Raw genomic sequence first — 63,940 nt, forward strand, 5'->3', positions numbered from 1 at the left:
TGCCAGTTCATCTGCTCTATCATTTCCATCAATGCCTACATGCGATGGAATCCATACTATATCTGCTCTGATACTTGTTGCTGTTTTTATAATATTGTAACAAATTTCCTCTATTTTGTTTTCTGTTATTGCTTTTTGTAGAATGTTACATGATGTTAAACTGTCTGTGAAAATTATTGGGTTGTCTATATTATTTTCTTGTGCTAAAAGTAATGCCTTTTCGATTGCTATCAGTTCTGCGGTGGTTATGGAGGTGAAATTTTTTAATCTATAGCTATAGTAGTATTGTTGTGGTTTGTTTTTTATATATATCCCTATGCCTACTCTATTTCCAGCAATGCTTCCATCAGTGTAGATAGTGGGTCTGTTATTATCATAATTGTTCATGTTTTCAATGGTGATTTGTTTCAAATTTGAGTGTTTGTTTTGTTTTTGTTTCTATCGTGTCTTTAATTTTTGTATTTATTTTTATGTGTGTGGTTATATCGTTGCTCTTTGCAATGTATAAATGTTTTAGAATTTTATTGTCTTTTTCGTACGTTGTTTCATGTATTGTTTTTTTCTTTTTTTTGTATTTTGTTCTTTGGTGTATTTGTAGTTGTTGTCTTATAATTGGTGAGTAGACTAAATCTTTGGCTATTTCCTTACGTACTATAAATCTACTTCTGATGTTGAAAGGTATTTCTGCTGCAATGGCATGCAGAGTATTTATGGGGGTCGTTTTGGTGCAACCTGTAGCTTTCCTTAGTGCCTGGTTGATAGTTGTGTTCATTGTTTTGTATTTGTTTTTGTTGCTATTGAGAGTGTATGAAGCTCCCGTTTCCATAGTGTTTCTAATTGTTGCTCGGTATATTTTTAGGCTGTTTTTGGGGTTTAGGTTATTTTTTTGCGTGCTTATAATTTTCAAGAAATTTAGTCTGTTTGTAGCCTTGTTACGTAGTTGTTCGATGTGTTTGTGGAAATTGAGTTTTGGGTCTATTACTGTTCCTAGATATTTATATGTGTTTGTGTGTTCTATGCTATTATTGTGTATGTTGAGTTGTATAGTGTGATGTGATTTTCCGAAAATCATAAATTTGGTCTTGTTTGAGTTTATGTTAAATTTTAATTGTTCTGTTTCTATGGCAAAAGCATTTAGAGCGTTTTGTAGGTTATTTTGAAGCTCTCTTTCGTTTGCTCCACTGCTGAGAATGACGAAATCGTCCGCGTACTGTATTATAGTGTTTTTGTTATTTGTTTGGTTTATAGCTTTATGTATATCTTTGGTATATAAATTAAAGAGTGTTGGTGACATAACATCTCCTTGTGGTAGTCCATCTGTTACTAGCATTTTGTGTGTTTTTTTGTTGCTCTCTATTATTAAGGTTCTATTTCTAAGAAAGGAGTAGGTCCATTTTATGATTTGAGGTGGGATATCTGATTTTATCATTTGTTCTATAAGGATTTTTGTTGAGACATTATTGTATGCTTTTTCCAAGTCTATGAATATTGCTCCACTTATTCTATTTAGTCTTTGGTTATGATTTATTTGGTTGTTGAAATAGTTAATGCATTGGTTTATGGTTCTTTTGTTTCTGAATCCAAAGGATTTTTCTGGGAGTATATTTTTGGTTTCAATATATTTATTTAATTTTAATAATACTGCTGAATTTAGGACTTTGGTAATTGTTGGTATAAGTGCTATAGGTCTGTAGTTGTTGGGATCATTTATATTTTTCTTTGGTTTAGGAATTGCTATTATTCTTATTTGTTTTAATTCTTTGTTTAATTTGCCATTCTCCCACATTTTGTTTCCGTCTGTTATGATTTGTGTTAGTGTTTCGTCGTTTATGTTTCTCAGCATTTGGTATGTAATTTTGTCTAAGCCGGGTGTTGTATTTTTTTTTTTGTTTGAGTATGTTTGCCCATATATCTGAATTTAGAAGTTCTGTATCTATCGGTAGATTTGTGCTGAAAAATGTTCTAAATTTGGATTTTTTATTGTTAGTGAAATTTAAATTCATAAATTCCTTAGCATAGTTCTCTTCATTGTGAATTAGATTTGATTCTTTATTAGTGGTGTTGATGTTGCTAATATTTCCTAATAGATTCCATAGTTCTTTACTGCTTGTATCTTTGTTTATTTTTTCCATGTTCTTCTCAGTTTGTTTTTCTTTTGCTTGTTTTATTTTAAGTTTGAAGATTGCTGCTCTTTTGCGGAATTCTATGGCATGTTCGATAAGTTTTGTACTGTTGAAGGTTTGTCTTGCTATGTTTTTGTCTTGCAGGGCCTTTTTTATTTCGTCATTCCACCATGATTTTAGTGTAAAATTGATTTTTTGTTTACTATTTTGAATGATTTTGTATACTTTCTTTGTGAAATGTTTTATGTTTATTATATCTTTCCCTTTCATATGTTTAATGTTTGTAATTACCTTATTCATGTTTATTATAGTATGTTGTATCGGTTCTGTTGAGTGTTTTTTAATTGTTATTTTTATTATTTTGTGGTTACTTGCCCCTATGTGTTTTTCTAGTATAGTTTTGTTGATTATGTTATAGATTTTTTTGGATATGATTGTTAAATCAATGGATGTCTGTCTCTTGTTGTGATCTGTTGGGACGTGAGTGTAGGTGTTATTTTTGAGGATGATGAGGTTTGAATTGTCTATTTCTTCTATTATTGTGTTTCCTTTCTGATCGATTCTATCATCTCCCCAGTATGTATGATGTGCATTAAAATCGCCAGCTATTATTATGTTTGTGTAAGTTTGTGTGTTATGTGTTATTTTGCTAAAGTGTCTTTTATTGTCTGTTTGGTGGTATTTGGAGCTATATATATTGATATTATAATGAAATTTCCAGAGTGTATCAGTATTGTTGTTATTTGAATTTCATCGCTTTCGTCTATTAATTTAATTGGTTTGTATTTAATTCCTTTTTTGACTAGAATGCAGCTTCCTCCATATCCATCTTCCCTGTCTGTTCTTATTATGTTAAAACCTTTAATTGTTATTTTATTTTCATTTTTCAGCCATGTTTCCTGTAAGCAAGCTATGTGGTATTTTTGTTCATGTAGTATGTGTGTTAGTTCGTCCCTATTTTTCCGAATGCTTTGTATGTTAGTTTGTAGTATATTTAATTGTTCCATGTTTTATTTGTTTATAGGGAAAAGGTTAGGTATTATTAAGACTGTTTGTGTAATTAGCTATAAAAATAGTTTGTAAAAATAGTAAATTTTTTGTAATTTTTACTGTGATGTTTCATTGTAGTCTATTTCGATTGTTCCTTGAATGTCTATTTCATTGAGATACATTTCAGCATCACTTAAATAAGTGATATTGGTGGCATTTTCATTTGTTGCGTTTGGATTCGTTTGAGTTTCTGTGTTTTCGATTTCTGTGTGGTTTTCTGAATCTTTGGTACTTATTGTTAAATTCGTATTATTTTTGGGTTCTGTGTTATTATCTAGGTACTTATTATTTGTTGTTCTGTTATTTTTTGTTAGTGTGTTTTCGATTGATTTAGGCGTGTTTCTATCGTCTTCACTTGTTTCGTCTATTTTTCGTTTTTCGTTCGTTATAGGCGTTTGATTGCCTCTCACTATTGATGAAAAATTTTCTCTTATGTATATTCTAGGAATGGCTGGTACTGTTTCCCTTCGAATTTTTCTTGCTTCTCTTATTGTTATTCTTTTTTCTGTTTGTATTCTTTTTATCTCCACCTCGTCTTTCCATACTGGACAATCTTTGTCTAAAGCTGAGTGGTTTTCACCGCATTGAGTGCATTTTAGGGGGTTTGTGCAATTCTCATGAAAGTTTTCTCCACATTTGGCGCAAATTTTTTCTCTATTGCAATTATTTTTTGTATGCCCAAAAAGCATGCATTTCATGCACCGCATTGGGTTTGGAATAAATAACTCTACTTTTTCGGTGAAGTAACCTATTTCTATATTCCTGGGAAGCACTGTAGATTTGAAAGTTATGATGGCGGTTCTTGTGTTTCTGAGAACCCCATCTTGGCCTTTTCTCTTCATTATGTATACCTCTGATACATTTTGAGGTTGAAGACCTTCTAGAAGCTCTTCTTCACTCAAGAACCTGCACGCATCACTTCTGATTATTCCCTTGCTTTGATTTAAAGTTTTATGTTCGTAAACATCCACTTCGATAGCACAATCACCGTGTTTTAAATTAATTTTTTTTAGTTTTTTGGCTTCGGTTTCATTTTTAACACGCATCAGTATTTTGCCGTCTCTAAGTATGGACGTTTGTAATGGCCTACATCCAATCGCCATTTCAGTTGCCTTTGCGAACAGGAATGGGTTGTAGCATGCCACACTTTTGCCGGGAGTTTTACTCTCCACCACCATAAAAACCTCTTCATTCTTCACTGTTTCACTGAAATTTAAATTGATACGCTCACCTCTTATTTTTCTCTCTTTTTTTGGTGTTTTTATTTGATGTTTCCCCCAAGATGCTGAAATAAGACCCGAAAGTCTTATTTCCTCCCGGGTCTATGACCCCCATCTTCCTCTCCCCTCTCTGCCACTTTGCTTGATTTTTTTTTCCACTCAGTATGTATCTGTTTTTTTTTTTTGTAGGGATACTTTGAAAATAGGAACAACACGACACTTTATTTTTAAACTGTTTTTTTTTTCGCCACTCCAAAATTGGGTATTTATCGGTTCTGGTTGAAAAAGGATTATTTTTTTTAAACTATTGAAAGGAATGATCTGTTCTGTGCAACGGTTTGTGTAGGAGTGTGCCAAAACGGTTCAAGTTAGCATTAGTTTTGCAACTTCGGTTGCTGGCCCAGGAAAGAATCGCGTTTTGTTCCATGGCTTGGATACTAGCACAGGCACAGTTCTTGAAATATAACATTTGTAAGACCCGTATGAGTTGGGGATCAATTCCAGGACCGGTATGGTTTGAGCAACAGTACCAATAGCATTATGGATTCAGTATCAGGTCTAGGCTCAGTATCGGTTCAAGATATGTACTAGCATCTGTATCGGTTCAGAATCATTCGCAAGACATATGTTGGTACTGGATTCAGGACCAGTATAGGTTCAGGCTGAATTCTAAGCCCTATATGGGGTTGGAATCCATTTATTTTTATGTGCTTTTGATGATTTCTATAACCGTAGCTATGTAACTAGTTACTTAAAAACCAAAGTTTCAATGCTGCAGTAAGCGTTTTCGATTGGAGAGATGTTCTGACCGAGATATGTTAAAATGAGACTGAATTATCCCTTTTCGTGATCTCTCCTCGTAACTTTACCACAACAAAATCGAAACATTAATTTTTCGATGTCAACAAACCGATTTGCAGTGAATGTAAGCAGCATTACCAGCAAACGACCGTTTTCTTTCGACCGTTATTTAAAACATTGCCTTTCGAATCCCTTCACACCACAGATCCACGAGATGATCGTGATCGGTCGCAAACCTATTCACCCTTTCTCCCTTACACGACCAGTGTTTAGTGGTGTGTTGGGGTACTGTAAAGTTGTACATAGGCAATGGCAGTACCAGCTTGAAACACTGAGGGATGTGAACGAAGGCAGTCAAACCATCCGAACAGCAGACAACAGTTGGAATATTGGAGACGTAGGACATAAAAGAAAGAAAAAAGGGAAAGCAATGGCCAGGGACCTTAATTGGGTCAGCGTAAACATTGCCGTCAGTACACGAGGCGCTGTACAACGGCGGGAGCCAATTTACTTCCCCATGGATGCATATGCTGTTTGCCGTACTGAGTTGATTGAGCTGATTTAGTTTGCATCCAGCAAATTACTCTCACCCTTCACCGCTTCATCCCTTTTCTCCGTTTAACGTCTCCGTGTTATTCCCGTTTAACTTAATTTTCCACAAAAACCGTTTACCCCTTTAGCTGACCACCGGTGCGGATTTGTTTGACTTTGGTAAACAAAGTGTCCCATCGGTAAACGAGTTGGACAGCATACAACATTCATCAAAAATTGTATCCTGCGTGACAAATCAGAGTTCAACCGAACCGTGAGCAAAACCGGATTTCTCTTTCCCAATCTATACGATCGGGTTTATAGCTAGCAACACCAATTTAGTTATTGGAAAGGCAAGCTTTAGAGCAAAAAAAAAAGCTCGAAGCGCAGCATCACATCCCTTCTACCTTTTGAGATGAATTTGGTGCCACAAACACCGATGCACGACGGAGGGCGGAGGGGTGCCTTTTGCGCATTGGAAAGTCCACGTCCATATGTAACCACGTGAAACCGGTTTCATGAATTCAAACCGTACCCACTCCGGTGGCAACAACTCAACATCGGTGTCGAGAGTGGGGTGCTTTCAACATCGGCACCACGTTGAATGGTTACGAGATGTGCCTGCTGCCCGTGCTGATGATATTTCTCAGCCTGCGATACTCTAGTGAAGTAGAGCCGTCGTCATATGGGCCTGGGATTATTTTAAACTCCTAAAATTAAACTCCTCGCGATCAACAGTCATCCGAAGAAAATGATAAATTGAATCTTATGATAATAACGATGTGTACACTTCGTGCAATACGTTTACTGTTCTGCTACTATCATGTTCTTATAAAGATGTACTATCTGAATACAAGATTGCCAACGGCTTTCAAACCTGTTGGAGATTGGAGCCTAAACCTGTCGGAGAACGGGACCCTACAGGGAAGGAAAGCTACTGCCAGGGACCGACACATCCTGGAGCACTATTCTTTACCGGACCATATCACAATTGAGAGCTACCAAATTGCGCTACACTCTACTTTTTCGCAGTTTTTCATTTATTTTATTTTTTTATTTTTTTGAAACAGATCGTGACCAATTCTCAAGCTATACTTTCCAACATTTTGATGCCAATCTGTCTTCTTTTGCGATTTACAGGGTCTTCCATGGGTTCTCATAGTTGTTGGACACTTCATTGTCTCTTTCTTATGTGAAGTGAACTTCACATTGTGGCAATTGGACTGTATGGCATCCTTGTTTGACAGGCTCCTTGGAAATTCCTATTAGATTTTTTCCTATGCTATGGAGAAGATGCTATGGAGTCCAATTCCCATTACATTAAGTTCATTTCACGTAAGAAGGAATCAATAAAGTGTTCCACAGCTATGAGAACTTCTGGAAAACCCGGTATACAATTTTTATAAACCAAAACAACCTTTTTTTTTTCAATATTTAATGGTAGCCAAAGAAGTCCGGTGGTTCTCGTTGCTCATGAAAACTAATTTATGCGCTTGGGCTTCTTTCGTTAGCATAATCATAGGCGTACATCCTATTATTTGAATTCGTACCATAGTGCGACCAAAATATTGCAGATAAAAAAAACATGGTTTTATGGTTTTAATCGGAATCAATGCTCGGAACAGTAAATATTTAATGACATGAAACTTCTAAAATCTAATTAGAGTTTGACAATATTGTGAAAAAAAAACTGCAAGAAAGTTGAGTGTAGCATCAATTTGGTGAGCCACTGTATAAGGTAAAGCGCTCAAAGCAATAATCTATACTACCATTGCTTCCAAACAAAACATGATGAAAAACACACATACAGTTAAATTGTATGCACTCACAAACGTACCGACCGTTCGTCTGTAAGAGCCAATTTAAGATGGTGTGCAAACACACTAACCCATCGGATCGCTTCCTCTTCCCGGTTCGGTTGTCTCGTGGCAAAATGGATACACGTTGCGGATCACCCACCACCCCTATAACAAGTGGTGAGTCATATTTCGCGAAAACCGGTCGCTATGGTGACTGCCCAGAGATGGAGCCGAGCGGCGAGCGTGTTGCTGTGTTCCGGTATTTATTTTTTGCACCTATTCTTTGTCTACGCTTCCGCGTGTGTGACGCGCATAAGGTGCGCAGATAAGGCATACTACAAACACTACGGTGAGTTGCGATTGACTGACCCATGGGACAGTGGGCTTTGTAAAGCAGCTCAGTGTAACTATTACGGCGTGCCAAACACTCTCTTTTTGCGGCGCGTTTGTGTCTTCCCACCGCAGCATTGTTGGAGCAGCCGACGGGTGCGCAGGCGAAAGTACACCATCTCGCCCAGAAACACAACCGTCGCCAACAGCATCAACGCACTGCACAGATAGAAGCCGCCAGAAATTTGGTTCCACCGCAGGCTGGCCGGTTCCGGGTCTTCCTTCGCATTGGTCCAGTAGCGATTGTCGCGGTACTCTTCCGACCAGTGGTACACCAGGCCGGCGGCATGCATGCGCAGTATCCACCCATCGAACGGTCGCTGCAGGGCGGTCGATTTGGGATAGTGAAATCCCAGGTTGTACATGAAGCCGGTGTCCTTGCCCACGTACACCACACCGTCCTTGCCGCGGCGCTTCACGTAGTAGGCGATGCAGTCGATCGGGCTAACCATGACACCGCCCAGCCGATCTTGGGACAGCTCGTAAAACAGATCATCCCAATCCCGCTGATCGTTCGGTACCAGCTTGATGCGGCTGTGCAAGGAGAGAAACGCGTTGGATTAATGGCGGGTCGGGTCTGACTGAGTGGCCTACCTACCTGGCGGGTACCGAGGGATTGTCTCTGTAGAATTGCAGCGACGCACGAAACATGTTGTAGTACAGGCCGGCCCGGTTGATCGCCTCGAGCGTGTTCAAATCGGACGCGAGCGACGCGGACGACTGGAGCCGCTGGAACAGGCCCGCCTGGAAGAGCGTCCGTATGACGAGCGCGTTCAGGATGAACCCGATAAGGAACAGGCGCGTGCTGTCCAGCCGCAACCATCCGACGGCACCGCCCATCAGCAGCACCCACAGCTGGTACAGCGGATGCTGGAGCGACGGTTCGCGCGCGAGACGACGGTTAACCGTGACCAGCGCTAGCGTGACCAGCGCGAACGCTGCGTACCCGAGCGCAATGCAAAGCCACGCGTCGACCGCGAACGGTTGGAACAGCTTCTCGAACGAGGTGTACGGACGCTTCGGCGGTATCCCCATGATCATCTGCGTCATGTGGTTCGGTACGCCCATCCGCAGGTATGTGTGGCGGTTGAGCGAAAAGCCGAGACTGCCGAAGCCAAAGTCCGCCCCCTGGCGCTGCAGCAACCCGACCAGCCCGGTACTGTTCGCTGCGTACAGTATGCCCCACTTTACGCCATCCGTTGGCCGCACGTACCGAAAGGTGAAGTTGAGCCGGGCGGCAAGCGTGTCGACGATGTGCACCTCCAGCCCGTAGTGCACGGTGCGATTGCCCACGGTACGGGTCATCGAGAACGGGCGCAGGTCCACCTTCCCAACGGTCAGGGAGCATCCGTGCAGGTTCGCCAATCGGTTCGGGAACCAGCCCGCCAAACGATCCCACGTACAGTTGTTGTTCGCATACCGACCGATCTCGTACGGTTCTGCGTTGCCGCACTGTCCTTCTCCATACGGTTCGTACGAATAGGCTACCAGTTCACCGCGATTGTCTGCTTCCCAACGCGCCAAGACGACCACGACGACGACGTTGATGATCCGGTGGTTCCACAGCTGCCTCATCACGGCATGAAGCTGTCCACGATCGGCGAGCTGTTCGATGACGATCGTGTACAGCCCGTCGAAATGGTACGCTTCGTTGTCTAGCCCATGCTCCAACCAGCTGCACAGTGCATCATAGTCTAGCATTAACAGAACGCTGTAGTGAGCGGATCGACGCTGTACGGCGGGTGCGAGCAGATCAGCAAAGGACACGATCATCCAGTCGGCATTGTGGCACAGCGCGTCGTCGATGAGTTCGCCCTGCCAGGGTGTAAGCTGCCGCTGGGTGTCGTTGCCATTCCAGCTGCGAAAATGAACTTCCAACGCACGGGCACGGTAGTGCGCACGAAGTACCGGGGCAAGGAAGCGTGTGTTCGTGGGTTCGCTTTGAAGGAACTCCGGTGGCATTTCCTCTTCATAGCGCTCCACGGTGCAACTGTCGGCGATGGTGCACCAGAGCATGAGGAAAAACAGCAGCATTGCGATTCTAGCGGATAGATAAACACTTTTGCCTTCTATGCGAAGCGATCGGTGTACTTATACCTTTTTCTGATACGCGTGCATTTCTCTGAAAATGGTCAGTATGGAGAGGTCATTACTGGACCATGTGCTTAAACAAAATCAATTACATGCGCTCTCCTTGTTTCATCCAATTACCTATTTACCTTCCTAATGTTCTACCCATTGCTACGCAATGGAGTTAGTGTGCGGGGACGGTACCGTCGGGGAGTAGGTTACTCGCTTGCCTTTCGCCACTTCCGGGCCCATCCCAGCTCGGCGCCAAACACACACACGGCCAGCAGGTGCATCGTGCCGCACAGATAGAACGCACCGGAAAGGTGGCTCCACGCCAGGCTGGCCGGTTCGGGATCTGCCTTCGCGTTCGACCAGTACCGGCCGTCCTCAAACGCCTGGGCCCACTGGTCGACCAGTCCGGCCGAGTGGTACGCCAGCACGCGGGCACTGAACGGCTGCTGCAGCGAGGTGGTTTGCGGGTAGAAGAAGGCCGTATTGTACGTAATGCCGTTGTGTTTGCCGACGTACACCAGCCCCCGATTGCCGTACTGCTGCACGTAGTACTTGATGCAGTCGAGCGGTAATGCTACCACAAAGTCACTGCCGGGCCGGGACAGCTGGTACAGCAGCTCTTCCCAGTTCTCGTTATCGTGCAGTGTATGACGAATGCGCCTGCCGTACAGAGAAGAAAACATAGTTACCATTGGACACAAAAACACACACATACCGGTTATGGTGCTGCCTGGGTACCTGGGACCGACCAGCGGGTTATCGTTGAAGAACAGGGCAATCGTTTTATGCATAATGTACATCTTGCCCGCCCGGTTGATCTGCTCGAGTGTGTCCAACTCCGACGCCAGGCTGGCGGACGCCTGCAGCCGCTCAAACATGGCCGCATGATAGAGCGTCCGCACGACCAGCATGTTGAGGACGAGGCTGACGACAAACAGGCGCGTGCTGTCCATGCGCAACGCACCGCACGGGCCACCCATCGTCAGGACCCAGATCGTGTAGCACGGATGGCGCAACTGGTCGGCCACCCGCCGCCACCCGGTGCCGAACAGTGCCCAGGCCAGCGTGCTGATGCCGGCCAGCCCGAGCACCACGCACAGCCAGGTCTGCCGGCTGAACGGTTTGATCAGCTTCTCCACCGAGCTGTCCGGGCGCTTGGGCGGGATGGCCATCGCCAACTGGCCGAAGCGGCTTGCAATGCCCGGCCGCAGATGCTGCACCCGGGACAGGCTGATGCCGATGCTGCCGAGCCCGAAATCGACCTCGCCCCGCTGTATCCAACCCATCAGCCCGGTACTGTTGACGGCACGGGCAAAGCCCCACCGGGTGCTGCCGTTCGAGATGCGATACTGTGGCGTAAAGTTGAACCTGCGCGACAAATCGTCCACCTGCGACACCTCGATGCCTTTGTGCGTGGTACTACCACCGGGCCCGTCGCGCTCGATGATCGAGCAAGGTATGATGGGGATCGTACCGATCACGAGCGGGCAGCCGTTAAAGTTGTCCGTTCGCTTCGCAAACCAGCGGACCAGTTCGGTCCACGTGCCGTTCGCGTACTGGCCGACGGCGTACGGTTCCACGCTGCCACACCGGTGCTCGCGGTAAGGATGATAAGTGTAGGCTACGTACCGTTCTTCATGCTCGTTCGCACGCTTCTCGCTCACAATGACGACCACATTGAGCAGCCGGCAACTCCACAGCCTTTCCATGACGTCGTGCAGCTTTGGCCGCCGCTGTTCGATAACGATCGTGTACAGTCCATCGAACTGATAGGCCCCCGGTGTCATTCCATCTAGCAGCGTGCACAGTGAGCGGTAGTCGGCGACCAGAAACACACCGTAGTAGGCGGGACGTCTCTCCGCTGCCGGTAGATCGTCGAACGATACGGCCAACCAATCGTGCCCGGTGCGCATTAGACCGTCGATAAGATCCTGCTGCTGGTGGGACGGGTTCGAGTGGCCACCATTCTGCACGCGAACAGCGACGAAACCTTCCGGCACACGGTAATGTGTTTGCACGATTGGGGTAAGCAACGATGCCTGTTGGGTTACCGTAACGCCGGATGGTTTAGCGTACAGAAGATGTCCGGCTGCTTTAGGTACGGACAGCACCAGCAGTAAAGGCATGAGAGCGATGATGATTGCAGATCTCATTTCGATAACTACCTCCAGTTGACTGATATACTAATCTTAATGGACACCCCATACATGATACTACTTCTATTAACGGCGACACAATTAATTGGACTGTCAATAAACGGTCTACTTTGATTCGTGCTTGCTTTGTCAACCACTTGACGGAACTGGTGTAAAGTTGTGAAGTTGTGATTGTTTGCACAGAAATTTGCTAAACCCCCGTTCAGGGCATATTTGCGGTGCAATTTGCTAGTTGTGCATATGCGCTATTATCGCGTGCCGCAAACGGACCCCCCCCCCCCCGCGCGTGCATTATACATATTTCATTTCCTACGGCTCACTATTCGCTCTCCCACCAGTACCAGCGAGGATAGGGCGAGCAGGCACGCCCACAGATAGAACCCACCGGACAGGTGCGACCAGTGCAGACTGATCGGTTCCGGGTGCTGCTTGGCGTTGTTCCAGTACCGCGTGTCGCGGAACTGTTCCCGCCAGATGGGAATCAGTCCGGCCGCCTGGTACCGGCCGATGATCGCACTGAACGGTTCCGTCAGCGGGGAAGCTTTCGGATACACGAAGCCCGGATTGTAGTTGATGCTGGTGTGGCTGCTCACGTAGACCAGACCGCGCTGGCCGACGTTTTTCACGTAGTACTCGATCGCATCGAGCGGTATCACAAACACGCCCTTCAGCCTGTAGTGCGAAATGTTGTACATCACCTCGTCCCAGTCCTCCGTTTCGTCCCAAAGGATGCGTATTCTGGTTGGTGTGCAAAAGCAAGAGTAAATGTGAGAGAAAAGAGAAGCAAATTAAACTCACCAGACTAGCACACGTACCTGCCATGCACCAGCGGATTGTCCTTGACGTAGAACGATGTCGTAATGTACATGTAGTACAGCATGTGCGCGTCATTTATCTGCTGGAAGGTGTTCAGATCACTGCCCAGCGTGGTCGTCGCCTGCAGCCGCTCAAACATCGCCGAATGGTACATGGTGCGTATGACGAGCGCGTTCAGCATGAAGCCCGCCAGGAACAGCCGGATGCTGGTCTGGCGGACGGGGCGCGACGGTCCACCCATCAGCATCACCCACACATTGTACGCCGGGTTGCGAAAGTGTTCCACCGTGGTGACCAGGCGCGAGTCGAACACCAGCACGGTCAGCAGTAGGTAGCCCGCATAGCACAGCGCAATGCACAGCCAAGCCCCGAGCGTGAACGGTGCGAACAGCTTCTCCAGCCACGTGAACGGTCGCGCCGGCGGTGCAGCCATGCTGAGCTGCGTGATGAAGCTGGGCAGGCCCACGGTCAGATACCGATTGCGGTACTCGTTGTAGCCCATGCAGCCGAAGCCGAACGCCACCTCGTTGCGCTGTATCATGCCCATCATGCCGGTGCTGTTGACCGCCCGGATGATGCCCCACTTCACCGTACCGGCCGGGCTGCGGTAGTCGATCGTGAAGTTGAACCAGCGCGCAACGTTCTCCACAATCGACACCTCCATGCCGTAGCGGATCGTAGCGTTCCCGTCCCGCCGTACCATCGAGTACGGTTTGGCCGCGAACGTACCCACCGACAGGCTGCAGCCGTGAAAGTTCTCCAACTTGTCCCGGTACCAACGGTGCAAGCTTTGCCACCGGCCGGCCACAAATTGATCCAGCAGCAGCGGTTCCAGTAGTTCACACTTGCCCTCGCGGTACGGATCGTAGCTGTAGGCACGGTAGCTGTCCGTGTCCGTTGCAGCTTCCTGCACTATCACAGCCACGTTTACCATTCGAAGCTGCCAGAGGATGGCCATTAGCTGCACCATGTGGTCCGTTTCGTATGCGGCATTTATCACCAACAGGCAACGCCCGGTTGGGTCGTAATCCGTGTAGTTTAAGGATTGCAAAATCTTCCCCATTGCATCGTACCCGTCGGCGAAGAACACGTTGTAGAACGAAGCGTACGGGTTGGTGACGATCGGCAACCGACCACTCACCGTACCGATCAGCCAGCCACTGTTTTCGCGCATCAGTTCGTTAATTTCAAACAGTTCGCGTGTGGTGGTGGTGCCATTCTCACTACTCTCAGCCCGAAAGTTAACAGGAAAGGTGGGATACTGAAAATGCTGCTTCAGTGGCGCTTGCAGATGCTCCGTTGCGCTTACAGCGTCGACCAGCGGAATAAGCATGCCAGCACTGCAGTAGCAATGCTGTACCACCATGGCTAGGGCAAGCAGTGTTGCGAACAGCTTCATTAGCGATTGTACGTTGCACGATGAAACGCGTGGAACGAAAGCCGCATGCACCGGAAAAAAAACTGTTGCAGGCAAACCGTTCGAAGCCGTGTTTTATCGTCCTTTAGAGTCGTAATGTGCAAAGTGGAATGTCAACAAACGGCCAAGACACACATGAGATAGTATCGTATTACCGTAATAACACACTCATCAAACATTCACTCTCCAGCTAAATAGGCAGCGACCGGTATGCTTGCTCGCACGATTAACCTTCGATATGGCAATCTCGCCGAGAAACGCAACGGTCCCCACTAGCAAACCGAGCGCCCACAGGTAGAACCCGCCCGCTACCTGCTGGAGCTGCAGCGGCGTCGGCACCAAACCGTCCTGCTGCTCGTAGTTCTTGGCGCCGTTCGGATTGTTGCGGTACTCGGCCCTCCAGTACAGAATGAAGCCGCCGGACTGCAGCCGGTGCAGCAAACGGTCGAACGGTTGCTGCAGCGCCGTCCGCCGCGGGAAGTGGAACGCAACGTAATAGCTGATGGCGGTGCGCTCGCTCACATACACCATGGCGCCCTTCTGCTGCTGGCCGCGATGCTTCACGTAGTACGCTATGCTTTCCAGCGACAGCGGGATCACACCCTTCAGCCGGTGCTGCGAAATGTTGTACATCACCTCGTCCCAGTCGATGTTTTCGTTCGCGATGGCTCGAATGCTGCAAAACGGACGAAGACGGAACATAATACAATTCACCGCCGTAATTCTGTGCGTCCTTAGCAGTCGGCCCCTACCTGCCATTTACTTCCGGATTGTCGGCGTAGAACCGTGCCGTCGTTGTGAACATGTAGTAGCTCAGGCCCGCCTCATTGATGTCCTGGTAGGTGTGCAGGTTGGCTGCCATCAGATCGTTCGACTTGAGCCGCTGAAACAACGCCGACTGGTAGAGGTTGCGCACGATCAGCGCATTCAGCACCAGGCTGATGACGTAGAGCCGGGTACTGTGCCGGTGCACTTCCCGACCCGGTCCACCCATCAGGATCGTCCAGAAGGTGTAGTACAGGCCGGGTATGCGTTCCCGGTGCGGTCGATGCTTCCCGCGGAACAGTACCACGTACAGGCACAGGATGGTGGTGTACCCGGCCGCCACCAGCAGCCACGCGGACAGCCGCAATGGGAGAAACAGCTTCTCCAGGGCCGTGTACGGTAGCCGGGGCGGTATGGTCATCGAAAGCTGCGACACGATGCTGGGCACACTGGAGCGCAGATAGAGGTCCCGCTCGATGCTGCGACCGACGGAACCGAACCCCACGTCCGCCTCGTTACGCTGCAACATGCCCATCTGGCCGGTGCTGTTGTGCGGCAACAGCATGCCCCAACGCGTGTTGTTTGGCGGCGGCGTGTACACGATGCTGACGTTCAGCTTCGCCGCGATGTGGTTGAATATTTTCACCTCCAGCCCGGAGTAGCGGGTCTCGTTGCCGACGGTTCGCACCATGACGAAGGGTTTGCTTTCGAACGTTACCACCTTGAGGGGACATTGGTGGAAATTTGGAAGTGCGCGGTTAAACCAACCGCCCGCCAACCGGCGCCATCCAGCGTCTGTATACCGGTCGATCAGTTTCACCCGCACTTTGCCACATTTCCCATACGCGTACGGTTCGTAACCGTACGCACGGAACCTCGCTGTATCGCTTGAGCGGCTCACTATAAGCACAACATGTACGATACGATTTTTCCAAACAATTTCAAACACATTCCGCACGTCTGCTGCCTCCCGTGCAAGTTGCTCCGTGACGATGAAAATGTACCGCCCAGTGGGATAGAAACAATCGTACTCCAGGCTGGCGAGCAACGTCTGCAACGAGCGTACCGTTGCCGCTATGAACACGTTCTGCAAACGGGTGCGGCACCGCAGGCATCGCAGCGAGTTGCGAAAGACCGCCACCATCCAATCGCTATGCGCCAGCACGATCGCGTGCAGTGCATCGAGCTGAGTGGACTGATTCGTAACGTACACTGGGCTGTCTAGCCAAAATACGACCGGGATGTTGGTATCCTTGAAATGGTGGGCAATCGGAACCGTTAGGTGATGGTACTGGTTCCGGTGATGGTGTGAAACCGGTACCATGGCACACAAGCTGGTCGCGATGCAGCAGAGGGACACCAATAAAAGTACTTTCATGGTGCACGGTTACGGTTACAGTGAGCCAGCAACAATCCGGTGTGCGGAACCTTTTCCCGGCAAAACCCTTGGTGTGGGACAAAAACTGGTAATTTGAGCTTATATTTACACACCAATCAAAAGCTGACGGCGGTGGAAAAAGTGTACACTCGGGGGCTGGTGTGAGTAATCGTGTTTGCAACTTTGTAGTGGCCCACCGAATCTTGTGACGCTTGTAATAATTTAATAAAATTGCATGGTTGATTTTCAAGCTAATAATCATGTACCGACCATAGTCAACCGCAACCTTTCTTTCGCCAGAATTTCTAACCAATGAACAGAGTAGTATCTTTGAATGGATCGATTATCTCGCTCGTAATTTATTCATTTCATGAGAGCGATGCAGTAAGAAAAAGGCATTTTGTTTCCGGTTCCGGATCTCCCCTCGCTCTCTCTCTCTATCTCTCGCTCCTGCTTCATTGTATTAGTTACGGGTGAACTTAATGTTACGCCAAAATAATGCGCGTGTGCTTCGAAAATCGCGAAACCGAATGTGTGTATGAGGTGTGTGTGTGTGTGCCTTGGGTGTGATGGAAAGGGAGGGGTGTTAGAGCACGACAGTGAGAAGAGACGATTTGGTTATTTGGTTGAGAAAGATGAGAAATGACAGTGTAAAGCGTACGCAAAAACTAAAAAGAAAAACGGTAGTAAGTAAGGCCGATGAACCCGGCTTAGAACGGACGTCCCATACCGCGGCCCATCGGTGGCTGCGGTGCTTCACCGGCGCCCGATTTGGGGCTTTTGATCGTTTCGTCCACGGACAGGATCATGCACGTGGCCTCACAGGCAGCCGTCAGTGCGTTGATCTTGATGACCGACGGTTCCCACACGAACGCCTCGAAGTTGTCGGCAATGTGTTCCTTCATAATGTCCACACCGTACCATTGGCAACCTGGCACAGTGGGGCAATGGGCACAATGAGCAATGGGAAAAGGAAATGCGATTAACATTAAACCAAGAGCATATCGAATACCTAGATTAAAAATCCCACATACCTTGTGCGTGTTTCTGGCGCAGTTTGTTGAGAATGTTGGTTGCATCGAAACCCGCATTGTCGCACAGCTGACGGGGGATGATTTCCAGCGCCTTGGCCATGGCGCCGATCAGCAGCTGCTCCTTGCCGGCAATTGTGCGCGAATAGTTGCGTAGCATTTTCGACAGCTCCATCTCAATTGCACCACCGCCTGGGAAAGAGAGACAAAGAGAAAGAGAAAAAGGGAGATATACAACATTGAAGCATTCTTCCTCATCGCGCACACCCCGCTCGCCAGCAAACTTACCGGCCACAACGGAATCGTTGCGAATCGTGCGCCGCACAATCATGATTGCATCGTGCAGCGAACGTTCCGTCTCTTCCAGAAACTGTTCCGCACCGCCGCGCAGTATGATCGTGCACGTTTTCGCGTTCGGGCAGCCCTGGAACAGGTTGAACCGCTCGCTACCGATCTGGCGCTCCTCGAAGTGTGCGCACGTGCCCAGCACCTTGTCGCTGATGTCCTGTACCGTCGTCATGACGGCGCCACCGCACGCCTTGAGCGTGCGCTTCAGGTCCTCCTCCGGTACGCGCCCGGCACAGAACATGTCCCGGTCGGCGAAGTACTGTGTCGCCACGTCGCCGATCGGCAGCTTGGACAGCACGACCTGCGCACCGGACTGGTGGATTTTGGCCAGCTTGTCGTACAGTATCTGCCACTCGGCGTCCACCACCTTCTGGTACTCGGCCACATTGTCCACGCGCACCTCCGCATTGTCCCGCTCCGCCTTCAGCTCCAGCTCGATGTTGAGCAGCGCGATCTTCACGTTGTCGTAGCTCTTGGGCTGCATCTCGAACCCGGCGTACGCGAACGTCTTCTTGAAGGCGACACCCTCCACCAGCATCGAGTCCTCGAGCGCACCGCCCGTCACCTTCTTGATGCCGATCATGTTCAGCGGCAGCAGCACGTCCAGCGTCGTGACCGAGTCGACCACCATCTTCGAGAAGAACTCCTTCTGCTGGTGGATGAGCTTCGAGTTGAGCGCGGTCGCGGCGCACTTCTCCAGCAGCGCCCGGTGCTTCTCGGTGTCGTGCTTTTCGATCTTGAACGCCAGCTCGTTGATTTGCGCCACGCACAGGTTCAGCGCTTTGCGTACCGCTTTGATGATGATGCGCGGATGCACGCCCTCCTCCACGAACGGCTTCAGCTGCTTCAGGAACTCGCCGGCCAGCAGCACCACACTCGTGGTACCGTCGCCCACCTCCGCGTCCTGCGATTTGGCAATGTCGACGAGCGTCTTGGCCGCCGGGTGCACGATGTCCAGCAGCTTCATGATTGTCGCTCCGTCGTTGGAAATCGTGGCCTTACCCTTGCTGTCCACGATCAGCTTGTCCATACCGCGGGGGCCGAGTGTCGTCCGCACCGCATCGACAATCGACTGGCAGGCATTGATGTTCGACACTAGCTGAGGCTTGCCCTGCGAGGTATCGGTGCCCTCCTTCAGCAGAATGATTTGCGGTTGCTGCAAGCAAATGGCAAGAGGGAAAGAATGTATCATCCAAGAAGCCGGGTGGTGGTGAATCATGGCGAACGTTTCTGTGTGGGTGTGTGGGTTGCATGTACGTGTGTGTGTGTGGGTTGCATGTACGTGTGTGTGTGTGCATGCGTCGTCATGTGCCGTATGCTTGCGGGAGCAATGTTCTCAAGCCATTTGCTACAGCAAGCACACGAATGAATCTTTTAGGACGCTCTACTAACGAAAAACAACACACTTTTTACTGTCTAACAGATTATTTGCCCTTTTTACACTCTAAAGCGGCCGGAAACCCGTATAAGGAAGAGTTTACAAAGAAAAGCGTGCTCGCGAACATGCCGGTAAACAAATGGTAACCATTTCATCCCTACCAACGCTCGCCGGTGCCATAAACGGATCGTAACGTGCAATACTTACCATATTGGAAGGGAATGAGTCGATACTGCACTGAAACGAACGTTAATATCCTATTTTTCCAGAATATTTTATTCCGAAAGTTGGGGCAAAAGTCCTCGCCTAGGTAAACGTGATCGCAGACGGAATGACAGCGGTGAAACGGTAGCTGTCAAAGTGGCCGAGCGAAATGTGGCGAATTTCGCTGCCGAACGGTGCACACGATTAGGGTGCTTCTACACTGTGGCGAAAGAGCGTACATGTTGCGTGAGAAAATGCGCAACCATTTCTCAACCGTTTCTTTGTTTATTTCGTACTCCTTCTCCTTCGCACAAATTTCACTACAATCGAGATTTACAACTCAGTAAAATGGATAGAGAGCATGCTATCTTGCATTAAGTCCTAGAAAGTACATATTTGCTCAATATAATTTGATGTACGGCATTCAAGTAAACATATTAAATAGAAAAGCAGCAGGACTACAAACACATTTTGGCAACTTTTTCACATCCAATTTTATGCAAAATAAGCTAAAATTTCTTATTTAACAAAGTTCAAATGCGATCGTTCCCGATACCTTCTTCTACCGCATGGCACTGTTTCTGAGTGTGTGCTTACGCCCTAATGAAACGTCTTACGTCTGACAGGCATTTTTGTAAACATTGCAACTCTAATCTAATCGCGCATGTTTACATAACACTTTTACTTTCGAAAATTGGCACACGTTTTTTGGCCCAACTCCATCGCCGTACTCGCCTGTTCGCTGTTTCCCCCGGCGCAGACGTACCAAGAAAGCCAGCAGCATGCTATCCAAAGCGCGGAGCCTTCTCTCCCTCACACGCATCCACCATGGATCGGTGGCGAACGTTCTCGGGGTTCGGTCGGTGCACATTTCCGAAGCCAATGTACTGCCCACGGAGGTGAATCGCCAGTCAGCAGAATTTAAGGTAACCGTACACTGACGACACGTTTGCGCAAGCGCTTATAATGGAGTTTTAACGTTTTGTTGTCATTTGGGCAGGAAAACTATGGCCAAATGAACGAGCTGGTCGTTAACCTGAAGCGTGTCACGCAGGAGGTGCTTGCCGGCGGTGGACCGGAAGCGATCAAGCGGCACACGTCCAAAGGGAAGCTGTTGGCGCGCGATCGCATCAACCGACTGGTCGATCCGGGCTCGCCGTTCCTCGAGCTGTCGACGCTGGCCGCCCACGACATGTACGGCAAGGATGTGGTCAACTCGGCCGGCATCGTAACCGGCATCGGCCGGGTGCAGGGCGTGGAGTGTGTGATCGTCGCGAACGATGCGACCGTCAAGGGCGGGTCGTACTACCCGATCACGGTGAAGAAGCATCTGCGTGCGCAGGAGATCGCGCAGGAGAACAATCTGCCGTGCATCTATCTGGTCGATTCCGGCGGTGCCAACTTGCCCCGCCAGGCCGACGTGTTCCCGGACAAGATGCACTTTGGCAGGATTTTCTACAACCAGGCGAACATGTCCGCCCGCGGCATTCCGCAGATTGCCGTCGTCATGGGCAGCTGTACGGCCGGCGGCGCTTACGTGCCGGCGATGGCCGACGAGAGCATCATCGTGAAGCGGCAGGGCACAATCTTCCTGGCCGGACCGCCGCTAGTGAAGGCCGCAACCGGCGAGGTAGTATCGGCGGAAGATCTTGGCGGGGCGGATCTGCACTGCCGCACGTCCGGCGTGACCGATCATTACGCGGTGGACGACGAGCACGCACTGTACCTGGCGCGCCAGGTCGTGAAGAACCTGAACCGCCCTGGCAGTGCGAGCTACAGCGAGCTGGCCGGTAGCAGCACGGCCACGATGATGGCACGGGAAGGGCTAACGTTCGGCACGGACCCGGAACCGCCGCAGTATCCGGCCACCGATCTGTACGGCATCGTCGGCTCGAACCTGACGAAAACGTTCGACGTTCGCGAGGTGATTGCGCGCATCGTGGACGGCAGCCGGTTTACCGAGTTTAAGAAGTTTTACGGCGAAACGATCGTGTGCGGGTACGCCCGGCTGTACGGCCAGCTGGTCGGCATCGTGGGCAACAATGGGGTGCTGTTCTCCGAAAGTGCGCTCAAGGGGGCGCACTTCATTCAGCTGTGCGCCCAGAAGCGCATCCCGCTGCTCTTCCTGCAGAACATTACCGGGTTCATGGTGGGCCGGGACGCGGAAGCGGGCGGTATCGCGAAGAACGGTGCCAAGATGGTGACGGCGGTCGCGTGTGCCAACGTGCCGAAGCTGACGCTCATCATCGGCGGGTCGTACGGGGCGGGCAATTACGGCATGTGCGGTCGGGCGTACTCGCCCCGCTTCCTCTACATGTGGCCGAACAGTCGCATCTCGGTGATGGGCGGCTCGCAGGCGGCCGGTGTGCTGGCCCAAATCACCGAGGAGCAGTACCGCCGGACCGGGCGCGAATGGACGGAGGAGATTGGCAATCGCATCAAGGCGCCGATCGTGCAGCAGTTCGAGGCGGAGGGATCACCGTACTACAGTACGGCCCGGCTGTGGGACGATGGCATCATCGATCCGGTCGATACGCGCCGCGTGCTGGGGCTTAGCTTGCAGGCGGCCCTCAACCAGCCGGTCGGCGAGACTCGCTTCGGTGTGTTCCGCATGTAGAGGAAGGAAAGAGATAGGCAGTGATCACACACAGCGAAAGCTTCAAACATTGGACGCGAAAACCAGGTGTTGCATTTATCTAGCTCGTAAGCGTGAGTAACAGTAACAGACTTGGCCAGCGATTGGCTACACAGACGAATAACGTACGAAATGTGTACCGACACACACAGAAACGATACATTGCATCTAATGCATTCCATGCGTCTTCCAGTAGCGCAACAACAGAGTAGCACCAAGTGCGGGAAATGGTTTGATAAGAATATTATTTTGAAAAAAAAATGTGCCTTTATCTGCCATAAAATATATACATTGCAAATATACGGTGAAACCGAGTTGCTTTATTCCAAACAGATATGGTACAAGAATAATCGTTAAGCTCTGCTTTGAGTTCATCAGAAGCGCCATTAGAGGTGGACTGTTCCCCCCGGGGGGTATATTATACAATTCATTTAATATGCAATGGAGTGGAAAGAAAATAAAGCAAATGCAATTAGAAAGACAAATAATCTACCTTTTAACAATAAAAAAAAAACACCGCGATCGGTCACGCGCACGATACGCGCCTAGATCGGCAGCTGAAAGCTGCTCGGATCGGGCAGCTGCTCCGACGTGAGGTACGCGTTCAGGTACATGATCGACAGTACCGCAATGCCGGCCTCGGCCAGTGCACGATGGTCTTCGCTCGACAGCTTCGCCTTCCGGTCGACGAAGCAGTGAGTGGCCGCCATCGCCCGCTCCGAGTGGATGAACGGTGGATCCACGTCCAGCACGTAACCGCCGCCGGACTGGAGCAACCGCACGAACTGGTCCTTCTTCGGGACGACCAGCAGCACCCGGAACCCGGTGAACGCTCCGTCCCGTTTGCCCACATCGTTCGCGATGCGCGTTCGCCACGTGTACGCAGCGGCGGCCGTTTCCAGATCACCGGCCGACGCAAGGGCGGTCAGCTTGCCCACCGCTTTCGGGTTGCCCCATTCGTAGCATTCTTCCTGCAAGACAAACATGAGCGGACGACACAGTTAACAAACAAATATTCTAAACCACATTGAAAAGGTTGTTCTCTTACATCCAAAAAGTATCCCGCCTCGAAGCTGTCGTCCAGATACTTGGTAGAGAGCAACCACTTGCCCGCCGCGATGCCGGACAGCATCTTTTCGCCCCGGTTCGGCTTGCCGCACAGGATGTGCGTGCAGGCCGGATCGTACCGGTTCGGGTCCGACGCCAGCTCCCCTTTGAGTTGTTCGATCTTTTTCGCCAGCTCGAGCCGCACCTGCTCCGGTACGCCCGAGATGGCAAAGACGGGCGTACCGCGGTGCTTCATCGCGAGCGGATTGCCACCCCGTACCGGGCTTTCCTTCTTGTCGTTGGCGGCCGCTTTCGACGCTTTCGGTTTCGGCGATTCGTTCGCTTGTATATTTTCAATGTCCCGCTCGCGCCAAACGACACCACCCACGTTGACTTCTGTGAAGGAGAACAAAAAATCAAAAAAGCTATAGAACACCCCTCCAACAGTCGCTCTTCTGCACTATTACCCGTATCGTAATCGATCTCGGTGTACGGTTCCGGCGGTAGCTGTTCCGTGTCTGCTTCCAGCTGATATTTCGCCTTCTTCTTGGCCGACTCTTTGGCGGCCGCAATGACGTCGCTCAGCCGCTGGACGAACGCATCGCCCTTGGCCGCATTGAGCAGCGGCTTTTTGGCCACCGGTTGCAGATCCGTTCCGTCGCCCGCCGGACTGCGGCACTTGTCGCTTGTCGCGTTTGAATCGCCGTAATCGTCCTCCTCCTGCTCGAGCTCGCTGCGCGACCGCTTATCAGCACTGACATTGCCCCGATCGAGTGATCCTCTCGAGATGGTGGACGTGTCAGCCGAACGTTCTCCTCCGCCCGTCGCCACCGTTGTTGGTGGGGAGCCACCACCATTCTTCCTCGACTGCGGCGCCGGCGGCGGTGGAGCTGTGCTCGCAATTTCCTCATCCGTTTCCTCCCCGGAACGGTTCAAATCGAGCGTCTTGCGCGGCATCGTCGAGCACTTGGACTCCACGTGGTTCACGTAATCTTCGCCAAACTTTTCCACATAGAATCGACGCTTTATCTCGCTGATCGGCGTGCTCAGGCGGCGTACTCGTTGTGAAGCCGTCTCGTCACCCAACGGATCGGATGGGCCGCCGGCTGCACTCGCCGTACCGGCGGTGTTGCTGGTGGACGGTTTGTGGTAGCGATCCCAATACTGCAACTTGCGCTTGTGGTAGGCGTGATTGTCCGGGCTGGCGTCCGGCCGGAAGCCGTACGGTGTGACCGGCTTCGTCATGCAGTCGGGCAACGTCGGCGTCCGGATGTGGCCGTCCCCGCCCGCCCCGGGGCCACCACCGTGCGGTGTCGCTAGCAGCTCCTTCACGCGCCGCGTTCGGGGCGTTATGTTCCGTTCGGCCTCTTCCGCCTCCTTCAGCACCTTGTACAGCGTGTTGCGGACGGGCGTATCGAACTCCATCACGCGCTGGGTAACGCTCAGCGCTTCGTAATCAAAGCCCGCACCGGCCGGTGTCACGTTGGTGCTGCTTCCCGCCGCTCCAGCACCGGCACCGGCGACCGGTGTGATGGGCGAGCGGGATGAGGACGAGCCACGGCCTTCCTCCGAGATGGCGGTAAACCGGCGCGTACGCAGCACATCACCGGCGGCCGGAGAATCCGCAGCAGCCTGACCGTAGACACTGCCCTCGTTCGGATCGAACGGTTTCCGCTGGACGCGCTGCGCCTTCATCAGCTCCTCGTACTGATCCATCTCCTGCGAGTACTGCATCCGTTCGCCGCTGGACAGCTGCCGCAGCTGTGGCGTGGACAGACGCGTGAACCCGTACTCCGTCTCTTCGCGCGTTTTCTGCACAGTAATGTACCGGAACTGATCGCCCGTCGTCTTGGGCACGGGTTTCATCGTGGACGATGCCTGCGGATGCATCGAAAGCTCCTCTTCCCTCGCGGGTTCGCCGATGCGCGCCTCTTCGCGCACGGAATCAATGTCCACATCGTCGGTCGACGTCATGGGAAGGCACGCACCCGCCCCGACGGCCACGTTCTTCGCCGAGCAGATCGCGTCCCCAACCAGGTAGGGATTTTCCGCCACCCGGCGCTTCTGGCGCGTACACTCCCGCAGCCACTCGGCACGAACCACGGTCAGCTCCCACTGAATGGCTGCATTGTACTTCGCACCGCTCGGCTCCTTGCACACCAGCAGTGGAGCGGCCTTCCTTACCAGCCGCTCCTGGACGCACGCGCCCAGCAGCTTCCCCATCGCGATCAGAAACTCACGCTCCGGCCCGGAGTACGAGCTGATCACGACCGTTTCCCCTTCCAGCGGTGTCGGGTCATCCTCGCCGTAGATGATCGGCTCGTAGTAGTACTCCATCGGGCAGCACTGGCCGCTCTGGATCGAGTTTTCGAGCCAAATGCAGTTGACCGTTTGCTTCCCCCTTATGGCAAAGTCCGGCGTGCCGATGCAGGACGTCGGCAGCACTATGTAGTCCACCTCGTCCGTGTAGCTTTCGTCCACGATCGTACCGCCGCACTCCTTGCAGTCGGACAGGATCTGCACGGCGTCCTCCTCCGAGAAGCCGAACACAAACAGCGTCTTGCCAAGCATAAACTCCGGCAGCTGCGACTCCATCTCCGAGTCGAGCTGGCTCACTGCGCTGCTGCTGGACGAGGACGACGGGGGTAGTCCAGCGGCCGGTTTCGGTTCACCCGCCGGTAACCGTTCGGCCATGTTCTTCTCCATATACTGCAGCATGATCGAGTCCTGTTCGGTCGGCTGTTTGGCTGCGGCCGGTTGCGATGGCGCCGCCTTGTTCGGTTCCGGCGGTGTCGCTTCCTCTAGGCGGAACTTCGGCACATCCGGTCGCTTGAACACGCTGCTATTCATGCGCTGCAGGTTCTTCTTGCTCGACGGGGACGGTGGTTCCGGTGCGCGCTCCATCATAATGCCCTTCCCGGACGGTTGAAACGTGTACTCGTTCGCGTCCTCCGGGGCCAGCTGGCGCAGCTCGATCGATTTCGCCAACCACTCGAGCGTCAGCAGGTGGGCGGCCGAATCGCGCAGCTTGCTCAACTCCGACACGTGCTGCTCGCCGACGATGACGTGGCTGATGGCGGTGCTGGCTATCTCATCGTACCGCACAGCGCCAACTGCGTTCAGTATTTTGTTCAGCTTTTCCTTCTCCTCCGCGGTAAATCCGCTCAAAAATACGCTGCACCCATCCAGCACCGGTCCGGCCTTCTTGGCCTGCTGTACGGTCAGGCGCGCCAGCACCTCCCGGTACCGCTGGCTTCCCACGGGGCGAGCGACGGATGAGCTACTCCCCGCCGGTGCTACATCCGCTCCCCCACTCATCATGCTTTCGTTGATGGTTTCGTTGCGGGAGGAAAAGTTGGCGTGCGAAATCTCCGACAGCTGCGTACAGTCGGGATTAAATTCACCGGCCGAAATGCGAACACCGACCGCCCCGGCGGACCCACCCGCTCGCCCATCGTCCTTCGTCGGGGTGGAAGCTTTCATGCTTTTCACCTCGTACGGCTGGATCGGCCGCACGTACCCGCTGGCCACACTGTCCACCACCCACTCGGGCGTTAGACACTCCTTGTTGCACCGCACCGCACCGCGGAACTTGGCCGAATCGGTGCCCGTCTTCTCCAGGATCAGTATGTCGGTCGTTTCCGACTTGAACGACCCGACGTAGTTGCCGCCGTGCGATTCGATCAGCGCTTTGATTTCGTTCTTTCTCGCCGCGCTCAACCCGGTCGACGTGATCGTGAGCGCGTAAAACACCGGCAGCCGGTACTTCTCGACCATACCCGCCTCGGTTGCGTGCAGATCGCGCCGCTGGCTTTCCTCCCAGACGGCGCTCACCCAGTCCGGGTGCATGATGGGCAGCCTGCACTCGGCCGCCTTCTCGTACTTGACCGACTTTACCGTGGAGGACACGAGATGGGTGCAGCTGGCGTTCAGGACGTCCAGATAGTACCCGCCCATGTGGCACACCAGCTGGCTGACGAGCGTTTTCTCCTTCGCCTTCAGGCCGCTGCTGCATACGGTCAGGTTGCGCATGGCCGTCGTGTACACCGGATGCACGCCGAGCGGTATCGTCTCGTTGTCCATGAAGCAGCTGATCAGACACCGCGGCCCGATCACGGTCGAGGGCGATTTGCGCGCGTGCTCGAACGCCGTCCCGGTGAACTTTTCGAACACAAACACATGCCGCTTGGTAAGCGTCTGCTCGTCCATCTTCAGACACTCCTCCTCGGTGATCCAGCCCTGCAGCTCCTCGTTGTCGTTGTGTTCCCGTGCCGTCTGCCAGGATGTGGGAGAAAAAGAAGCGATAGGGGGAGAGTAAGCGGTGTAGCATTGCTTCCCACCTCGAACAGGTAAAACCCACCCAATACTTACCGTGTAAGCCATTTTCATGTCTTCAGATGCATTTTCATGGGAACCGTGGCCTGCACGCAGCACAAAGTACAGCTTGGCCAGTTGCTGATCCGCCAACAGTTGGCTGTTCATGGTGCGTGCGCGTTTTGGTAACTTCTAGATTCGGTGCTACACTTGCTTGTTTACCTTTGACCAGCTGGTCGCATCGCTTTGTGCGACAAAAGTCAAGAAATGTAACTGTTTGCTTGTACTTCAACAAGAAAGTTACGTTTTTCACTGCACAAATCAAACGTGCAAAGGTGTGTTCGGGGTATTTTTCACTTTTTCCAATCAACCACTTAGAGTGTGGCACGGTATCGTTGTTCTGCAGCAAACTTGAAGCGGCATAAAACAGATCGCTGATTTGAATTGTCAAATGACGGTTTTTGGGGGGAAAATTAAACATCAAAGTTTAGTACAGGCATGACTTTAGCACAACTCTACTGGACACTTTTTGTACAGCGAAACACTGGTAAATTGTTACAAAAGATGTATTTCCAACAAATAAATGTATTGTCGAAGCGCTTATCGTGCTTTAAAGCGATTAAATATGGTTGTAGCGTGATTTTTTAGAATAAAATTAGGAAGAACAAAAGAATTAGGGTGACCAGAGAAATGTCATAGCCGTATGACAGTACGGTCAAAAATAGTTTTGCATTATCAACGTAATTCAACGCCTATTTAAAACAAGAAATGTATGTGAAACTTTTGAAATGTTTGATATTCCTATATAAACTGCATTAACGTCTTTGAACATCGTTTGTGTTGTAAAATGTGCGTAAATCTTCCGCCATTTTTCGCGCAAATAGCAGCTTCTGCTCAGCTGTCATTTTCTGTAAAGCGGTACAACCTTCCGCTCATTACACACTTCGATCACGAACGTCAAACGAGTGCATCTCATTTTGTGGAAGAAATAACGTGATTTCCGTACGGCCGACATCCAACAGCGAAAATGTACGCCCCACAGCAGCCAATTCTCATTCTGAGTAAGTAAAGCGTGCAGTTTATTGGTTGGACAATTGGAAAAACTCACTTCCGTATCGTTGCAGGTAAAAATACGAAGCGTGAGAGCGGCCGAAAGGTGCAGTTGGAGAACATCAATGCCGGCAAAGTGAGTCACTTCACGTGTGTGTGTGTGCGTGCGTGTGTGTGTGTGTGTGTGTGTGTGTGTGTGTGTGTGTGTGTGTGTGTGTGTGTGTGTGTGTGTGTGTGTGGCACAGCACACATGGTGTTAAAATCGTGTTTCTAACCCAATGGCGTGTGTGGGCGGCCTGGGCTTCTCGTTTCGTCTTCTCCCCTTTTCCAGACGATTGCTGACCTGATCCGCACATGTCTGGGCCCGCAAGCAATGATGAAGATGCTGATGGACCCGATGGGCGGCATCGTGATGACCAACGATGGCAATGCGATCTTACGTGAAATCACGGTGCAACATCCGGCAGCAAAGAGCATGATCGAAATCGCCCGCACGCAGGACGAGGAGGTGGGCGACGGTACCACCTCCGTGATCGTGCTGGCCGGTGAGATGCTGGCCGTGGCGGAACAGTTCCTCCAGCAGCAGATCCACCCGACCGTGATCATCCGCGCGTATCGGGAGGCGCTCGAGGACATGGTGCGCATCCTGCAGGACGAGGTCAGCATCGAGCTGGACCGCAGCGACAAGAAGCGGCTGGCGGAGGTGGTAAAGTCCTGCGTCGGCACGAAATTCGTCGGCCGCTGGTCGGATCTGGCGGTGCGCATTGCGCTCGACGCCGTCGAGACGGTGTCGCTGACCGAGAACGGACGCACGGAGATCGACATCAAGAAGTACGCCAAGGTGGAAAAGATCCCGGGCGGCTCGATCGACGATTCGTGCGTGCTGCGGGGCATCATGCTGAACAAGGACGTGACACACCCGAAGATGCGCCGGTACATCGAGAAGCCGCGGATCGTGCTGCTGGACTGCCCGCTCGAGTACAAGAAGGGCGAAAGCCAGACGAACGTGGAGATCGTGGGCGACCAGGACTTTACCAAGCTGCTGCAGATCGAGGAGGAGCATGTGGCGCGCCTGTGCGAGGACATCATCGCAGTCAAGCCGGACGTGGTGTTCACGGAGAAGGGCGTCTCCGACCTCGCGCAGCACTTCCTGATGAAGGCGGGCATCACCGCGATCCGTCGGCTGCGCAAGACGGACAACAATCGGTTGGCCCGTGCCTGCGGTGCCACCATCGTGAACCGCACGGAGGAGCTGACGGAAAAGGACGTCGGTACCGGGGCGGGCCTGTTCGAGATCAAGAAGATGGGCGACGAGTACTTCTGCTTCGTGACGGAGTGCGAAGATCCGAAGGCGTGCACCATACTGCTGCGCGGCGCCTCCAAGGACGTGCTGAACGAAACCGAGCGTAATCTGCAGGACGCACTGCACGTGGCCCGCAACCTGATGCTCGATCCGAAGCTGCTGCCGGGTGGCGGTGCGGTCGAGATGGCCGTCTCGCAGGCCCTCACCAACAAACAGATCCAGGGACCGTACCGTGCCGTCGCCCAGGCGCTGGAGATCATTCCCCGCACGCTGGCGCAGAACTGTGGCGCGAACACGATCCGCACGCTGACGGCACTGCGGGCGAAGCATGCGTCGCACCCGGCTGCCGACGGTCCGTGCACCTGGGGCATCGACGGCGAGACCGGTCAGCTGGTGGACATGAAGGAGAAGAACATCTGGGAGCCGCTGTCGGTGAAGCTGCAGGTGTACAAGACGGCCGTCGAGACGGCGATCCTGCTGCTGCGCATCGACGACATCGTGTCTGGTTCGAAGAAGAGGGGCGATGATGGTTCCGGACCGTCGCCCGCTGCTGCCGCCGCCGGTATGGGAGAGTAAGGCGGGTGGGGAGTCCCCGCCACACGAAGACGATGCCGGACGCGCTTAATTGTCTTTACATGCCTTATTTAAGTATTGCGCGTACGCGGTGCAGGCGGATGTATCGTCCGAAGAGTCGTGCCCTTATATCGTCACGTGCATTGCAATGGTTTGTCGTTTATAAGGGCCCCACCACCCACACCCACATACAGCCTGGATGCATTTTCTGGAACAATGCTTAACATTTAACATCATAACTCCCCAGCACATTAATCGCACATACACACAGCGTGCACTCACATATTCATTTACTTTATCGGTTCGTCTAACGCCACCCCTCCCCTCCCCTGCCTTTTAAACTCTATTCTGAGTCGTCCTCTATATTATCCTTCTCAACACGCGTGTTCTTTGCGTATAAACACGCCGCCCGATCGCAAAATCGTAAAACACGGCGTAATAAAATAATACTTACAACAAAATTAAAATTTAGAAAGGGTATTATTTCGAAGCACATGGCACAGTGAAAGAAAAGAGAAGGCAACGGGGAGTTCATTGCCCTTTTCCGGACATTTTCTTGTTTAAACAACACTGCAACCGTCCTATGGTGGTTTTCCTTCGCTCTTCTTTATTATCAACGCATCAATAATAATGTTCATAATAATAATAATAATATGTAATAATCATATCAGCTTAGTGTGTTACTTATATGTCAAATGATCGGTTTTAAGCGGTATCATTCACACCCCTTTTCAGCCGGCGACTGCCGTTCTCGTTCCGAGCGACCCATTTGCTTTGCAGCATGTACCATGTATGCGCCACAGCACACAGCGGATGTCAGGCCGTTTCAATTCAACGGTTGAGTTAACTGTCTTGAATCCCCACATAACTTATCTGCTTTTGGGAACCCCTCTTCCTCACTGTAAAGTACACGAACAGGAATCATTTTATGGAGCAAAATGATGAAAACGTGTACGCGTGTGTTAAATTTACAAATAAAGCTCATTGACACGTAAAACTAGTTCGAAATAGCAAGGGGGATTTGATTAGTCTTGGGTGTAAAACAATACCAACGCTGATTTGCTTTTGCGTTGAAGCATTTAAGGGAAAGGAATTAATAGGAAAAAAAAACGTATGAAACGGTAATAATTCACTTGTCGAGTACGATTTAACATACATACAGCGCAGCAGTCTTACTTAGTGTACGAAAACTCGTGTTCATCATACTCTACTTTCCGCTTCCGCCTCGGTAATATATGCGCACTAGCGATTCGACATTGGTTTCAAACGTGTTTTTCTTGCCCTGACGGCCTAACCAGAATGTTGATGTTCTATTGCAGTCACGTGCTAAGCTGCACTATATGGCGATTCGGCTGCACTTCCAAAGCCTACTTTTTAGCGTCCCCAGCAACGACGCTGACCAGAACGGGAAGAATTGGAGAAGAGAGAAAGACACCTAACGACCATCATTGGCGCGGGTTTCTATCCAGTGTCACTCTGCAATCTCTGTGTCCCGCAAATAGGAAATGATGTTTCATTCGCAATCTTTTCCATCATTCCAAGACCCGCAACGAGGGTTCATCATGTTCGGTCCGGTGCCCGAACTACTCTACCTGCCATCCCTGCCCTACATTCAGTCCTTCGTGTTGTGCCTTTGCAAAGCGCTCGGTTTTTGTTGTGTGTCTATTAACCCTTACCTTACATTTTATCCATTGTTTGCTTCTGCTGATTACAATTGTATTCTGTACATATATGCGCTGCTATTTGCTCGTGCCCGCGCGAATGCTGCCGGGGAGCGTCGATTTCACTCACTCTCTTCCACCAACTCTCAAAGCCCAATTCAATCGGCAGAAAAGAAGCCAAAATCACAGGGGAATATGACACCAACTGGGCGTTAAAGCGGTTGCGGCGGATGCATGCAGTTACCGGCATCGGGTTTAAACCATCCACCCAACCCTCCCTCCTTTTGCCCTTAATCCTTGATCGAGTAACTTTTCAGCTCACTTTCGGTTGCCGCAAGCGCGCACATAAACGCACTAGGTGCGCATTCTTTCCGAGCCCTGCTGTTTCCTTTCATTGTTTAGTGCCAGCCGTACGGAGAAGAGGAAGGTCTTGTATGTGTACTATTTGTTACACTCCTAGCGAGGGAATTCTATGCATCGTTGGCTGCACTTTAAAAGCGATTTTACAATCACTGATAATCATTAAGCGCGAAACAAGGAAAAAATGCGCAACCAACAAAAAAAAAAACGATTCAATGCAAGCACAAGCATAACTTTCAAATAAGAAACATTAAATATAGCTTATCCTAGACCTGGTTGGTGTGTTCTAATATGCATGAAAATTCTATCCTACCAAAAGAACGCTGGTAAGCCAAAAAAGGGAAAAGGAGGACGAGGACGAGGAGGAAGGTTACTGTAATCATGTGAAATGATTAAATTAGAGCATGATGGGCCGTACAGAAACAATAAATACAAACAAGCGCATAAAGAACAAAAGTTACAAGCTTGAACTGCCGTGCTTCAGAGCTCAGACAAAGAGCTAAGACCCAGTGGCGGATTAAGGGTGTCGGGGGCCCTAGGCGGTAAAACGAGTTGAGGCCCCCTGTAAATGGTAAGTGGTGTTCGGGGCGGGGGATGGGGTGGGGTGTAAACTGGCTGTTGGGAGATTGAACGTCGTCGGGGGGCCCTACGATCATCAGTCACAGACTCTGACACAGAGGTTTGCTGGCGGGGAGGGGGGGGGGGTGCAATTGATTCGCCAGCATCCACCCGTCCATCCTTCCGGGGGCCCTTTGCGCTAGTACTCTGTCCATACAGCATACTATAGAATGGTGGCCTACGGGGCCCCTTAATCGGCGGGGCCCCAGGCGACCGCCTAGTCCGCCTACCGTTAGATCCGCCACTGCTAAGACCCCCCTCTTGCCCTGTGGTGCATCGGACAATATGTCTCGTGTGTGTGTGTGTGTTTTTTTTTTGTTTGCATCAACCGTGTGTGAAAACCAAGCTTATCTATAGCACAGCATATTTCTTCGCATTATTCTCTTCTTCGCGCTACCCCATTGCACTTCCCAACCCCATTCAAGCTTGCACCATTTGCTGCGGGTACGGGAGGATCAAAGATCCTGTGCGCGACTGCATGTCCGTGGCTGTGTGCCCGTCGTGGCCGAATTTGTGTCTTACGAAGGGGGAGCCTTTTTGGTTAGTCCAGCTCTAGCGTGTTATCAATGGTACCGTCTTCGTCTCGCTGACTGTTGCTCGCCTGTGACCCGTTGCCACCACCGCTGACCGCGGAGCCGCCCGCTGACCCACTGGCGCTGGCGTTGCTACCGGCGGCCGGTTGGGAGTTTCCCGTTCCGGCGGCACTGCCACTGCCGGAAGCTGACGACGGGGATGGACTAGAGAATGGTACCGAAGTGGCCGTCAACGGTGGTCCCATGTCGAACAGCAGGTTCGTCATCGTCGGCCCTGAAAGGGTAGGAAGCAAATCATCTATTAATGGTGGAGGTAAGCTGACTGTTCGGTGCGGGCGAGTTTCACTAATGGGGTTCACTAATGGGGACAAAACGTACGTATGGTGAAGGTGAGAAAGTTGGAATTCTGCCGGCCTGAGGGATCGGATTGCGATGCTGTCTGTTGCTGTGCACTTTGCTGCGAATTCTCTGTCGGCGACTGGGAGCTGTCTTGCGGTTGCGCACCGGTGTGCGATTCTTCCGGCGAGAGGCTGTTTCGACAGATCGGGCAGGTGCCGTGCAGTTCCAGCCACGGAATGATGCATGGTTCGTGATAGACGTGCTGCGGAAAGACGGGGTTAATGGGAAGGATAATCATCTCTGCTATTTGCCAGCCACTTCTCTCCATTGCTCCTTACCAAGCAGGGTAACTTCCGGACCGATTCACCAACAACGAAATCCTCAAAACACACCGAACACTGTAGCTTCCGTTCGACCTGTTCCTCGCTAATGGTGACGGTCGGTATCGCCGCGATCCGTTCCTTCTCTAGCGGGGGCGGTCCCGAATTGTCCATTTGGTTGAGCAGCTGCGTAACGATCGTGTCGATGCCCTCGCGCCCCCAAGCGTAGTCGCCCGGGTTGCCCATGAAAAACATTGGCCCGCTGGCGCCGGCACCGTTCCCCCCGCCGGACACGGATATCAGGATTTCGCGCAATATTTGATCGACGTGATTTATGTTCTGGACGCCGCGCCTTCGACTGCCCCGTCTGCCGGTAAAGCGCACCGAGGGACGGGTGTCTCCTCCACCAGCAGCAGCCGCCCCAGCCCCACCTCCCCCACTGCCACTGCTGCTGCTGCTGCCGCCGCCGCCGCCTGCAGACCCTTCACCCATGTCAGTGCCAGTTCCCGACGCACCGGACGACGGGCCGCTGCTACCGTCCATAGGAATGTCATCTACGGTGAACAGCGCGTGGTCGCCATTGCCCGTGCCTGCAGCGCCGGCTGACTCACCGTCATTGCGCCGAAAGAACGGTGACAGAATGGAGTTTGTAAAGATTTCTCCGGCCAATCTGATAGCCTGCGTATGGTACAAGCGTTAAAGAAACAGACAAGAACAGCAAACGACAGACAGTTAGCTAACGAGTTTACCACTACGCACGATGAGTGATATACTTGCCTCATTGCTAATCTGTGGATTGTCGAAAAGGTTCGACGGTTGCTCAAAGTCCTGTTCCGCTGCGGTGGATCCGGCAGCACCACTCCGTTCCGCTGCCGGTAGTTCCTCGATGAATCCTTCCAGACAGTGTGGGCATGTAAATTCCTGGAATGTAACGATCGTCGAGTATTGCATAGCAGCTTCTTTTCACATAGCTAGAGCGAGAGAATATGCGAATCTTACCGATGAGACGCGATCGATTTCGATGGCGCACGAATGACAGTAGAAGCGGGAAGGCGGTGCCGCCGCATTTTCCACTAAAGCTTCCATCCTTCCGGCACCTGCACGGACCAAACTTCCAACACACTGTCGTCCGTCGTGGTCGTCGTTATTTCCGGCTTATATTTCCTCTCACCGCTGTCACCAAGGAAACTACGGAACTCTTCCGTGGCGAAGAAACCAGCAATGGGCACACACACACACACACACACAAGCACCCTCTGCTCGTTGAGTGCGAGCAGCAGGATTTACCGTCCTCCCACACGTCAGGGGCAATCCAGATTCAACCTGGGAGGCTGCCAAAATTGATACGTTTGCAATCCACGCAATACCGGTAAGGGGAAAAGGCTCCTGATCGAGTCGAATTCGGCCCACTCACCAGTCTACGGCAAACAGAATCGGTAACCACTGCTGCAGTCGATTCCGTACGATGTTAAAACTGTGTTTCGGCACTGGCCTACCAGATTCTGCGCTCGGTCGTGCCCCAGTGCGAAGGTGTCGTCCGACGACCAGGCTATATCTTCATATTGCACAACAGCGGCGCTTTCCGGCGCTTTGCTCAATCGTTGGCTGAATTTCACTGGCAGCGTTTAGAATTACGACAGAAATCGACAAATAGTCGTGTGATTTTTGCGAATTTTCTGGGAAGAAAAAAGAGCAAGAGATAACTATGACAAATACGGCAGCTGTCAGAAGAAAGAAAAAAACGACCAACTCCCGGACAACATGACGAGTGTTTTTGACGTTCGAATATCGCTGCATCTCGCTCATTTTCTATACCCGTCTTTTTCATGACTACGATTTTTATTTTTTTTCGTTTCGAAGTGAGCTTTTGTGCTATGAGCACTTAAAACGACCACAATCAGGAAACTAGCTTCCTACCCAAGCGCCACAGATTAAGCTTAAACGACTGACAAATCGAATATCCGTAGAAAAAAACGAAAGCTCCATAGCTTCATTGGTTTGCTCAATAGATGGCGTATAACAACTCATCATTACTTTTAATACACTTCCTCGAAAGGGGTTAATACGGCCAGACCGTAATAAAAAAAAAACAAACAAACAAACAAACAAACTCATCATTACATTGCTGTCCATTTCTTGCAATGTGTTTCGACAACTAACTATCCGAACAAAATACTATATGAATGGTCGTGTGGTTAGATACGTGGGTATCAACACCAATGACCATTGCTCAAATCTCACTTGCTTCAGTGCTGGTGGTTTCCGTTGGAGTTTAGTATTAAACAATCGTATCGCCGTTCTAGTTCTAGCGATGCATAACTTCAATGCGAAACCATACAACAGTACAGAGGAAATGAGAAAGCTCTCCTCCAAGCGATGAAGCTCAACTGGTTGGGGTATCCCACCAACAGATAGCGCCACCAGCTTTTTGCTATTTTTAGAATGCAAGAGTCGTTTGCTGTCTGCTAAACGAAGTCTTTCTATATTCCGTTTAGGTAGAGAACTTGAGTCGTTTAGAAGCCGTTTAGTGGTCGTTTAGTGGATTTGTGGCACTTGGGTAGCTTTGGTCTTCTTGAGCTGCACATACATTCGTCCTAATTTTGAGTACTAATCCTGTTATAATCGAAATGTGTCTGGACACACTGCATACACAACAACTAGGGCTGAAAAAGCTTCAATAGTTTCATCGCAGCATGCACTGAGGTTTTAGTTATTGTGCATGCAGTGGTCTGAATTACCGAAATTTTTACGACGTTTGTTCATAATCTTGTTCTTGAAAATGTTGACGAATATCAAAAAAGATAGAATTATAGTGTAATTATCAATTACTACAAGATCAGTGCTCGAAATTACGACAAAATCATTTGCAGTTGAAGAGGACCAAAGCTAAGAGGCTAGATTCCGGATTGTGGTCGTTTTTAAGTGATGAATTAATGAAAAAAACTACTCCATGCTACGTTCATGAGTAAGAAATGTATAGTTACACTATGTTTTGTGCACAAAATGCACAATCAGCCCTGAAAAGTGCTTGGATGTTTGGAATCGTTTGTGAACGCTTTTTCATCTAACTGTCAAAAATAAGCTTTCAAAATGGTGGATCAAAATCGTGTTATGCATCGACCTCTGTATTATATAGACTTTGGGGCTAATGTAAACAACGGGTCACAACGGCTTTCGAAAACGCTCGCCAGCGAGAAAAATCGCACTGACCAGATTTTGCTCTGCGGGATTGCGCGCCATCTGCCAAAAAAGTAGCCCAGTTTTGCAGAAAACGCGGCAATCATGAACAAATGACAGCTTGGGTTCATTCAAGGTGCATTTCATTTCTGCTCATTTTTGGTGATCACGATCGAGGTTAGTGAGCTTGTGGTAATTTTATTTTTCTGTTAATACTAATAAGATTTTTGGCATTACGTCTTTTTTGAACAGCTCTTCAGTACGGACAGCCCGGAAAAAAGTGTTAAGTTGTTAAGGTTATATCAGTTTTCCGGTGATCGGTGTCTTTTCTGATAATGGGCTCTCACGGAAGGCAACGAGTAAGTATAAAAAGAATGTGTTGTATTGTTTCTCCATACCGAGCCAGACAGATCGGGCTTCATTCACTTCCCTCTCGCTGCTACATTACCAATAATTTACCCAGTCGTTAATATACAGTAGCTATCGTTAACACGTTCAGGACGGTGGCAAGCCCTGGGGCTCAATTTTACTACAAGTATTCCCCAATATACGCTATTGGTGTGGACCGGAAGAATACCGGATGACATACGCTATGTCGAATTTCGAGGTTATAAGTGAAATTATAGCTGATTTTTGAACAATTTTGCTTGAAGTGGCACGTTTAGGCCATGAAATTAGTTTTTTTATCTGATTTTATCTGAATTGCTAAAAGAACCGTCAAATTTAAGACATAGTGTATATCGAAATCGCTTGTATCGAGTATGACGTATATCGGAGAATACCTGTACATGCATGTTTTGTTAAATTATAACAACAGAAAGGACGATAATCGCGTGATAATTCGGTCATGCTAGCCTTCACACCGGAACCGGAATATGTATATATATATATATATATATATATATATATATATATATATATATATATTATATATATATATATATATATATATATATATATATATATATCTAACTTAACACTTAATTTTTTTAACACGTTTTTACACGACTTATGACGAAAAAACTAATTTATGGTCGTACCATACCTATAAAGACACTTCGAAAAACAGGTTTTATGTGCTAACTAACGCATTTAAAAATCGTTCAAAAATATAAATCACATATTCTAGAAAGGTATTAAAGAAATATATTTTCGACACTTTTTAAAGAGTGTTTTTATAACTTATTTTAAGGTTTTATAAGTTTTATAAGAGTAATTATCAAAACATATTTTTTTTAATTTAAAAAAATCACCAAATCATCAAACAATTTTTTTCGTCTGTAATTATTGCTTTGAAAATGCAAACCAAAGTATGTAAAAAGATTTTCAAAAATTATTTTAAAACTTTAATATTCTAGAAGGCATTAAAGAAATATATTTTTGGACACTTTTTAAGGAGTGTTTTTATAACTTATTTTAAGGTTTTATAAGTTTTACAAGAGTATAAAAATATATATTTTTAAATTTTTAAAAAAAATCACTTAACAATTTTTTTGCCTGTAATTTTTGTTTTGAAAATGCAAACCAAAGTATGTAAAAAGATTTTCAAAAATTATTTTGAAACTGCCATAAGAACCTTATCAATTCTGTGAACAACGGTTCAAAACTGATCCGATCAAACAAAAGCGACACAAACAGCTCAATAACGATGTTTTAGTAGAATCTAAATATTTGCTACAGTACAGTCGTCAACTCGTACGACTTAACAACATGGCCGTCATGGGTTCAAGCTCCAAATGGACCGTGCCGCCATACGTAGGACTGACTATCCTGCTATGGGGGATCAATAAGTCACTGAAAGCCAAACCCACAAGTAGTGTGGTACAGGCAGGCCTTGACCGGCAACGGTTGTTGAGCCAAAAGAAAAAAAATACATGTAAATACCACATCACTAATTCAGGCAGCCCTTATTTAGGCTCATAAACTACTTAACGAATTCACGACTAAACTCTACAAGCAGATCGATGGTGAAATGGGTGGTGGGAGGAAAAAAATATCCGGCTTGGATTACATTCCTCAACTATGTATGTAACAGCAGCAAATATTTAGATTCTACTAAAACATCGTTGTTGAGCTTTTTGTGTCGCTTTTGTTTGATCGGATCAGTTTTGAACCGTTGTTCACAGAATTGATAAGGTTCTTATGGCAGTTTCAAAATAATTTTTGAAAATATTTTTACATACTTTGGTTTGCATTTTCAAAACAAAAATTACAGGCAAAAAATGTTTAAGTGATTTTTTGGAAATTTAAAAATATATATTTTGATGATTACTCTTGTAAAACTTATAAAACCTTAAAATAAGTTATAAAAACACTCTTTAAAAAGTGTCCAAAAATATATTTCTTTAATACCTTTCTAGAATATGTTATTATATTTTTGAACGATTTTTAAATGCGTTAGTTAGCACATAAAACCTGTTTTTCGAAGTGTCTTTATAGGTATGGTACGACCATAAATTAGTTTTTTCGTTATAAGGCGTGTAAACGTGTTAATAAAATTTGAAAAAAATATGCAAAGATGTAAATTAATATTCCGCACAACTCATACATTCACTTTTTTCATTTATCTCTTATGGATTTTCCGCAAATCGCGAAAACCGACTGTCCATATAGTTGTGGTAGGCGCTGTATACTAAAAACCGCTACAATACCAACTCGAACAACCAGTTTCACACACTCTGCAATGTAGTTTAAATGATGAAATAGATGGACAAACCCTACACCAAATTATTTAAGCACTTGTGAAACCTACAAACACTACATTTTTCAATAAAACTTTCAGCACAATTGCGGCCCCGAGCTGGAAGCCGGTGACTCACAGACAACAGTTCATACACACACAATTTTCGTTAAAAACAGTTGTACTTACTATTTTTTCGTTGCGTCGACTGCTTCCTGCTTGTTCCATGGCTAGCAATACAATATGTATGTTAAATTACCACATATTTTCAAAAAAACATACACAACAAAATATCGAACATACTCACCGAGCTGTTTGTTTACTGGTTTTTGATCAAAATTATAGGCTCCTCGACCCAAACGCTTTTTGACAGATAAATTATACCAGCCTCTAGCTTCGACCCGCCGCCGCTAGATGGCGTACGCTTTCACAAAAATTACACTTGCGAGTACAGACAATCGGCCTCAGCACAATTTTTCGATCGATCCGGCTGTCTTTTTGGTGTCATTTGACACTCATTTCGCCGCCAAGGTGTTCATTTTACTGGTCATTTTGAAAACTGGTATACCATGACATTCACGAGCAAAATGAACTATGCTACAAAAATTCGATCGTTCCGCTTTGTATGGGGAAAAATCCGCGACGCATTGAGCTGCGGAAATATTCGAATATCAGAATAATTATATAAATCAAGGTTGATGGTTTTGAAAAACGTTATGTAAAAGCAAGTTGGTAAATGTTTTGGTTCTTTTTCAATATTTTGGGTGATAACAAATAATTTATTAAATATTCAAAAAAATGGTTTGCCTACACTAAATACTGAACTCGACGGGAATCTACATCATGTAGGATTATGAAAGAAATAGTTATACTGTCAGTTTTACGTGAACGCCTATCGAATTTTTTCGATCGGAAAATTGATCTGAGGCCGAATGTCCCCGGCCTTAATGTTATCGGTTCTAAAGGCCGGGCTACATTGACCGTACTCCGTAGTATAATTTTGATTTTCACTAGCGCATCTGGCGGCGGATGACTGAAGCATTTTGCCAAACAATTTGTAGCCGCTTCAGAAAATATTTTATTTTTCTATGTTTTCTACTTAAACTGGTCTGGAAAAGCTATTCAATTAATAGATAAATATGTTGTGCAAGTATTTCACCCATTTTCGCATCAAAAAACGATGAAAAAACAACTTAAATTTGAGATCCGGCATGACCATTCCCTCGATGACCAAAAAAAGCTTCCACCAGCCGCCGCCAGATGCGCTAGTGAAAATCGAAATTACTCTAGCGAGTACGGACAGTGTCCCCGGCCTTAAAATCGGTTCAGAAAAGAATGGTTCAACACTGTTGTAGCCTTCCCAGAACAATTAACTAAATTCATGTTTACTTGCTAACTACTATATTTGCGCCCCACATCGTTCAGATTTTGCTTCTAATTTGACGTGCCCTTAATTATAACGTGGTTGTGCTTAATCAACACCATAGTACGGTGATAACATCACATGGTAGATATCGTCATCACTCTTGATAGATACGGTCAGAATCTTTTCAGCCCTCTTGGGCACACTAGAGTAAGCATAATTTCATTGTGCATCATTCTGCAGTCGATGCTGATCCAGCTTAATGCAGTGCGGAAAGTTGTCTCACATTACGTGCAGTGTGTTGCAGCCATGTCACGCAATGAACCATCGCTCTTTTTAATGCTTTGTTGTGGTAAGACATCCTGAAATAAGTAGTTCTTCACGCCCTCGAGCAAATCGTTGCGTTTTCAACTTTAACTTTTAAGCCAACAATGCCTCCGCCGCTTTCTCGCTCGAAATTTCAGCAAGGATTTTAGCATATGGTCGTTTAGGGTCTCTCGCCTACATTTGCCTCTTGTTGTCATGCGTTTTCCTTGTCCCGACTCAGGCAATAATGTGGAGTAGTAGATTTGAGTGAGTGTACATGTTTGACGTCCTGGATATAGCATCTCGTTTTACAGTATATTCTGTAACCATACTGGCTTTATGAATGATTGAATGAATTGAAATATCATATTTTTTTTCCTTTTTCCCGCTAATTGGTTCAAGAGCCCCGAATCTTGCCCTACCGCTCCCTTTTATCCCTTTCCTGATCAGTTTGGTTCGTATTGGTTCGGGTTTTCTGGCTATCTTCGGATGCCTCCTGTTTATGACAGGTCGTTGGGCTTTCTCCTATCAAACAGTCCCAACACTGGGCCTGATCGGGAACGAAAGTCGATAACGGAGTGGATAATTTAGTCGATCGGTTAGCAAAATTCCAATGTTATCCATTTGCGTTAACTCAATCAGAATCTTCGCTATCCGATCGGTTAGGCAGCGGGGTGGAATGGTGTTTGCCGCCATAGAAACGTGGTTAAAAAGTCGAGCAGTGGGATATGCAGTTGAAAACTTACAGCGTTTTCGATGATATTGGCTGGTATTATTGAATCCGTTCGTAGCGGCGGCGTACGTCCCGACACTCATTTTCCTAACGTACTAGATGGATGCTATAGTTATTCACCGCGGCGTTGTAGGACCGGGCTCAAGAAATGTGTTGCCATCCCTAGAATTTCATGTGAGCGCCGTACGTTCCCGCTACGAACGGATTTAATAATATCAGCCATTATTGACATGTTCAGCGAGTTGTTGATTCGTTCGAGCATATAATTGACTCTTTCAGCGAGATATAGAATTGTTCGGAAGTAGGCGTTGACATGTTCGGTCTATAGTTTTTAAAAAGTTTTAATTTTTGAAGTTGTTAAATATTTAGAGACTTAACAACATGCTCGCCATGGGTGCAAACCCCAAATGGACCTAGCCTAGGACTGAATAACCTGCTATGCGTAATGAATAAGTAACTGAAAGCCAAGCCCAGTGGTATAGATAGGGCTTGAATGATAGCGGTTTTTGTGCTAAAAAGAAGAAGAAGAAGTGTAAATCATATTTATCCAGGCATTCGATGCAATCAAAGTCATTACGACTTTTATATCAAAACATAACTTGTAAACAAAAATGAACGGCTTTTTTGTGTTGTATGTACAGTTTTGCATCTCGCAATAATTTACTTACTTACTTTTCCGGCGCTACAACCGTTTTGCGGTCTTGGCCTGCCTCAAGAGTGTCCAAAACTGCTCACAGTCTCGCGCCTTCGTCTGCCAGTCCGTTATCCCAGCCTTAATGGTGGATGCTTCCACGCCATCTTGCTACCTCAGTTTGGGTATATCACACCTCTTCTATCCTTGGGGACAGCCTAAAAAGACTTTACGGGCTGGGTCGTCCGGAGCCTGGCGAGCTTGATACACGCTGTATGACAGTGAGGTCGCCGTACATCTTCGTCCTTCCACACATACGGGTCCAAGCATTTTCCTCTAGAACGCGACTAAGAGGGTTTCGTCTGATTTGGACAGTGTCCATGTCTCAGAAGCGTATGTGAGTAACGGTACTATACAGGTACTATATACAGTAGAACGTTGATTATCCGGGGACGGATTACCCGGCGGGCGGATTAACCGTGCGCATAAATCTGACAGCTTTGCAATCGTGACGAACATTTAAAGCGATAGTGAAATTCGTAAACATTATTTTTGTGCAGCTACCTAGTGTCTAGCGCTATTTTCGTACTTCATCTTTGTTTATGAACACTTGTTTAACCTACGTAAACGAGTGTTAATTGTTGATGAAAATTTTATTCTTATTATGATTAATCGATTGAATCATATTAAATTGTTAGTAAAACCAGTGAATTTTATAACTTTTATATGAATTTGACATTTATTGGATTATTCTCCCTGGATATCGATTATCCGGCAATCGTCCGGTCCCGAGCTGCCCGGATCGATGTTCTACTGTAGTCCCAGCTTCGTGCGTCGCGACAGGTTCTTTGAGGTGAACTGATTTGTCAGGCTGTAGAAAGACCGTTTGGCAGCTAGCAAAATATATGCCTTCGGGACAACAATTGATGGGCGCATCAAAAAGCAGATATGTTACACCAGTTTAGTCACACATATAAATCATAGCATTTTATTTTTAGACTGTTAGTATGTCGAACGAGATCAGCATTGCATTCATCCGCGCTGTTAAAAAAAAACCAGTGATCTGGTGCAAACAATCACCAGAACACAAAAACAAGCAAGCACAGATGAATGCTTGGATGGAGCTAGAAGTAGATTTTGAGATGCCTTGGGAGCAATTACAAAAAAAATGGATCTCACTGAATAGCTCTTTTCGGCATTACAAGAAAGTTGAAAGCGAACAAGGTATGATCTATAAAATATTTTACTTTTCTGTTTCTTGCATAGTAATTAAATCTTTGATATATTTAATTTAAGTCGGACAGGCTACAGACAGACAGACTACGCCAAAGTGGTATGCATATGAGGAATTAAAATTTTTAAACACGGCAACAGACACGGTAAGCTACGTTTAAGTTAGTAAACCAAATACCCAAATGTCCTTACAGGATTTTCCAAGTCATTTTCGAGTTTAAATGTTGTAATTCATCGCGTGCAAAATGTTATTACACATCGATATGATATTTCATTTCCATCATCATTATTTTCAATTCTGTCAGCATGATTTTCAACCCTTCAAAGGATACCTGCCATCTTTTTTTCACCGGGGTTTTGAAACCGCATGTAAGCAAGATTTGTACAATAATTTCAAAATTAATATTACAGGCGGTCCCCAAGATATACGTTACGTGTTATACGCGGATTCGGCGGTTTAGTAAATTTGACAGTTCTTAGAGCAAATGGTACTGATTTGTCACATCAATCGTCAAACAGCGTTGCTTCATGCACCGAGAGAGCTACTGAGACAATAACTGACAGTATGCTTTCTCCTCGGAAAATCTCCTCGGAAAATCTGCTCGACATGCAAAGAACGATGGAGCTGAGAACAATTTGAACTTACAGTTTATGGTGGACGATCAATAATAGTTACATCGGAGCGCCGTTTATCGGGTACCTTTTGTCCGGCTGTACGTTTATTCGTGCTGTCAATAAAAATGACAGTTCAATTCAAAAGTATTCGAAGAGGCGATCATTAGATCAAATTTCAAGAACAAAAAACCCTATAATTCATGTCAAATTTCAAATTTCCTCATAGGAAAAACATGAAGTTTATAATTTTGTTGATAAAAAAATAAGATAATTATCCAAAAATCCAAAAATATCATAACATATTACGATAGTTTATCAAACACAAGTTGTTTTGTTTAAATCAACATCTAAAAATTCAAATATTTATAAATTTAATTAATTATAATTTAATTATTTTATTATGTCATTCTAGCCCCACCCCGACACCTCACGAGAATGTTCACCACCACCCGATCCGTCTTGTCCACCCTCTGAAGAAATTCCGAATCCCGATGACGAGGAATTTTTGGAGTGGTTTAACGAAACGTTTAAAAAATTGCCTCCTAAATGCCGGCAGTTCGTGAAAGGAGCAATCAAGAATTGGATTTCAGATCCCTATAAAATAGAAGAATACTTTGATGAATGAGAAAAAAATAAAATTGTAAATCCTCACTTCACACTTTTCACACAGAAAACACGTTTGGCTTCTTCGGTTTTCAAGCGGCAAATTGAACCTTTAGGGGCGCCACAAATGTGGTCCCTAATTTTTTAAAAAGATACGCAACACGCTTTGCGAACTACGTTTTGGTAGAATTCGATTTATTCCTTTTTCTTTTAAGCCGCGGAACGGTGAGTTCAGGAGAGACGCGAAAATTAGTGTTGTTCGTTCGAGAGTTGCCGGAGAAGAGAGTGTATCGGTTAAGCCGGACGGATACGCGCGTGTCGGTGTTAAAACGTTTAGGACGAGAGAGAGCGTGTATGGAGCAAGCCACCGTTTTATAGCTGCGGTGCAGCATGCTACCACTGTTTGTCCTGCTCTAGCTTTGTGTGCAGTCCCTGTCTAACTAGCCCGTTAAACATTTTCTGTCGGTAGTTCTAGGTGTGCGCACCAGATGGCACTCTGGTCGCTACAAACCGGTTTATTTCTAGCATTTGACATAACAACTGTCATCAGGTTGCATCACCTCGCTTCACTATCAACTGTCGGAGGTTGATGTTTGGGCACCTATTTATAAATTTCTACAAAATATCTGTTTTAATTCAAGGCAGATCTTTATTAGAATGGTATTGCGCATATATTTTTCCCTGCATTGTATTTCTATACCACTTAGTTTTGCGATCCAGCAGAGAGAGAGAGAGAGATGCCAGAAACGGTAGCTGTCAAAAGCTACATGCTACTTAACAGCTGTCTGTTGCCTGCTGTTACCTAGTGAACAAAATTCAAAATATATGACCTCAAACATCACGGCGACCTAAATTTTCTAAAAATTTACATTTCTTTAGACTTCTCCTATCTTTCAAACGGTAGCAAACATAAACGCGACACTGGTCTTTTAACAATCCTTGTGACGTACGATGAGGCACCACACGAATTACTCCATTCAACCCCTGACGGGATGGACTTCAACGATGCTAGCTAGTGGCCACTCGCAAGGGGTAACGTTGTCTTCCTTCAGAATAACCATCTGGCCGACAGCTACGCGTTGAGGGGCGGGAATCCGTTGATTGTTGTTATGCAGCAGTAATGCTGTCCCAATGAGGAAGTGACCCAGTGTTAAAACATCCAACTCTAAAGGGTCCTCTGATAATGGAGTCAATGGGCGGCTATTCATTTGTCCCTCGATCTGCACCAACACGGTCGTCATTTCAGCAAACGATAAACGTTGTAGGAGTAAGAGTTTTCGCAGAGTACGTTTGGATGACTTGTCCGCCGCTTCCCACAAGCCTCCAAAATTGGGTGCCCGTGGAGGTATAAAATGCCACTCGATGTTATTCATGGCAGACACTCCATGCACTGCCTTTATATGGCGGGAATCGTTCAGCAGGCGATACAATTCACCAAGTTCACTATTTGCGCCGCGGTAATTCGGTCCATTATCGGAATAAATCTTTGCAGGGAGACCTCTGCGAGAGACGAATCAACGAAAAGCTGCTAGGAAAGCTGGTGTGGATAGATCTTCAACTAGTTCCAAATGAACCGCTTTTACCGCAAAGCAGATAAATACTGCTACGTAAGTTTTCTGTGCAGCTGCCCTACGATGTACAGGTTTTAGATAAAAGGGCCCGCAATAATCTACATCTACTACGGAGAATGGCCGTGGGGGTGTAGCACGAGACAACGGAAGTTGTCCGGCTGGCTGTATAGTTGGCTGAGGATCCGCTCTGAAGCACCCAATACTCTTTTCTCATCTCCGCCAAAGTAATACGAGGTCCTCCATGCAGTGTTCTTTTGTGATACTCTTCACCGATTAGTTTAGCAAAGTGATTATTACCTGTTATAATTATAGGATGCTTACTGCAGCCTGCAATATGCGTTTGACTCAGACGGCCACCAACGCGCAGTAAACCATCAGCATCGATGTACGGTCGTAGCGATTTCAATCGTGAATTCGTAGACACGCATTTTCCAGACGACAACTCTTGTACCTCTTGCAGCATTCGCACAATCATCTCTTTCGCATTCTTCAACTCGTTGGCAGAAAGAAATGTTTTTTTTTCCTGGGATCTCTTCTCTTTTAAACGTCTTCCAACGTAGATAATAGTGCCGATTATGTGACTCAACTGCTTGAGAAAAAGTATCAAAAATGCTCATTTTCTATTATGATCCGTGTTAGAGTACTCGATTTGTCTCTGGTTTGATACATCGAACTGAACGAAGGTCATTTGCATTACCTGACTCAAACGGAGACCGTTTTTTGTCCAACAGCTTTCCGTCAGGTTAAAGCTACGGAAAGCGTTTTGTTTTACGGTTTAACTACTAAATACATATTTTTAAACCACACGAATTGCATGTAATTACATTCAAAAGGGATTTTTTGTCAAAGGGACTGGAAAAAGAATGGGAATAACAAAATAAACAAAAATTAGAAAATCATATCACAAGCGCTACTTTTCATGACATTGCCAAACACATTTAAAAAACAATAATATGCCACACGTAGAAATAATTGTAAATTGGTACGATACTTCATGCGTTACGCGTTGCAGTTTGTTTTGACAAACAAATCCATTTCAGATCAGTTTGGTAGCAATGTCTCGAGTCAACGAGAGAAGTCTCTAACACGCTTGTATAATACCGATTTCGTTTCAGTTCGTGCAGCGCGGTTTTGTTTGACACATTTCCGTTTGAATCAGATAATCGACACTAATAAGCGTCGAACTTTGACACTCGCCAATAGCAAGAGAACCGCTTTAACCAATCTACAGATTCAAGGGATGCTGTAGCAACGGTTAACTTCTTTCGCTCCAATACTTCCTCAGAAGACACCTCCAACAAATTATTTCCTCTCCACTCTTCTTGTGATGATCTTAGACAACCGGGACCATGAAACCATAACGTGGATGTCAATAACTGCATGGGAAAAACTCCCCTCGAAACCAAATCTGCCGGATTTTCCTTTCCTCTAACATGCAGCCATCTACACCCTTTGCCTGTTTCTTGTATTAGCGACACACGATTCACCACCTAAGTTGTTCATGTGTGCGATGGAGATTTCAACCAATGTAAGACCACAGTTGAATCGCTCCACATAAAGGATTCAATATTATTCAATTTCAACGCCGTAAAAACATGATGCCATAGCCTGATCGCAATCACTGCTGCACACAACTCTAGTCATTGCTAAGCTTACTCTCTTTAATGGCGCTGGTTTAGCTCGATTTAGCAGCCAAAAAGTCTACCTTTTGCTGTTCATTCGCACCTTCGGATCTCAGATACAAGACAGCACCATATGCCGCATCAGAAGCATCGGCGAAGCAGTGAAGCTGAATTGATGGAGATTCTGTCAAACAAACGTATCTGGGTATTTTCAACTCTGACAGTAAAGGAAGTTTGGAATGAAACTCTTTCCATTCATTCATTATGTTCTGTTGGTAATGTATCGTCCCAATTACAGGGTTTCACACTTTATCTCAAGACCGCGGGACCCCTTCCCGAATCTGTCTTAGCCAAAGCCAAGACTGCGGTATGATGCTTGAAAACGTTGATGATACCTGAATTCATCGGATGCAATGCTGAATCTGCGGCACATTTCTCGAACACACTGTTCCGAGTCGAGGACATGCGGTCGAATATTTTTTTTACACGGATAACCTTGATAAAACTTCTGCGATTTTCGCAAAAACTTCTGCGATTTTCGCAAAAACTTCTGCGATTTTCGCAAAAACTTCAAAAACAAAACAGAAGTGTTTGCGAAAATCGCAGAAGTTTTTGCGAAAATCGCAGAACTTTTTGCGAAAATCGCAGAAGATTTTGCGAAAATCGCAGAATTTTTTGCGAAAATCGCAGAAGTTTTTGCGAAAATCGCAGAAGTTTTTGCGAAAATCGCAGAAATTTTTGCGAAAATTGCAGAAGTTTTTGCGAAAATCGCAGCAGTTTTTGCGAAAATCGCAGAAGTTTTTGCGAAAATCGCAGAAGTTTTTGCGAAAATCGCAGAAGTTTTTGCGAAAATCGCAGAAGTTTTTGCGAAAATCGCAGAAGTTTTTGCGAAAATCGCAGAAGTTTTTTGCGAAATCGCAGAAGTTTTTGCGAAAATCGCAAAAGTTTTTGCGAAAATCGCAGAAGTTTTTGCGAAAATCGCAGAAGTTTTTGCGAAAATCGCAAAAGTTTTTGCGAAAATCGCAGAAGATTTTGCGAAAATCGCAAAAGTTTTTGCGAAAATCGCAGAAGATTTTGCGAAAATCGCAAAAGTTTTTGCGAAAATCGCAGAAGTTTTTGCGACAATCGCAGAAGTTTTTGCGACAATCGCAGAAATTTATGCGAAAATCGCAGAAGTTTTTGCGAAAATCGCAAAAGTTTTTGCGAAAATCGCAGAATTTTTTGCGAAAATCGCAGAAGTTTTTTGCGAAAATCGCAGAAGTTTTTGCGAAATCGCAGAAGTTTTTGCGAAATCGCAAAAGTTTTTGCGAATATCGCAAAAGTTTCTGCGAAAATCGCAGAAGTTTTTGCGAAAATCGCAGATGTTTTTGCGAAAATCGCAGAAGTTTTTGCGAAAATCGCAGAAGTTTTTGCGAAAATCGCAGAAGTTTTTGCGAAAATCGCAGAAGTTTTTGCGAAAATCGCAGAAGTTTTTGCGAAAATCGCAGAAGTTTTTGCGAAAAATCGCAAAGTTTTTGCGAAAATCGCAGAAGTTTTTGCGAAAATCGCAAAAGTGTTTGCGAAAATCGCAAAAGTTTTTGCGAAAATCGCAGAAGATTTTGCGAAAATCGCAAAACTTTTTGCGAAAATCGCAGAAGTTTTTGCGAAAATCGCAGAAGTTTTTGCAAAAATCGCAAAAGTGTTTGCGAAAATCGCAAAAGTGTTTGCGAAAATTGCAAAAGTGTTTGCGAAAATCGCAGAAGTTTTTGCGAAAATCGCAGCAGTTTTTGCGAAAATCGCAGAAGTTTTTGCGAAAATCGCAGAAGTTTTTGCGAAAATCGTAGAATTTTTTGCGAAAATCGCAGAAATTTTTGCGAAAATCGCAGAAGTTTTTGCGAAAATCGCAGAAGTTTTTGCGAAAATCTCAGAACATTTTGCGAAAATCGCAGAAGTTTTGCGAAAATCGCAGAAGTTTTTGCGAAAATCGCAGAGTTTTTGCGAAAATCGCAGAAGATTTTGCGAAAATCGCAGAAGTTTTTGCGAAAATCGCAGAAGTTTTTGCGAAAATCGCAGAAGTTTTTGCGAAAATCGCAGAAGTTTTTGCGAAAATCGCAAAAGTTTTTGCGAAAATCGCAGAAGTTTTTGCGAAAATCGCAAAACTTTTGCGAAAATCGCAAAAGTTTTTGCGAAAATCGCAAAAGTTTTTGCGAAAATCGCAAAAGTTTTTGCGAAAATCGCAAAACTTTTTGCGAAAATCGCAGCAGTTTTTGCGAAAATCGCAGAAGTTTTTGCGAAAATCGCAGAAGTTTTTGCGAAAATCGCAGAACTATGCGAAAATCGCAAAAGTTTTTGCGAAAATCGCAGAAGTTTTTGTGAAAATCGCAGAAGTTTTTGCGAAAATTGCAGAAGTTTTTGTGAAAATCGCAGAAACTTTTGCGAAAATCGCAGAAGTGTTTGCGAAAATCGCAAAATTTTTTTGCGAAAATCGCAGAAGTTTTTGCGAAAATCGCAGAAGTTTTTGCGAAAATCGCAGAAGTTTTTGCGAAAATCGCAGAAGTTTTTGCGAAAATCGCAAAACTTTTTGCGAAAATCGCAGAACTTTTTGCGAAAATCGCAGAAGTTTTTGCGAAAATCGCAAAAGTTTTTGCGAAAATCGCAGAAGTTTTTGCGAAAATCGCAGAAGTTTTTGCGAAAATCGCAAAAGTTTTTGCGAAAATCGCAAAAGTTTTTGCGAAAATCGCAAAAGTTTTTGCGAAAATCGCAAAAGTTTTTGCGAAATCGCAGAAGTGTTTGCGAAAATCGCAGAAGTTTTTGCGAAAATCGCAGAAGTGTTTGCGAAAATCTCAGAACATTTTGCGAAAATCGCAGAAGTTTTTGCGAAAATCGCAGAAGTTTTTACGAAAATCGCAGAGATTTTGCGAAAATCGCAGAAGTTTTTGCGAAAATCGCAGAAGTTTTTGCGAAAATCGCAAAAGTTTTGCGAAAATCGCAAAAGTTTTTGCGAAAGTCGCAGAAGTTTTTGCGAAAATCGCAGAAGTGTTTGCGAAAATCGCAGAAGTTTTGCGAAAATCGCAGAAGTGTTTGCGAAAATCTCAGAACATTTTGCGAAAATCGCAGAAGTTTTTGCGAAAATCGCAGAAGTTTTTACGAAAATCGCAGAAGTTTTTGCGAAAATCGCAGAAGTTTTTGCGAAAATCGCAGAAGTTTTTGCGAAAATCGCAGAAGTTTTTGCGAAAATCGCAAAAGTTTTTGCGAAAATCGCAAAAGTTTTTGCGAAAATCGCAAAAGTTTTTGCGAAAATCGCAGAAGTGTTTGCGAAAATCGCAGAAGTTTTTGCGAAAATCGCAGAAGTGTTTGCGAAAATCTCAGAACATTTTGCGAAAATCGCAGAAGTTTTTGCGAAAATCGCAGAAGTTTTTACGAAAATCGCAGAAGTTTTTGCGAAAATCGCAGAAGTTTTTGCGAAAATCGCAGAAGTTTTTGCGAAAATCGCAGAAGTTTTTGCGAAAATCGCAGAAATTTTTGCGAAAATCGCAAAGTTTTTGCGAAAATCGCAGAAGTTTTTGCGAAAATCGCAGAATTTTTTGCGAAAATCGCAGAAGTTTTTGCGAAAATCGCAAAACATTTTGCCAAAATCGCAGAAGTGTTTGCGAAAATCGCAGAAGTTTTTGCGAAAATCGCAGAAGTTTTTGCGAAATCGCAGAAGTTTTTGCGAAAATCGCAGAAGTTTTTGCGAAATCGCAAAAGTTTTTGCGAAAATCGCATAAGTTTTTGCGAAAATCGCAGAAGTGTTTTGCGAAAATCTCAGAACATTTTGCGAAAATCGCAGAAGTTTTTGCGAAAATCGCAGAAGTTTTTGCGAAAATCGCAGAAGTTTTTGCGAAAATCGCAAAAGTTTTTGCGAAAATCGCAAAAGTTTTTGCGAAAATCGCAAAAGTTTTTGCGAAAATCGCAAAAGTTATTGCGAAATCGCAGAAGTTTTTGCGAAAATCGCAGAAGTTTTTGCGAAAATCGCAGAAGTGTTTGCGAAAATCTCAGAACATTTTGCGAAAATCGCAGAAGTTTTTGCGAAAATCGCAGAAGTTTTTGCGAAAATCGCAAAACTTTTTGCGAAAATCGCAGAACTTTTGCGAAAATCGCAGAAGTTTTTGCGAAAATCGCAAAAGTTTTTGCGAAAATCGCAAAACTGTTTGCAAAAATCGCAAAAACTTTTGCGAAAATCGCAGAACATGTTTGCGAAAATCGCAAAAGTGTTTGCGAAAATCGCAGAAGTTTTTGCGAAAATCGCAGAAGTTTTTTGCGAAAATCGCAAGTTTTTGCGAAAATCGCAGAAGTTTTTGCGAAAATCGCAAAAGTTTTTGCGAAAATCGCAAAAGTTTTTGCGAAAATCGCAAAAGTTTTTGCGAAAATCGCAAAAGTTTTTGCGAAAATCGCAGAAGTGTTTGCGAAAATCGCAGAAGTTTTTGCGAAAATCGCAGAAGTGTTTGCGAAAATCTCAGAACATTTTGCGAAAATCGCAGAAGTTTTTGCGAAAATCGCAGAAGTTTTTGCGAAAATCGCAGAAGTTTTTGCGAAAATCGCAGAAGTTTTTGCGAAAATCGCAGAAGTTTTTGCGAAAATCGCAGAAGTTTTTGCGAAAATCGCAGAAATTTTTGCGAAAATCGCAAAAGTTTTTGCGAAAATCGCAGAAGTTTTTGCGAAAATCGCAGAAGTTTTTGCGAAAATCGCAGAAATTTTTGCGAAAATCGCAGAAGTTTTTGCGAAAATCGCAGAAGTTTTTGCGAAAATCGCAGAAGTGTTTGCAAAATCGCAGAAGTTTTTGCGAAAATCGCAGAAGTTTTTTGCGAAAATCGCAGAAGTTTTTGCGAAAATCGCAGAATTTTTTGCGAAAATCGCAGAAGTTTTTGCGAAAATCGCAGAACATTTTGCCAAAATCGCAAAAGTGTTTGCGAAAATCGCAGAAGTTTTTGCGAAAATCGCAGAAGTTTTTGCGAAAATCGCAGAAGTTTTTGCGAAAATCGCAGAAGTTTTTGCGAAAATCGCAAAAGTTTTTGCGAAAATCGCATAAGTTTTTGCGAAAATCGCAGAAGTGTTTGCGAAAATCTCAGAACATTTTGCGAAAATCGCAGAAGTTTTTGCGAAAATCGCAGAAGTTTTTGCGAAAATCGCAGAAGTGTTTGCGAAAATCTCAGAACATTTTGCGAAAATCGCAGAAGTTTTTGCGAAAATCGCAGAAGTTTTTGCGAAAATCGCAGAATTTTTTGCGAAAATCGCAGAAGTTTTTGCGAAAATCGCAGAAGTTTTTGCGAAAATCGCAGAAGTTTTTGCGAAAATCGCAGAAACTTTTGCGAAAATCGCAAAAGTTTTTGCGAAAATCGCAGAAGTTTTTTTCGAAAATTGCAGAAGTTTTTGCGAAAATCGCAGAAGTTTTTGCGAAATCGCAGAAGTTTTTGCGAAAATCGCAGAAGTTTTTGCGAAAATCGCAGAAGTTTTTGCGAAAATCGCAGAAGTTTTTGCGAAAATCGCAAAAGTTTTTGCGAAAATCGCAGAATTTTTTGCGAAAATCGCAGAAGTTTTTGCGAAAATCGCAGATGTTTGCGAAAATCTCAGAACATTTTGCGAAAATCGCAGAAGTTTTTGCGAAAATCGCAGAAGTTTTTGCGAAAATCGCAGAAGTTTTTGCGAAAATCGCAGAAGTGTTTGCGAAAATCTCAGAACATTTTGCGAAAATCGCAGAAGTTTTTGCGAAAATCGCAGAAGTTTTTGCGAAAATCGCAGAAGTTTTTGCGAAAATCGCAGAAGTTTTTGCGAAAATCGCAGAAACTTTTGCGAAAATCGCAAAAGTTTTTGCGAAAATCGCAGAAGTTTTTGCGAAAATCGCAGAAGTTTTGGCGAAAATCGCAGAAGTTTTTGCGAAAATCGCAGAAGTTTTTGCGAAAATCGCAGAAGTTTTTGCGAAAATCGCAGAAGTTTTTGCGAAAATCGCAGAAGTTTTTGCGAAAATCGCAGAAGTTTTTGCGAAAATCGCAGAAGTTTTTGCGAAAATCGCAAAAGTTTTTGCGGAAATCGCAGAAACTTTTGCCAAAATCGCAAAAGTTTTTGCGAAAATCGCAAAAGTGTTTGCGAAAATCGCAAAACTTTTTGCGAAAATCGCAGAAGTTTTTGCGAAAATCGCAGAAGTTTTTGCGAAATCGCAGAACTATGCGAAAATCGCAAAGTTTTTGCGAAAATCGCAAAACTGTTGCGAAAATCGCAGAAGTTTTTGCGAAAATCGCAGAAGTTTTTGCGAAAATCGCAGAAGTTTTTTGCGAAAATCGCAGAAGTTTTTGCGAAAATCGCAGAAGTTTTTGCGAAAATCGCAGAAGTTTTTGCGAAAATCGCAGAAATTTTTGCGAAAATCGCAAAAGTTTTTGCAAAAATCGTAAAACTGTTTGCGAAAATCGCAGAAGTTTTTGCGAAAATCGCAGAAGTTTTTGCGAAAATCGCAGAAACTTTTGCGAAAATCGCAAAACTGTGTGCAAAAATTGCAGAAGTTTTTGGGAAAATCGCAGAAGTTTTTGCGAAAATCGCAGAAGTTTTGGCGAAAATCGCAGAAGTTTTTGCGAAATCGCAGAAGTTTTTGCGAAAATCGCAGAAGTTTTTGCGAAAATCGCAGAAGTTTTTGCGAAAATCGCAGAATTTTTTGCGAAAATCGCAGAAGTGTTTGCGAAAATCGCAGAAGTTTTTGCGAAAATCGCAGAAGTTTTTGCGAAAATCGCAGAAACTTTTGCGAAAATCGCAAAAGTTTTTGCGAAAATCGCAAAAGTTTTTTGCGAAAATCGCAGAAGTTTTTGCGAAAATCGCAGAAGTTTTTGCGAAAATCGCAGAAGTTTTTGCGAAAATCGCAGAAGTTTTTGCGAAAATCGCAGAAGACTATGCGAAAATCGCAAAAGTTTTTGCGAAAATCGCAGAAGTTTTTGCGAAAATCGCAAAACTGTTTGCGAAAATCGCAGAAGTTTTTGCGAAAATCGCAGAAGTTTTTGCGAAAATCGCAGAAGTTTTTGCGAAAATCGCAGAAATTTTTGCGAAAATCGCAAAAGTTTTTGCGAAAATCGCAGAAGTTTTTTGCGAAAATCGCAGAAGTTTTTGCGAAAATCGCAGGAGTTTTTGCGAAAATCGCAGAAGTTTTTGCGAAAATCGCAGAAGTGTTTGCGAAAATCGCAGAAGTTTTTGCGAAAATCGCAGAAATTTTTGCGAAAATCGCAAAATTTTTTGCGAAAATCGCAAAACTGTTTGCGAAAATCGCAGAAGTTTTTGCGAAAATCGCAGAAGTTTTGGCGAAAATCGCAGAAGTTTTTGCGAAAATCGCAGAAGTTTTGCGAAAATCGCAGAAGTTTTTGCGAAAATCGCAGAAGTTTTTGCGAAAATCGCAAAAGTTTTTTGCGAAAATCGCAGAAGTTTTTGCGAAAATCGCAAAAGTTTTTGCGAAAATCGCAAAAATTTTGCGAAAATCGCAGAAGTTTTTGCGAAAATCGCAGAAACTTTTGCGAAAATCGCAGAAGTGTTTTGCGAAAATCGCAGAAGTGTTTGCGAAAATCGCAAAAGTTTTTGCGAAAATCGCAGAAGTTTTTGCGAAAATCGCAGAAGTGTTTGCGAAAATCGCAGAATTTTTTGCGAAAATCGCAGAAGTTTTTGCGAAAATCGCAGAAGTTTTGCGAAAATCGCAGAAGTTTTTGCGAAAATCGCAGAAGTTTTTGCGAAAATCGCAGAAATTTTTGCGAAAATCGCAAAAGTTTTTGCGAAAATCGCAAAACTGTTTGCGAAAATCGCAGAAGTTTTTGCGAAAATCGCAGAAGTTTTTGCGAAAATCGCAGAAGATTTTGCGAAAATCGCAGAAGTTTTTGCGAAAATCGCAGAAGTTTTTGCGAAAATCGCAAAAGTTTTTGCGAAAATCGCAGAAGTTTTTGCGAAAATCGCAGAACTTTTTGCGAAAATCGCAAAAGTTTTTGGGAAAATCGCAGAAGTTTTTGCGAAAATCGCAGAAGATTTTGCGAAAATCGCAGAAGTTTTTGCGAAAATCGCAGAAGTGTTTGCGAAATCGCAGAATTTTTTGCGAAAATCGCAGAAGTTTTTGCGAAAATCGCAGAAGTTTTTGCGAAAATCGCAGAAGTTTTTGCGAAAATCGCAGAACTTTTTGCGAAAATCGCAGAAGTTTTTGCGAAAATCGCAGAAGTTTTTGCGAAAATCGCAAAAGTTTTTGCGAAAATCGCAGAAGTTTTTGCGAAAATCGCAGAAGTTTTTGCGAAAATCGCAGAAGTTTTTGCGAAAATCGCAAAAGTTTTTGCGAAAATCGCAAAAGTGTTTGCGAAAATCGCAGAAGTTTTTGCGAAAATCGCAGAAGTTTTTTGCGAAAATCGCAGAAGTTTTTGCAAAAATCGCAAAACTTTTTGCGAAAATCGCAGAAGTTTTTGCGAAAATCGCAGAAGTTTTTGCGAAAATCGCAGAAGTTTTTGCGAAAATCGCAGAAGTTTTTGCGAAAATCGCAGAAATTTTTGCGAAAATCGCAAAAGTTTTTGCGAAAATCGCAAAACTTTTTTCGAAAATCGCAGAAGTTTTTGCGAAAATCGCAGAAGTTTTTTGCGAAAATCGCAGAAGTTTTTTGCGAAATCGCAAATGTTTTTGGGAAAATCGCAAAAGTGTTTGCGAAAATCGCAGAAGTGTTTGGAAATCGCAAAAGTGTTTGCGAAAATCGCAGAAGTTTTTTGCGAAAATCGCAGAAGTTTTTGCGAAAATCGCAGAACTTTTTGCGAAAATCGCAAAAGTTTTTGGGAAAATCGCAGAAGTTTTTGCGAAAATCGCAGAAGTTTTTGCGAAAATCGCAGAAGATTTTGCGAAAATCGCAGAAGTTTTTGCGAAAATCGCAGAAGTGTTTGCGAAAATCGCAGAATTTTTTGCGAAAATCGCAGAAGTTTTTGCGAAAATCGCAGAAGTTTTTGCGAAAATCGCAGAAGTTTTTGCGAAAATCGCAGAACTTTTTTGCGAAAATCGCAAATGTTTTTGCGAAAATCGCAAAAGTGTTTGCGAAAATCGCAGAAGTGTTTGGAAATCGCAAAAGTGTTTGCGAAAATCGCAGAAGTTTTTGCGAAAATCGCAGAAGTTTTTGCGAAAATCGCAAAAGTTTTTGCGAAAATCGCAGAAGTTTTGCGAAAATCGCAGAAGTTTTTGCGAAAATCGCAGAAGTTTTTTGCGAAAATCGCAGAACTTTTTGCGAAAATCGCAGAACTTTTTGCGAAAATTGCAGAAGTTTTTGCGAAAATCGCAGAAGTTTTTGCGAAAATCGCAGAAGTTTTTGCGAAAATCGCAGAAGTTTTTGCGAAAATCGCAGAAGTTTTTGCGAAAATCGCAGAAGTTTTTGCGAAAATCGCAAAAGTTTTTGCGAAAATCGCAGAAGTTTTTTGCGAAAATCGCAGAACTTTTTGCGAAAATCGCAGAATGTTTTGCGAAAATCGCAGATTTTTTGCGAAAATCGCAGAAGTTTTTGCGAAAATCGCAGAAGTTTTTGCGAAAATCGCAGAAGTTTTTGCGAAAATCGCAGAACTTTTTGCGAAAATCGCAGAAGTTTTTGCGAAAATCGCAGAAGTTTTTGCGAAAATCGCAAAAGTTTTTGCGAAAATCGCAGAAGTTTTTGCGAAAATCGCAGAAGTTTTTTGCGAAAATCGCAGAAGTTTTTGCGAAAATCGCAAAAGTTTTTGCGAAAATCGCAAAAGTGTTTGCGAAAATCGCAGAATTTTTTGCGAAAATCGCAGAAGTTTTTGCGAAAATCGCAGAAGTTTTTGCAAAAATCGCAAAACTTTTTGCGAAAATCGCAGAAGTTTTTGCGAAAATCGCAGATTTTTTGCGAAAATCGCAGAAGTTTTTTGCGAAAATCGCAGAGTTTTTGCGAAAATCGCAGAAATTTTTGCGAAAATCGCAAAAGTTTTTGCGAAAATCGCAAAACTGTTTGCGAAAATCGCAGAAGTTTTTGCGAAAATCGCAGAAGTTTTTGCGAAAATCGCAGAAGTTTTTGCGAAAATCGCAAATGTTTTTGGGAAAATCGCAAAAGTGTTTGCGAAAATCGCAGAAGTGTTTGGAAATCGCAAAAGTGTTTGCGAAAATCGCAGAAGTTTTTGCGAAAATCGCAGAAGTTTTTGCGAAAATCGCAGAACTTTTTGCGAAAATCGCAAAAGTTTTTGGGAAAATCGCAGAAGTTTTTGCGAAAATCGCAGAAGTTTTTGCGAAAATCGCAGAAGATTTTGCGAAAATCGCAGAAGTTTTTGCGAAAATCGCAGAAGTGTTTGCGAAATCGCAGAATTTTTTGCGAAAATCGCAGAAGTTTTTGCGAAAATCGCAGAAGTTTTTGCGAAAATCGCAGAAGTTTTTGCGAAAATCGCAGAACTTTTTGCGAAAATCGCAAATGTTTTTGGGAAAATCGCAAAGTGTTTGCGAAAATCGCAGAAGTGTTTTGAAATCGCAAAAGTGTTTGCGAAAATCGCAGAAGTTTTTGCGAAAATCGCAGGAGTTTTTGCGAAAATCGCAAAAGTTTTTGCGAAAATCGCAGAAGTTTTTGCGAAAATCGCAGAAGTTTTTGCGAAAATCGCAGAAGTTTTTGCGAAAATCGCAGACTTTTTGCGAACGAAAATCGCAGAACTTTTTGCGAAAATTGCAGAAGTTTTTGCGAAAATCGCAGAAGTTTTTGCGAAAATCGCAGAAGTTTTGCGAAAATCGCAGAAGTTTTTGCGAAAATCGCAGAAGTTTTTGCGAAAATCGCAGAAGTTTTTGCGAAAATCGCAAAAGTTTTTGCGAAAATCGCAGAAGTTTTTGCGAAAATCGCAGAACTTTTTGCGAAAATCGCAAAACTTTTGCGAAAATCGCAGAAGTTTTTGCGAAAATCGCAAAAAGTTTTTGCGAAAATCGCAGAAGTTTTTGCGAAAATCGCAGAACTTTTTGCGAAAATCGCAGAAGTTTTTGCGAAAATCGCAGAAATTTTTGCGAAAATTGCATACCTATTTGCGAAAATCGCAGAAGTTTTGCGAAAATCGCAGAAGTTTTTGCGAAAATCGCAGAAGTGTTTGCGAAAATCGCAGAACATTTTGCGAAAATCGCAGAAGTTTTTGCGAAAATCGCAGAAGTTTTTGCGAAATCGCAGAAGTTTTTGCGAAAATCGCAGAAGTTTTTGCGAAAATCGCAGAAGTTTTTGCGAAAATCGCAGAAGTTTTTGCGAAAATCGCAGAAATTTTTGCGAAAATCGCAAAAGTTTTTGCGAAAATCGCAGAAGTTTTTGCGAAAATCGCAGAAGTTTTTGCGAAAATCGCAGAAATTTTTGCGAAAATCGCAGAAGTTTTTGCGAAAATCGCAGAAGTTTTTGCGAAATCGCAGAAGTGTTTGCGAAAATCGCAGAAGTTTTTGCGAAAATCGCAGAAGTTTTTGCGAAAATCGCAGAAGTTTTTGCGAAAATCGCAGAATTTTTGCGAAAATCGCAGAAGTTTTTGCGAAAATCGCAGAACATTTTGCCAAAATCGCAAAAGTGTTTGCGAAAATCGCAGAAGTTTTTTGCGAAAATCGCAGAAGTTTTTGCGAAAATCGCAGAAGTTTTTGCGAAAATCGCAGAAGTTTTTGCGAAAATCGCAAAGTTTTTGCGAAAATCGCATAAGTTTTTGCGAAAATCGCAGAAGTGTTTGCGAAAATCTCAGAACATTTTGCGAAAATCGCAGAAGTTTTTGCGAAAATCGCAGAAGTTTTTGCGAAAATCGCAGAAGGTGTTTGCGAAAATCTCAGAACATTTTGCGAAAATCGCAGAAGTTTTTGCGAAAATCGCAGAAGTTTTGCGAAAATCGCAGAATTTTTTGCGAATCGCAGAAGTTTTTGCGAAAATCGCAGAAGTTTTTGCGAAATCGCAGAAGTTTTTGCGAAAATCGCAGAAACTTTTGCGAAAATCGCAAAAGTTTTTGCGAAAATCGCAGAAGTTTTTTCGAAAATCGCAGAAGTTTTGGCGAAAATCGCAGAAGTTTTTGCGAAAATCGCAGAAGTTTTTGCGAAAATCGCAGAAGTTTTTGCGAAAATCGCAGAAGTTTTTGCGAAAATCGCAGAAGTTTTTGCGAAAATCGCAAAAGTTTTTGCGAAAATCGCAGAAGTTTTTGCGAAAATCGCAGAAGTTTTTGCGAAAATCGCAGAATTGTTTGCGAAAATCTCAGAACATTTTGCGAAAATCGCAGAAGTTTTTGCGAAAATCGCAGAAGTTTTTTGCGAAAATCGCAGAAGTTTTTGCGAAAATCGCAGAAGTGTTTGCGAAAATCTCAGAACATTTTGCGAAAATCGCAGAAGTTTTTGCGAAAATCGCAGAAGTTTTTGCGAAAATCGCAGAAGTTTTTGCGAAAATCGCAGAAGTTTTTGCGAAAATCGCAGAAACTTTTGCGAAAATCGCAAAAGTTTTTGCGAAAATCGCAGAAGTTTTTGCGAAAATCGCAGAAGTTTTGGCGAAAATCGCAGAAGTTTTTGCGAAAATCGCAGAAGTTTTTGCGAAAATCGCAGAAGTTTTTGCGAAAATCGCAGAAGTTTTTGCGAAAATCGCAGAAGTTTTTTGCGAAAATCGCAGAAGTTTTTGCGAAAATCGCAGAAGTTTTTGCGAAAATCGCAAAAGTTTTTGCGGAAATCGCAGAAACTTTTGCCAAAATCGCAAAAGTTTTTGCGAAAATCGCAAAAGTGTTTGCGAAAATCGCAAAACTTTTTGCGAAAATCGCAGAAGTTTTTGCGAAAATCGCAGAAGTTTTTGCGAAAATCGCAGAACTATGCGAAAATCGCAAAAGTTTTTGCGAAAATCGCAAAACTGTTTGCGAAAATCGCAGAAGTTTTTGCGAAAATCGCAGAAGTTTTTGCGAAAATCGCAGAAGTTTTTGCGAAAATCGCAGAAGTTTTTGCGAAAATCGCAGAAGTTTTTGCGAAAATCGCAGAAGTTTTTTGCGAAAATCGCAGAAATTTTTGCGAAAATCGCAAAAGTTTTGCAAAATCGTAAAACTGTTTGCGAAAATCGCAGAAGTTTTTGCGAAAATCGCAGAAGTTTTTGCGAAAATCGCAGAAACTTTTGCGAAAATCGCAAAACTGTTTGCAAAAATTGCAGAAGTTTTTGGGAAAATCGCAGAAGTTTTTGCGAAAATCGCAGAAGTTTTGGCGAAAATCGCAGAAGTTTTTGCGAAAATCGCAGAAGTTTTTGCGAAAATCGCAGAAGTTTTTGCGAAAATCGCAGAAGTTTTTGCGAAAATCGCAGAATTTTTTGCGAAAATCGCAGAAGTGTTTGCGAAAATCGCAGAAGTTTTTGCGAAAATCGCAGAAGTTTTTGCGAAAATCGCAGAAACTTTTGCGAAAATCGCAAAAGTTTTTGCGAAAATCGCAAAAGTTTTTGCGAAAATCGCAGAAGTTTTTGCGAAAATCGCAGAAGTTTTGCGAAAATCGCAGAAGTTTTTGCGAAAATCGCAGAAGTTTTTGCGAAAATCGCAGAACTATGCGAAAATCGCAAAAGTTTTTGCGAAAATCGCAGAAATTTTTGCGAAAATCGCAAAACTGTTTGCGAAAATCGCAGAAGTTTTTGCGAAAATCGCAGAAGTTTTTGCGAAAATCGCAGAAGTTTTTGCGAAAATCGCAGAAATTTTTGCGAAAATCGCAAAAGTTTTTGCGAAAATCGCAGAAGTTTTTGCGAAAATCGCAGAAGTTTTTGCGAAAATCGCAGGAGTTTTTGCGAAAATCGCAGAAGTTTTGCGAAAATCGCAGAAGTGTTTGCGAAAATCGCAGAAGTTTTTGCGAAAATCGCAGAAATTTTTGCGAAAATCGCAAAATTTTTTGCGAAAATCGCAAAACTGTTTTTGCGAAAATCGCAGAAGTTTTTTGCGAAAATCGCAGAAGTTTTGGCGAAAATCGCAGAAGTTTTTGCGAAAATCGCAGAAGTTTTTGCGAAAATCGCAGAAGTTTTTGCGAAAATCGCAGAAGTTTTTGCGAAAATCGCAAAAGTTTTTGCGAAAATCGCAGAAGTTTTTGCGAAAATCGCAAAAGTTTTTGCGAAAATCGCAAAAATTTTGCGAAAATCGCAGAAGTTTTTGCGAAAATCGCAGAAACTTTTGCGAAAATCGCAGAAGTGTTTGCGAAAATCGCAGAAGTGTTTGCGAAAATCGCAAAAGTTTTTGCGAAAATCGCAGAAGTTTTTGCGAAAATCGCAGAAGTGTTTGCGAAAATCGCAGAATTTTTTGCGAAAATCGCAGAAGTTTTTTGCGAAAATCGCAGAAGTTTTTGCGAAAATCGCAGAAGTTTTTGCGAAAATCGCAGAAGTTTTTGCGAAAATCGCAGAAATTTTTGCGAAAATCGCAAAAGTTTTTGCGAAAATCGCAAAACTGTTTGCGAAAATCGCAGAAGTTTTTGCGAAAATCGCAGAAGTTTTGCGAAAATCGCAGAAGATTTTGCGAAAATCGCAGAAGTTTTTGCGAAAATCGCAGAAGTTTTTGCGAAAATCGCAAAAGTTTTTGCGAAAATCGCAGAAGTTTTTGCGAAAATCGCAGAACTTTTTGCGAAAATCGCAAAAGTTTTTGCGAAAATCGCAGAAGTTTTTGCGAAAATCGCAGAAGTTTTTGCGAAAATCGCAGAAGATTTTGCGAAAATCGCAGAAGTTTTTGCGAAAAATCGCAGAAGTGTTTGCGAAAATCGCAGAATTTTTTGCGAAAATCGCAGAAGTTTTTGCGAAAATCGCAGAAGTTTTTGCGAAAATCGCAGAAGTTTTGCGAAAATCGCAAAGTTTTTGCGAAAATCGCAGAAGTTTTTGCGAAAATCGCAGAAGTTTTTGCGAAAATCGCAAAAGTTTTTGCGAAAATCGCAGAAGTTTTTGCGAAAATCGCAGAAGTTTTTGCGAAAATCGCAGAAGTTTTTGCGAAAATCGCAAAAGTTTTTGCGAAAATCGCAAAAGTGTTTGCGAAAATCGCAGAAGTTTTTGCGAAATCGCAGAAGTTTTTGCGAAAATCGCAGAAGTTTTTGCAAAAATCGCAAAACTTTTTGCGAAAATCGCAGAAGTTTTTGCGAAAATCGCAGAAGTTTTTGCGAAAATCGCAGAAGTTTTTGCGAAAATCGCAGAAGTTTTTGCGAAAATCGCAGAAATTTTGCGAAAATCGCAAAAGTTTTGCGAAAATCGCAAA

At 45.4% G+C, this 63,940-nt stretch overlaps 10 protein-coding genes across 16 annotated transcripts; 3 read left to right on the forward strand and 7 right to left on the reverse strand.

The window, feature by feature from the left end:
* Positions 1 to 7,169: 7,169 nt before the first annotated feature.
* On the reverse strand, positions 7,170 to 9,949 carry LOC121588345. Its single transcript, XM_041906169.1, has 2 exons — positions 8,513 to 9,949; positions 7,170 to 8,448 (listed from the first exon to the last, which is right to left on the reverse strand). Exons 1-2 carry the CDS (start codon positions 9,946 to 9,948, stop codon positions 7,935 to 7,937), a joined length of 1,950 nt encoding a protein of 649 aa, XP_041762103.1. The 5' UTR covers position 9,949; the 3' UTR covers positions 7,170 to 7,934.
* LOC121588346 lies at positions 9,945 to 12,383 on the reverse strand. Of its 3 annotated transcripts, none has more exons than XR_006004174.1 (2): positions 10,126 to 12,383; positions 9,945 to 10,036 (listed from the first exon to the last, which is right to left on the reverse strand). XR_006004174.1 is itself a non-coding variant. In XM_041906170.1 (2 exons), the coding sequence occupies exons 1-2, from the start codon at positions 12,199 to 12,201 to the stop codon at positions 10,203 to 10,205; spliced, it is 1,923 nt and encodes a 640-aa protein (XP_041762104.1). In that variant the 5' UTR covers positions 12,202 to 12,383; the 3' UTR covers positions 10,065 to 10,202. The 3 variants fall into 3 exon arrangements, 2 of the variants coding, with proteins under 2 accessions (XP_041762104.1, XP_041762105.1); XM_041906170.1 differs by lacking the exon at positions 9,945 to 10,036 and having other exon boundaries at positions 10,065 to 12,085; positions 12,162 to 12,383; XM_041906171.1 differs by lacking the exon at positions 9,945 to 10,036 and having other exon boundaries at positions 10,065 to 10,656; positions 10,735 to 12,383.
* A 71-nt stretch (positions 12,384 to 12,454) lies between these two features.
* On the reverse strand, positions 12,455 to 14,334 carry LOC121589968. Its single transcript, XM_041909265.1, has 2 exons — positions 12,968 to 14,334; positions 12,455 to 12,890 (listed from the first exon to the last, which is right to left on the reverse strand). The coding sequence occupies exons 1-2, from the start codon at positions 14,332 to 14,334 to the stop codon at positions 12,455 to 12,457; spliced, it is 1,803 nt and encodes a 600-aa protein (XP_041765199.1).
* A 222-nt stretch (positions 14,335 to 14,556) lies between these two features.
* On the reverse strand, positions 14,557 to 16,474 carry LOC121589979. The gene is made up of 2 exons (XM_041909286.1): positions 15,138 to 16,474; positions 14,557 to 15,061 (listed from the first exon to the last, which is right to left on the reverse strand). The coding sequence occupies exons 1-2, from the start codon at positions 16,472 to 16,474 to the stop codon at positions 14,557 to 14,559; spliced, it is 1,842 nt and encodes a 613-aa protein (XP_041765220.1).
* Positions 16,475 to 16,857: 383 nt separating this feature from the next.
* LOC121588347 (T-complex protein 1 subunit eta) lies at positions 16,858 to 19,639 on the reverse strand. Its single transcript, XM_041906172.1, has 4 exons — positions 19,493 to 19,639; positions 17,848 to 19,063; positions 17,563 to 17,751; positions 16,858 to 17,459 (listed from the first exon to the last, which is right to left on the reverse strand). Exons 1-4 carry the CDS (start codon positions 19,493 to 19,495, stop codon positions 17,239 to 17,241), a joined length of 1,629 nt encoding a protein of 542 aa, XP_041762106.1. The 5' UTR covers positions 19,496 to 19,639; the 3' UTR covers positions 16,858 to 17,238.
* Positions 19,640 to 20,113: 474 nt separating this feature from the next.
* Positions 20,114 to 22,426, forward strand: LOC121588878 (probable methylcrotonoyl-CoA carboxylase beta chain, mitochondrial). The gene is made up of 2 exons (XM_041907314.1): positions 20,114 to 20,415; positions 20,490 to 22,426. Exons 1-2 carry the CDS (start codon positions 20,272 to 20,274, stop codon positions 22,104 to 22,106), a joined length of 1,761 nt encoding a protein of 586 aa, XP_041763248.1. The 5' UTR covers positions 20,114 to 20,271; the 3' UTR covers positions 22,107 to 22,426.
* A 6-nt stretch (positions 22,427 to 22,432) lies between these two features.
* LOC121588877 (DNA topoisomerase 2-binding protein 1-A-like) lies at positions 22,433 to 27,912 on the reverse strand. The gene is made up of 4 exons (XM_041907313.1): positions 27,543 to 27,912; positions 23,639 to 27,446; positions 23,173 to 23,567; positions 22,433 to 23,095 (listed from the first exon to the last, which is right to left on the reverse strand). Exons 1-4 carry the CDS (start codon positions 27,651 to 27,653, stop codon positions 22,670 to 22,672), a joined length of 4,740 nt encoding a protein of 1,579 aa, XP_041763247.1. The 5' UTR covers positions 27,654 to 27,912; the 3' UTR covers positions 22,433 to 22,669.
* Positions 27,913 to 28,412: 500 nt separating this feature from the next.
* On the forward strand, positions 28,413 to 30,872 carry LOC121587908 (T-complex protein 1 subunit gamma-like). The gene is made up of 3 exons (XM_041905227.1): positions 28,413 to 28,546; positions 28,610 to 28,671; positions 28,867 to 30,872. Exons 1-3 carry the CDS (start codon positions 28,513 to 28,515, stop codon positions 30,412 to 30,414), a joined length of 1,644 nt encoding a protein of 547 aa, XP_041761161.1. The 5' UTR covers positions 28,413 to 28,512; the 3' UTR covers positions 30,415 to 30,872.
* A 51-nt stretch (positions 30,873 to 30,923) lies between these two features.
* On the reverse strand, positions 30,924 to 40,316 carry LOC121587909 (E3 ubiquitin-protein ligase Iruka). 3 transcript variants are annotated; one of them, XM_041905230.1, is made up of 6 exons: positions 40,289 to 40,316; positions 35,242 to 35,918; positions 35,020 to 35,163; positions 34,261 to 34,920; positions 33,962 to 34,184; positions 30,924 to 33,881 (listed from the first exon to the last, which is right to left on the reverse strand). In XM_041905230.1, exons 2-6 carry the CDS (start codon positions 35,326 to 35,328, stop codon positions 33,592 to 33,594), a joined length of 1,404 nt encoding a protein of 467 aa, XP_041761164.1. In that variant the 5' UTR covers positions 35,329 to 35,918; positions 40,289 to 40,316; the 3' UTR covers positions 30,924 to 33,591. The 3 variants fall into 3 exon arrangements, with proteins under 3 accessions (XP_041761164.1, XP_041761165.1, XP_041761162.1); XM_041905231.1 differs by lacking the exon at positions 40,289 to 40,316 and having other exon boundaries at positions 35,242 to 35,573; positions 35,657 to 35,983; XM_041905228.1 differs by lacking the exon at positions 40,289 to 40,316 and having other exon boundaries at positions 35,242 to 35,983.
* LOC121587910 lies at positions 36,947 to 45,685 on the forward strand. Of its 3 annotated transcripts, XM_041905233.1 has the most exons (6): positions 36,947 to 37,207; positions 37,379 to 37,596; positions 37,672 to 37,778; positions 44,131 to 44,356; positions 44,429 to 44,511; positions 45,393 to 45,685. In XM_041905233.1, the coding sequence occupies exons 3-6, from the start codon at positions 37,755 to 37,757 to the stop codon at positions 45,603 to 45,605; spliced, it is 546 nt and encodes a 181-aa protein (XP_041761167.1). In that variant the 5' UTR covers positions 36,947 to 37,207; positions 37,379 to 37,596; positions 37,672 to 37,754; the 3' UTR covers positions 45,606 to 45,685. The 3 variants fall into 3 exon arrangements, 2 of the variants coding, with proteins under 2 accessions (XP_041761167.1, XP_041761166.1); XR_006004130.1 differs by having other exon boundaries at positions 36,947 to 37,596; positions 44,117 to 44,356; XM_041905232.1 differs by having other exon boundaries at positions 36,947 to 37,596.
* The last annotated feature ends 18,255 nt before the right edge of the window (positions 45,686 to 63,940 follow it).

Source organism: Anopheles merus, chromosome 2R (assembly GCF_017562075.2).
Source record: "Anopheles merus strain MAF chromosome 2R, AmerM5.1, whole genome shotgun sequence".
Lineage (NCBI taxonomy): Eukaryota > Metazoa > Arthropoda > Insecta > Diptera > Culicidae > Anopheles > Anopheles merus.

What these genes read in the sequence shown, in the direction of transcription:
- LOC121588346 (XM_041906170.1), bottom strand. Translation starts at nt 12,201, where the DNA reads ATGGGGTGTCCATTAAGATTAGTATATCAGTCAACTGGAG. An exon ending in AGTATATCAGTCAACTGGAG is followed by an intron (nt 12,086 to 12,161) that starts GTAGTTATCGAA and finishes TACCTAAAGCAG; the next exon opens with CCGGACATCTTCTGTACGCT.
- LOC121588877 (XM_041907313.1), bottom strand. Translation starts at nt 27,653, where the DNA reads ATGAACAGCCAACTGTTGGCGGATCAGCAACTGGCCAAGCTGTACTTT. An exon ending in CGAGATCGATTACGATACGG is followed by an intron (nt 23,568 to 23,638) that starts GTAATAGTGCAG and finishes TCTCCTTCACAG; the next exon opens with AAGTCAACGTGGGTGGTGTC. An exon ending in AGGCGGGATACTTTTTGGAT is followed by an intron (nt 23,096 to 23,172) that starts GTAAGAGAACAA and finishes TTTGTCTTGCAG; the next exon opens with GAAGAATGCTACGAATGGGG.
- LOC121589979 (XM_041909286.1), bottom strand. Translation starts at nt 16,474, where the DNA reads ATGGTACCGGTTTCACACCATCACCGGAACCAGTACCATCACCTAACG. An exon ending in AATCCGGAAGTAAATGGCAG is followed by an intron (nt 15,062 to 15,137) that starts GTAGGGGCCGAC and finishes TCCGTTTTGCAG; the next exon opens with CATTCGAGCCATCGCGAACG.
- LOC121587909 (XM_041905230.1), bottom strand. Translation starts at nt 35,328, where the DNA reads ATGGAAGCTTTAGTGGAAAATGCGGCGGCACCGCCTTCCCGCTTCTAC. An exon ending in ATCCACAGATTAGCAATGAG is followed by an intron (nt 34,921 to 35,019) that starts GCAAGTATATCA and finishes TACCATACGCAG; the next exon opens with GCTATCAGATTGGCCGGAGA. An exon ending in CTTTCTCACCTTCACCATAC is followed by an intron (nt 33,882 to 33,961) that starts GTACGTTTTGTC and finishes CACCATTAATAG; the next exon opens with ATGATTTGCTTCCTACCCTT.
- LOC121587910 (XM_041905232.1), top strand. Translation starts at nt 37,755, where the DNA reads ATGGGCTCTCACGGAAGGCAACGA. An exon ending in GCTCTCACGGAAGGCAACGA is followed by an intron (nt 37,779 to 44,130) that starts GTAAGTATAAAA and finishes TTTTATTTTTAG; the next exon opens with ACTGTTAGTATGTCGAACGA. An exon ending in TAAACACGGCAACAGACACG is followed by an intron (nt 44,512 to 45,392) that starts GTAAGCTACGTT and finishes ATGTCATTCTAG; the next exon opens with CCCCACCCCGACACCTCACG.
- LOC121588878 (XM_041907314.1), top strand. Translation starts at nt 20,272, where the DNA reads ATGCTATCCAAAGCGCGGAGCCTTCTCTCCCTCACACGCATCCACCAT. An exon ending in GCCAGTCAGCAGAATTTAAG is followed by an intron (nt 20,416 to 20,489) that starts GTAACCGTACAC and finishes TCATTTGGGCAG; the next exon opens with GAAAACTATGGCCAAATGAA.
- LOC121588347 (XM_041906172.1), bottom strand. An exon ending in CAACGATTCCGTTGTGGCCG is followed by an intron (nt 17,752 to 17,847) that starts GTAAGTTTGCTG and finishes TCTCTTTCCCAG; the next exon opens with GCGGTGGTGCAATTGAGATG. An exon ending in GCGCCAGAAACACGCACAAG is followed by an intron (nt 17,460 to 17,562) that starts GTATGTGGGATT and finishes CCACTGTGCCAG; the next exon opens with GTTGCCAATGGTACGGTGTG.
- LOC121588345 (XM_041906169.1), bottom strand. Translation starts at nt 9,948, where the DNA reads ATGCTGCTGTTTTTCCTCATGCTCTGGTGCACCATCGCCGACAGTTGC. An exon ending in AATCCCTCGGTACCCGCCAG is followed by an intron (nt 8,449 to 8,512) that starts GTAGGTAGGCCA and finishes CTCCTTGCACAG; the next exon opens with CCGCATCAAGCTGGTACCGA.
- LOC121587908 (XM_041905227.1), top strand. Translation starts at nt 28,513, where the DNA reads ATGTACGCCCCACAGCAGCCAATTCTCATTCTGA. An exon ending in GCAGCCAATTCTCATTCTGA is followed by an intron (nt 28,547 to 28,609) that starts GTAAGTAAAGCG and finishes GTATCGTTGCAG; the next exon opens with GTAAAAATACGAAGCGTGAG. An exon ending in AGAACATCAATGCCGGCAAA is followed by an intron (nt 28,672 to 28,866) that starts GTGAGTCACTTC and finishes CCCCTTTTCCAG; the next exon opens with ACGATTGCTGACCTGATCCG.
- LOC121589968 (XM_041909265.1), bottom strand. Translation starts at nt 14,334, where the DNA reads ATGGTGGTACAGCATTGCTACTGCAGTGCTGGCATGCTTATTCCGCTG. An exon ending in AATCCGCTGGTGCATGGCAG is followed by an intron (nt 12,891 to 12,967) that starts GTACGTGTGCTA and finishes CACACCAACCAG; the next exon opens with AATACGCATCCTTTGGGACG.